The sequence below is a fragment of the Gymnoscopelus braueri genome (assembly GCF_963280865.1).
Source record: "Gymnoscopelus braueri genome assembly, chromosome: 11".
NCBI classification, from domain to species: domain Eukaryota; kingdom Metazoa; phylum Chordata; class Actinopteri; order Myctophiformes; family Myctophidae; genus Gymnoscopelus; species Gymnoscopelus braueri.
The window spans coordinates 14,809,801-14,881,889 of NC_137613.1; the positions used below are offsets into that span (position 1 = coordinate 14,809,801).

Consider the following 72,089-nt stretch of genomic DNA (forward strand, 5'->3'; position numbering starts at 1 on the left):
AAAAAGTGTTAAAAAGGTTAAAATGTCATTTAGATAGCATGTTATTTAGACAGATGCGAGGTCCATTTGTTGACCTCGCATCCTATAGTTTGTATAGGTTCAATAAACAGATTTATTTTGTTGTTAATATTATTATACTGTCTAGACTGATGCTAAGTACTTGGTTTACCTATGAGCATAGATTACTGAGGCACTACACTGTCTCTACGCATTTGATGTATGTGCAGAGGTGGAGAAGTAGAAGTAAGTAGAAGTAAACAGAAGCCAGAAACACGGTTAGTGTGAGAGCAGAAGTGTGGCCAATAGCATTTTAGGGAAGAAAAAAACAAACAGCCAACCTAAAAGCACTCAGTACTTTACAGCCTTCCTAGAAATGTACTTGAGTAAAAGTAAAATATACTCAAGTAAAGTACAGATCCTCAGAATCTGTACTTAAGTACAGTACTCAAGTACATTTACTCCGTTACTGTCCACCACTGTGTATGTGTTTACCTTGCTTACTGTAAATCGCTCTGCAACTGAGCGTCTGCTAAATGCCTAAATTGTAAATAGTAAAATTGCAAGGAAACATATGGAACCATCTGGAGTGGAAGATGAGCTTTCTACATCATCACTTCCTTCAACATAATGAAGCTGCTCTGTTTTCTCCGTCCTTGGTGTCTCTGCTCACTAAAAGGCCAGACTGGCAGCTCAAATCAGATTATTGTCCTATCCAGAATTATTTGATCAAGTCTGAACAGCATAAAACCACATGGAAACTGATTCTTGATTCAAATCTGATTCAAATCTGATTTCTAAAGATGTGTCTCAGTCTGGACACTCTGAACACACTGAAGTCGGATTAATACTTTGTTGTGAAATAGCCGATATACAAGTTCACAATGCGACAAGTTGTGAACTTGTAGATATTTTTGGCAATGTCTGAATACACAAGTCTGATCTGATTCACTTGACAATAACAGTGTTGACGGTGAGTCCTAAAGAGCAGATTTAAGAAACAACAATCACCAAATTGTCACTTTATTGTACTTTATTGTCAGGTCTGCCTCCATTCCCCCTGAGCTGCCACAACAAATAGCATCTTTAACCCCACACAGCCTGTTAACCAGTAACTGATTCAACCACTTGAACCCCAGCATCCTTATTTTGGGGGGAACATTAGCCAAAAATTGTGAGCTTGTAGATCTGCTATTTGTGGCGAAGAGATTCTCTAGTTCTCTAGTAGCAGCAGTGCTTAGAGAATTTGTTATGAATGGAGAATGTTATTTAATTATGAAAACTAATGTAATCATGTGAATTACGGCACAGATGTTGGTGCTTCATAATGCCAGACCAGTGAACGGCTGAGCTGTTGGCGGCAGTGCTCAGCTGAAAAGTTAGACGCCATTTGTATTATATGGTGTATTATAATGTCATGATAATACATGAAGAACCTGTTGGGTAACACTTGCTATGCTATGCTACTTGTCTATAATGCTTCATAACAATAATCATAACACATTATAATGCATTTTATAATGACTTATAAGGTCATTGTAATCGGCTTATAAAACTGTATAAGTACAGTTATGAGGACTCATAAGTACTCATAATGCAATTGTATCACCTTATAAAGCCTTTTATAATGACTTATAAGGTCAAGTATCATACTACTTCATAATTGCAGGTCACTCACAGACCTTTTCTGTTGGCCAGTATCTTGTTTCATAATAACTCTCATAGTTGTAATACATTGTAATAATTATACAATGCATTACAACTGTTATAATATAATGCATTATAGTGTGATTATAAGTCACTGGTCATTGGATGCTTTAAGTAAAGTAGAATAAATAGCATTACATATATGCAAGAACAACACAAAAGGTTTCTGCCTACACCTACAGAAATGTAATTACTTCAAACTTTACACCTAATGACCACATTATCATTATGTATTAATACTATAGCAATTATAATGCCATGATCCTTGAAAAGAAAAATGTCTGTGAGTGTCCAGAAATTATGAAATATTATAATAAGTGACCTTATAAGCCATTATAAAATGCTTTCTAATGTGTTATTGTTATTAAGCACTATTAGTATTCATCATATACTATCTTACACTATTATATTTGCTACTATTGTTATTGTTACTACTTGCACTGTATCTCTTTCTGTCTCTCCTCTGTCTCTCCCTCTCTCTCTCTTCTTTCCCCCGACACAGTCGAGTCAGAAGGCCGCCACCCTAGAGCCTAGGGTCTGCCTGACGTTTCTTCCAGTTAAGAGGGAGTTTTTCGTTGCCACTGTCGCAAAATTGCTTGCTCAGGGTGGGATGTCGGGTCTCTTCTCTACATATAAAGTGTCTTGAGACAACTCGTTGTGATTTGAAACTTTACAAAAATTGAATTGAATTGAATTGAAAATTCTCATAGCTATAATTATACTGTGTTATAAGCAGATTATAATGCCTTATAAGTATGTTTATAATGCATTATAGACATGGGATGCATAACAAGAGAGATGGGGGGGCGGTGAATATCCCTTTATTATGGGTGGTGGGGTCACACTTTCTTTTGCAAAAATGGTCAAGCAGTGAGCACAAACTATGATATATTCAAAACATGAACAGAGTTGGATGCTTTTATTATTAGTTTCTACTGCTGTGAAGCCGAGCATGTTTAGCCTGTGTAACGATGATTCTGTGTTCTCTAACATTTCAGCTAACACCCCTGATGTCATTGTTGTTAAAGAAAACCATAGAGAGGTGTTCATTCTCGAGGTCGGCTGTACTTTTGATTACAGCTTAGAGAGGAAGCCTTCCTAACCAAAGTGCTAAATATCATCAGCTAGAGCAGACCATCTCTCAGCTAGGCTGCAGATGTAAACTTTTGGAAACTTTGGAAGCCTAGGGCACGTGCACAAGTTGGTTGTGAGGGGCCTTCAAATGGCCGGCCTGTCCAAAAGGAGGGCTAAACAATTAGCACGATACTGCTCAACATCAGCTATTATAGGGAGCCGCTCAATTTGGACGAGGCGTTGTTTCCTTTACCCATGATTGTTGTCCGCTGTGTTCGACGAGTATGCCATCTTTTGTTTTTTAAGTAACAATGCTCTACCTTACATGCACTTTGTAACTGGCTGTTTTCCCATTATCTGACTGCACTGGCAGTGTTTATGTCCTTCGTACATCTTGTACTTCTGTTTATGTGGACGTAAATAAATATTTCAAATGCGTATGTGTGTGTGTGTGTGCGCGTGCGTGCGTGCATGTGTGCGTGCGTGCGCACTCGCGTGTGGAGGGGAGAACATAGGGAGAGAGAGGTAGACACTAGACAGAAATACGTAAAGGGAAAAATATCAATCATTATTAAAAGTGGAGAGTCTGGAGACACATGTAATAGTGGAAAGGTAAACGGTTCAAATGCCAGAGTCATTTGGTCTGTTTCATGCATTGTTAAATTAAATTAAAGTTAAATTAGAGTTTATTTCAGTAACACGACCAGAGCCTTGTTACAATGTACAGTAGTACTAGTCCAATACCTACATTTTCACAATGTCCTACAAAAACACAGAGAGCAAGATGACAGTAGGCCTACATCTGGGAGTTCACACACCCCAGAAGTTCCTCGCCAAACACCATGGCCAGTCTTTGCCTCTAAAATTGTCACACCATGAATTTTGCAGGTTGTAGCCTACAGATATAATATAATGTTGACATCAACCACCAAGGAGCTTCAGGTAATACAGATGAACCTTAACCCTTTATTGATCGTCTGAGGTGAAGGAGTCAGAGCAGCAACAGAGCAGCAGTAGTGAGAGTAAAACTGCAGAAACAATGATTGATTTAAACACACATATATGTATACAGTGTGTTTATTTATTTATTTAGCGAATATGCAACCTGCCCTGACCTGCACTACAGGTTGTGCCATAATGTTGTGAGAGGATGCATGCTTCAAAAGAACAGACCTACAACCTAACAATACATCACATCCCAACATATATTTAAAAAAAATTACCGTATGTGATAACTTCCTAATATGGAGTCAGCCCCCCCCTCCTGCATAGATGTCTGATATCATTTATCAACTAAGATGGCTCCTTTGAAAATGTGTTTCCGTTCAACTAACAGCTTCTCTGCGTATGAATATATGTGCATGTCGACCAAAATGTTTGCCACAAACTGCAACTAAAAGGTTTTTCCTCCTGTAGTATGAGTCCTCATGTGTCTTATTAGATTATTTCTGTCACCAAAGCTTGTGCTACAAACTTTACAAGCAAATGGCTTTTCCCCTGTATGAGTCATCATGGGGAAAACCGGCTTCGAATGCTATCAATGCATTGAATGGGAGATTATCACGTTTTATCAGACCTTTGAATGGGCGAAGTAGGCGACCTACTTACCTACCCGCGATTTATCAGACCATTCATTCAGGAGCTACTGACCTACTTGGAGGCGGAGCAGTCCCCACAACAATATTTACGATTCTGTGCCTATCGGTACATAACTCGAACGGCGCTGAGTAGGCACAGGCGAACGTCAAACCGTTCAGGACGGCAACTCGGTCGCCTTAACTCCCTCGGTGGTCCTTCACGGGGTGACAGTTCGCCTGTGACTGCGCGCCTCCGTCATGGTCCGAAACCAAAAGCGAAACCTAAACTGAACTATTAAGTCATGTCAGTTGGTAGGTCAGTATGTCTTGATAACACCCAATGAATGGTCACCCAATCTCCCATTCAATGCATTGATAGCATTCGAATCAGGTGGTGTTTTTAGACTATTTGACTGAACAAAGCCTTTGCTACAAACTTTACATGTTAAGGGTTTTCCCTTGTATGAATCCTCATGTGTATTTTTAGACTATTTGAACGACCGAAGCCTTTGCTACAAACTTTACATGTAAAGGGTTTTTCCCCTGTATGAGTCTTCATGTGTGTTTTTAGATTATTTCTATGACCAAAGCATTTGCTACAAACTTTACAAGCAAATTTATTTTCCCCTGTATGAGTCTTCATGTGTGTTTTTAGATTATATGACTGAACAAATCCTTTGCTACAAACTTTACATGTAAAGGGTTTTTCCCCTGTATGAGTCCTCATGTGTCTTTTTAGATCATTTGACTGAACAAATCCTTTGCTACAAACTTTACATGTAAAGGGTTTTTCCCCTGTATGAGTCATCATGTGTCTTTTTAGATCATTTGAGTGACCAAAGCCTTTGCTACAAACATTACATGTAAAGGGTCTTTCCCCTGTATGAGTCATCATGTGTGATTTTAGGTGTCCCTTTCCAACATATCCTTGGCCACAAACTGTACAAAGAAATGGCTTTTCCCCTGTATGAGTCCTCATGTGTGTTTTTAGATTATGTGACTGAACAAATCCTTTGCTACAAACTTTACATGTAAAGGGTTTTCCCCCTGTATGAGTCCTCATGTGTCTTTTTAGATCATTTGACTGAACAAATCCTTTGCTACAAACTTTACATGTAAAGGGTTTTTCCCCTGTATGAGTCCTCATGTGTGTTTTTAGATCATTTCTATGACCAAAGCTTTTGTTACAAACTTCACAAGCAAATGGCTTTTCCCCTGTATGAGTCATCAGGTGTATTTTTAGACTATTTAAGTGAACAAAGCCTTTGCTACAAACATTACAGGTAAAGGGTTTTTCACCTGTATGAGTCCTCATGTGTGTTCTTAGATTATTTTTGACACCAAAGTTTTTGCTACAAACCTTACAAGCAAAGGGTTTTTCCCCTGTATGAGTCCTCATGTGTGTTTTTAGATTATTTAACTGAACAAATCCTTTGTTACAAACTTTACATGTAAAGGGTTTTTCCCCTGTATGAGTCATCATGTGTCTTTTTAGATATTTTGAGTGACCAAAGCCTTTGCTACAAACTTTACATGTAAACGGTTTTTCCCCTGTATGAGTCCTCATGTGTATCTTTAGACTATTTGAGAGACCAAAGTCTTCGTTACAAACTTTACATGTAAAGGGTCTTTCCCCTGTATGAGTCATCATGTGTGATTTTAGGTGTCCCTTTCCAACATATCCTTGGCCACAAACTTTACAAAGAAATGCCTTTCCCCCTGTGTGAGTCCTCATGTGTGTTTTTAGATGATCTGACCGAACATATCCTTTGCTACAAACTTTACATGTAAAGGGTTTTTCCCCTGTATGAGTCCTCATATGCGTCATCAGATTTCCCTTTAGTGTAAATAGTTTGTCACAGACTGTACAACTAAAACTTTTCTTCCCTGTGTGACTCTGCATGGAGTGAGTTTCTTTCGATGATTTGAGGTCCTTGGACATCTTGTTTCTCAAAGACAATCGCTGTCCTTCCACATGTTGTGTCTTGTGTGACTTCAGTGTATTTAATAGTGACTGATCTACACTGGTCTCCCATTCATCACTGTCTTCAGTGATGTCAGATTCAGAACAGTGTGAAGAGAGGTGCTGATCATCACTAGTTGGTAGTGATGCTCCACAATCCTCACAAAGAGGCTCTGTGTCTCTCTTTTCGCCATCATCATTTTCACTTTTCACTGCTAGTAATGTCAGCATTGGCCTATTAACCTCTTCTGGTCTTTGAAGTTGCTCCTCTGTTTCTTCTTTAATGTATGGAGGCTCTGGTTCCTCCCGGATCAGACTGGGGCTCCTCTCCTCTTCAAGGGAAACCTCTCTACACAGAGGGAGGTGCTGGACGTCTAGGGAAAAGATCAAATGAAAGCAACCATGACATATTTTAACTTAAAATGTTTTCATTATTACCGTACCTCTGTTTCATAGGTGTGGTGGAGTAATCTACACTGTAAATAAAGCATAGATCTTTCTTAAGCACCTGCTGGTCATATATATGATTCAGGCAGCTGGATTCTACCCCCACAATCTTGCTAGCCCCCCCTCACAACCCTGTTAAGGGCATTTTTCTAACATCAAGGTTTCCATACCAACAAATGGCAGCAAAGGAAATAACAGACTTTACGAAAGCTCTGTAGAACAAAATCATCAATGACTTATCCACCTGAAATTTGGCTAGCTTCCTTAAACAGAAGAGGCACTGCTGACCTTTCTTACACACCATTTCAGTATTAAAATGAAATTTCAGACGATTGTCAATAATGGAGCCGAGATATTTATAAGTGGTTACCAAATCCACTGTCTGGCCATTTATGACACTACTCTGAGGCGCTGGTGAAGATCGTCTAAAATCAATGCACATGTCTTTAGTCTTTGTGACATTAAGTTGTAGAAATGCCTCTTCACACCAGGAAACAAAGTCATCTACAACTGGGCCATGACTAGCCTCACTATCACTCAGAAGACTGACAATCAGTCTGTTGTCATGTTGACTCCTACACTCATTAGTATACAGGATATACAAGAGTGGGGAAAGTTTACAACCTTGGGGTGAGCCGGTGGATGATGTTAGTTCTCAAGACAATTTCCCACTCACCCGTACCCTCTGGGTTCTGTTTGTGAGGAAATCAAGAGCTCAACCAATAATACCTGAATCTAAGGCAAAGTTGAAAAAAAAAAAAAAACTCATTTTCCAACTAGTAGGTGTGGCTGAATGGCGTTAAAGGCTGATGAGAAGTCAACAAAAAAGCAGCTGAGCAAGCTCACAATGTATCATAATGCATTGTGAGCTTGTAGATTTGCTATTTTCAAAACCACTGTTTGACACATGAGTAACACAGATGTTTGCTGATGTCACTGCTGTGTTGATGATTGAAGTTTACTTTTGATTTGCTGCTTTTATATTTTTTATATTTATTGTATTTCTTTTAATTAACCTAATGAGTAGTATTCGGTAGTCTGTCAGCCAAATGGCTGTGCTGTGTGTTGTAATGTCCTTCTTGTGGTCATGGACCTGTGTAACCTAAAACCACCTCTTAGCCAGTTATTTATTGTAAAAGAGACTCATGTCTCAATTAGTTTTACTGGTTAAATAAAGGTTATAATAATGAATATGTGCTATTTGTTATCGTGCAGGGATTTATTCAGCTGGCACCATGAGGAACTGGCGGCCCCTGGAGGCACTTTTATGAAAGTGGCCTATCCTTACAGTCCATTGTGACTGCAAGGCAGGGTGTGATGGATGAAGCTAATACAGATTTAGCTAATTAATAGCATCATTTGAAAATAAAAACGTTTATAAAATGCTATGATTATATTTGAACTGATATGAAAAACATAGGGACACCAGGTTGAAAGTGGTTAATAAATGTATGGTTGCAGACAAGAAAACACATATGTCACATGTACTGTAGATGGAAGTCCATGAATGAGATGGACTCAGTGTTGATCTGTAATCAGATTAATCTGCAAAAAATGTTCATAGTTGGGGAAAACATGCATAAAAGAACAGAATTTGAGGTTAAATGTGAACACTAGTGTGTGACAATTGTCATCCCCTGAGACCCTAAATTACGTCCCTTATCTTAAGCATTACAAATGTCATGATTTCTATTTTCAAAAACAATGTTTATCCTTTTTCTTTTTTCAGTCTTGGTGAATCGTGCTCCCATGCAGCTGCTGTCCTATTCAAACTCGAGGCTTGCATTAGGTTACAATTAAACAAAGTGGCCTGCACAAGCCAGGCCTGTGAGTGGAATAGGGTGTGTGTGAAGAAGATAGAGCCTACCCTTGTTGCAGAGACTACTTTCTACAAGCACACCTCAGTAAACTGGAAAAGAAAAGGCCTAATGCCCAAAGCCAGCGCCTCACAGCAGCAGGCGTTTCTGAAAACACTGGCTGACAAAGCACCTGATGCTGTAGGTTTGAATAGCTTCAAAGACTTCTCCAAATCAGCTAAGAAGCCATGGTTCTTCAGCCAGCATGTAGTGACGGCAGATGAGGTAGAGGAGGTGGAGAGAGCAACCATCCTACAGGCATCATGTGACCGGTGGCATGATGAGCGCGTTGGTCGCATTACAGCCTCCATAGCGCACCGTGTCCTGAGAACGTCTGCAAACCCTAATAAGACGTTTGTCAGTGAAATCTGTCAGAGAAGACACAGGCCGCTGGATAAGCCATGGCTCGTTTGGGGGCGAAAGCATGAAAAAGATGCCATTGAAACATATAGCCATGCTGTTGGAGGTGGAAGCTTAACACACAACCTCTCTACCAAAACACACATCACTGATGAAGTAAAAAAACAACATGTGAACCTGGTAATTAGCAAGGCTGGTTTCCGAATATGCCAGCCAAAGCCATTCATGGGAGTTTCCTGTGATGGCTATGTGTCCTGCGATTGCTGTGGTGAGGGTGTGCTGGAAGCCAAATGTCCCTACAAATGGGCAATGACTCCTGTTGGGTACCAGCAGTGGCCTGTTCAGAAAGGTGGACACCTGGACAGTCTCTCCACTTTGTCTCTCCACTTTGAATAGCAAACATAGCTACTACACAAGTAAGTTTCAAGAGGCTTGCATTGCATGTACTGTAATTGTATACAGTATCTACCAAATATACTACACTAACCATGCAGTACAAGTCAAAGTGGAGGCCAAACTGAAATAGTAGGGCAGTGTAGAGGCTCCGTGAGCACCCCAATCTCCCATCTCTGTAACCTGTTTTTTTTAGGACCCTTGTCTAGTTAAGATTTCTTCTTGTTGCCCTGGTCAACTAATGCCCCATGGGGTTCATTTGGTGACCATTTTAAATCGATGTCCACAGGAGTGGCGTTTTCATATCTGAACCAGACAACATACAAAGACAAATAAACCCACTTTTTCATAGATTGTTTACACCAGGAATCTAATGGAAAGGTCACTGACATGGTGAAACCATTCTTTATTGGTGAAAAACACACATATCAAATTCTGGCTTACATTTAGGCATAACTTTCTTAAATAATCAAAACATAATTTCACTGATCAGTATCATCCATCTCAACCTCTTCCCTCTTATCATCATCATCATCATCATCAAATATTGTTAGGATGATCAGATGAGCCATGCAGGAACGATGGTCTAAGGACCTTGTTATCTCCTAACCAATCAGAGTGCAGAGGGGTGTCGCTCTAAATTTGGTGACGTCAGCGTGCTCCGTGAACAGGCCGGGGGGGGGGGGGGAGGGGAGGGGAGGCGGGGACATAGATTGGTGAAGCAATAGGAAGCCCTGCACGAATCCGTGCGGCTGAGTTTGGATCCGCCCTTAAAGACCATCGATTGGGCTCGTTCTCTCAGTCTAGTACAGCCCTGACCACTGAATACATGGTACCCAAGCAGGGGGCTACAGTATGGCTGCCCAAGAGAGGTTGCTAGCTCTGTGACATTTACCAGCTGAAAGTGCCTGCCTGTGCAAGTGTCAAGGTAGATGAGCAGGTTGATGTCGTCATCAACATCAACAATCATTCTTGGCAAATCTGCTAACACAAGAACTCAGCAAAGCTATCTAGGTATTGATCAATCAACTCACTTCTCAATCTAATGCCACAAGTTTATGAGCTGTTCCTTCCACGATGAGAGCAGCTTTTTGGAATCAAGAGTGGTCTTGATTCCATCAAGGCGCAGTAGAGGCTGAGGCGTGGACCAGCTTGCTTGCCCCCATGCCAGGACACACTCATCCCCCACATCCAGTGGGTGAACTATAGAGTGACCTGTTACAAGCGAGCAGCTGAGCCAATCTTTTGGAGGCCTAAATCCTATGATGATGGTCAGGGGTGGCAGAAGACGGAAGGAGGGATTTTGGAGCCTGTCTGGTCTTGTGGGCCAATTCTGCCCCTATCTCTCATTGACCTGTTGGCTGCTGGTGTCATCAGTGGTGATGATGATGATGAGAGGGAAGAGGATGAGGTGGAGTTTGATGATGAGATGGATGATACTGATCAGTGAAATTGTGTTTTGATTATTTAAGAAAGTTATATTATGCCTAAATGTAAGCCAGAATTTGATATTTGTGTGCTTTCACCAATAAAGAATGGTTGTACCATGTCAGTGGCCATTCCATTAGATTCCTGGTGTAAACATTCTATGAAAAAGTGGGTTTATTTGTCTTTGTACATTGTCTGGTTCAGATATGAAAAGGCCACTCCTGTGGACATCGATTTAAAATGGTCACCAAATGAACCCCATGGGGCATTAGTTAACCTGGGCGACAAGAAGAAATCTTAACTAGACACCATAAGGGTCCTAAAAAACATGGGGTAAGAATACACCTTAAGTATTTAATACAAGGATTAATATAGATGTGATTTTCGGTTAGTTTTTTGCAGTTTCTGTCCTGAAATAGTCAAGACCTGCTTGAATCTAACCACTTTAATGAATTCCTTGGGTCCAAATGATATAGAAAAATTGGTTCATTTGTCTCTGTAGGTTGTTTACTTCAAGAGTTATGGTATTTTCTGTTATCTCCATTTTATGGTTTGATTGGGAATAGGTGTCAGAAAGGGTTAAAATGAACCCCATGGGCCATTATTTGACCAGGGCAACAAGTAGAAATCATAACACCTCTCATCATAACACCAACTAATTTTCTGCTAGTTTTTGGCTGTTTATGTCCTGAAATAGTCAAGATGTGCTTAAATCTTTATAATAAAGTTATGGTATTCTCTGTTATCTCCATGTTATGGTTTGGGTTGGGGGTAGGTGTCAGAAAGGGTTAAAAATAAACCCCATGGGACATTAGTTGACCAGGGCAACAAGTAGAAATCATAACACCTTTAGGGTCCTAAAAAAAACAGGTTACAGAGATGTGTTTTTGGGGTGCTCACGGAGCCTCTAAACTGCCCTACTAAAAGGGAGCCCTGTTATTTACAGAAACATTACTTATTGCATGTACAATTTGTATTTATTTGTCAGGTCCAGATGCAGATGTTCGTCACTCAGCGGGCATATGCTGACTTCATAACATGAACTCCTCAGGACTGCGTGATATTCAGGGTCCCAAGAGATGAGGAGTTCATCAGTACTGCTGTCAGTGTGATGGAAACATCAACATATTTCTCCCAAACTTCAGGAGCTGAAAGATGCACAGGTATGTGGTTTCATTTTCTATCAGTTTCTAAAAATGAACACACAAATGTCATTATTAATGTCACCTACATATTTTATTTGTAATTACATGTTTTCTTTTACTTGCCGATGACAAGGTTCACATATGGTTGGTTGACTTTGAGTGATATGTGTTTGAGGCCATTTGTCAATGGCAACTTTTTCATGCTTTCTCCCCCAATTGAGTGTCCTGTGTCTTCGCTAACAGATTTCACTGACAAACGTCTTATTAGGGTTTGCAGAAGTTCTCAGGACACGGTGTGCTATGGCTGTAATGTGACCAACTCGCTCATCATGCCACCGGCCTGTAGGATGGTTGCTCTCTCTACCTAATCTGCGGTCACTACATGCTGGCTGAAGAACCATGGCTTCTTAGCTGGTTTGGAGAAGTCTTTGAAACTATTCAAACTCACAGCATCAGGTGCTTTGTCAGCCAGCGTTTTCAAAACCACCTTCTGCTGTGAAGCGCTGGCTTTGGGCCTTTTCTTTTCCTGTTTACTGAGGTGTTGTGCTTGTAAAAAGTAGTCTATGCAACAAGGTCAGGCTCTATCTTTTTCACACACGGGTAGGCTATATCTTCTTCACACACACCCTATTCCACTCACAGGCCTGGCTTGTGCGTGCCACTTTGCATTGGCAATTGGCATTGACATTTTCAACTCTAATCTTTGCTTCTGGGGATTCTACAAATTTCTTCTAAATCCTAACAGTGTTTTGAAAAACTAATGTTGCTATAATGTAAGTGGTTCTCAAACTTTGCTCATGTCAAGGACCCCCAAAATCATATGTATTTGGCCACGGACCCCCATCTAAAAATATGTTGTTCCAGGGACCCCCCAGAAGCACAGATTGGAGTTAAAATGTTCACTTTAAAACAAAAAGAAAAAGCAGAAAAAAACAGCAGATCTACAAGCTCATAGCGCGGCACTCAGTGCCGCAGTTACTGTATGAGCTTGTATATCTTCTATTTTTGAATAGCCTAAGAAATCTTAAAATGACACAGATGCGTTCCCGGTCTTCATGGGTTAAATATATGCATTAGTTGTATGAAATTGAACAGAATAATTAAACCTTAACATAATGAATGTACACATTTCTCTTAAGGACACATGGCCAGGCATTAGCGGTGCAACTAGTGTCACATCGGGCAGCAGAAAGGGCAGCAGAGGTGGTAGCAGAGGTCGTGGCAGAGGGGGCAGCAGAGGTGCTGGCACATCGGGCAGCAGAGGTGGTGGCAGAGGGGGCAGCAGAGGTGCTGGCACATTAGGTAGCAGAGGGGGTGGCACTGCCAGCTGCAGCACAGCAGACGGATGCCCAGCAGCAGAGCAGCACTGAAGTTTCAGAGACCTGGCGATCAACACATGGTACAGTCAGAATGAGTACTTTGTACAAACCCAATTCCAAAAATGTTGGACGTTGTGGAAAATCTGAATAAAACGAAATGCGATCATTTTCTAATCCTTTTTTGACCTTTTACCTTATAAACTTTATCTTTGTAAATATATGCTAATTCTGAATTTGATGCCATCAATACCTTTCAAACAAAGTTGGGACAGGGGCCGCAAAAGACCAGGAATATTACACAGGTTATTTGGAAACAAGTGATAGTGTCATGTTCTCGATAATTAACACATTTTATACTATTCACATTCTCCACAATGTCCCAATGGGAATTGGGCTTGTAGGTTACATTCCAGGTGCATGCTTCTGCTGAAGCTGGGAATTTTGCCCAGATATTAAATTGTCACATTTAATATATACTTACATTAAGATTTAATCAGTGTACATGATGCTTCTAGAGATGTTGACTAATGCCCCACAGACATGTACAATGCGGTCGATTAAAGCTTCTCCTATCTCCTGTCTCTCATCTGTCAGTCTCTTCACCAGTCGCAGTGGAAGTGGACCATCCAGTATGTGGTACCGATTCTTCAAGACACCGATCACTCTCTCTGCAAATAACCCCAAAAAAAGTCGGTTGGCACTAGAAACTGTAATCTTCTATGTATCGTTACTTTTGGTTGGAAACCTTGTATGTCCAAAACCGTTTCTTTTTCATTATCATTTAAAAAACATTTTAAAATAGTGAACACTGCCCCACATAGTGAATACTGCCCCACAGATGAAAGGTTCTTGAACTTTATGATGTTATATTGCACATTTGTTAAGTTGCACATGTGTTATGTTGATGTGACAACTATTGTGATTAATTGCTCTTTTAGTAGTTACTGTTACTATTGCTGATAAAGTGTACTTGTCTATGCTGTAGCATATGCACTTGTTTTTCTACAGCTACATGGCTTATTGCACATTTATAAGCCTCATTGCACTATGTACCCTTTTCTCCCAGCCCTTAATGTGCAATCCTGTTGTGTATACTGCTGTAGACTGTTAATTTGTTTACAATAAAACTATTAACATCTAATGTCATTCCTTAAACATAATGTATATGTAATGGTGAACTGACTGCTGACACAGTAATACTTACCAATAATAATAATTAATACTTACCAATGTGAATTCTGACGTTTGAAGTCAAACGAGAATGTGCCACATCTTCGGCTGAGAGTTGTTTTCGTCCCCTTGTGAAAGATGGCGTTATTAGTTCTGCACCAAGAACTGCAAATTCATCCTTCAAAGTGAAGCCTCTGTCTGCAAGAATCTTAAACACAACACAACACATGTTACTGCACTGAATAAGAATCATCTTTATTGTGACAAGTGTAAAACAGTGGGTGAAATTAGTTTCTGTGCAAGCGCCATCCTTTTTGTTGTTTTCCAGAAAGAAAGTAAAGAGGGGGGGTGAATCCAAAGAAACAAAAATGTGAAACAAAAATGTATCTACAGATTTCCACATAGCATATCCATCCATGCAGTATGTACTGTATGTATGTATGAGGTTTAGAGAAAAGGTGCATGAGCATAGCAGCTAATACTGTTGATGATAAAGAGTAGACATTAACACATTGACAACGTAGATCTACGCGAACCGATTTGAAGCCGCCACGTGCCAATCGCGTAGATCTACGTTTTTTTTTTTCAATTTCACCCAAAGACCAAGGAGATATGATTAGTTGAAGATCTAGACTCCTATGCACTTCCTTGTTAACTTAAAACTTAAAAAGTCTGTATTTCGGCTCCTGAGTACTTTTTTTTTTCCAATGAAAAACTCTGGCACTGGCTAAAAAAATATGAAAATACCTCTAGCAGTTAATGTGTTAAGGTGCAATGTCTGTATCATGAACAGCATACTCAACATAATCAACAGTGTACATGAGATGAACATAGAAAGTTAAATTCTTACCTGATCTCCTGCATGGTGGTAGTTCTTAGACAAGAAGCCTGAGTTCCTTACAATGTGAACATCTGATGCTCTCCCACCCCAGCCTTTGGAGAGATAAGTGATCTGACCAGCAGGATGACATGCGATGAAATACTTAACTGTTGTCCAGTTTTTGTAGTTGGAGTAAGTTGTTGCTCTGTGAGGAAAGAATGGGGGAGAAAAAAAAGTAATACTGATATGTTAAATATGTGCATGTCTTTCCTTATGGAAAGGATCAAAGGAGTAGCGCACATCCGACCTCTCTGAAGACAGGTGCTGGCCGAAGTGAACTTAGATCAAATAACAATGAATAGAGCTGCACACTGTATTCACTCTACTTGTATTTATTTTAACATCAGTAACGTTTCGAGCCCATACTCTTCATCAGACTGATGAACGTTAATGATGTTAAAATAAAATAAATACAACTAGAGCAAATACAGTGTGCGGTTCTATTATTTTTTATGACATAAGCAAGATCAGTATTACTCAAAAAGTGAAGGAAAAAACAACAGTTTCAATGCACTATAACTAACATGGATTGCTGTTAGAAGGAACAAATCTGACCTTGTTTTTAGCTTCTTTGACTGTTCAATTCGAATCTCAAAGCAGTCAATGATGGAAGTCAGTCTAGGGTACTGCAGAAGAACTTGAGCTGGTATTGTGTTCCTGATACACTCTCTATCAGGCCAGGCAATCAAAAACGCCAGTTTAGCGTACATTACATCCAGCCATCGGGAGAAGATGTCAAGATAGGTAGTTTCTGCCAGGCCCAAAACACGACACAACAAACTGTTTGACGGGTTCTGTCGCAGTTTCACCAAAGTAACAAAGAGCTGATCCTCTGTTGGCAGCTTGAACTGTGCATGTGCCCTCTTCTTTACAAATTGAACCAGGAATTGATGCAGGGACTCAAACAGTGTCCATGACAGGCCTGTCATGGTTTTACATGCAGTGTCATCATCTCTCACACAGTTTGCTGAGAATCTCAGCTGTTCCACCTGCCTGGCCAATTCATCCCTCTCCTTCCTGGCCTCATCCCTCTCTCTCCTTAGATTGTAGATCTCCTCATGAAGCTGTTTCTCCAAATTGTGTGCACCATCTTGAAGAGGGACTGGGGCTTCTGAATGGGTCAATTCTTCAGGTTGTGTTTGATGCTCTGGAGAAGACACTGGGGTTTCTTGCTGGGCTGTGGGAGTGGGTGTGACAGCTTTAGGCGGAGACACAAATACATGCTCACGTTTCCTCTTGCGGTTCACCCTTTCTACTTTAGATGCTGCAGATGATTGTGAAGTTCTTCTATTGGGGAACAGCGAGGGTGTGTAGTCTGGATGTGTTTCATCCTCATGTTTCAAACCTACGGAAAGACAGGTTTTAAAACATGGTAATGAAAACGGAGCTTAAGCAGTACATTTAGCTAAACAGTAGCCGCAAGCAACTTAGATGCCATCATTAGCATCTAAGTTGCTTGCTACACCAGTGGTTCTCAAACCTTTTCATGATGAGGACCCCCAAATTGACACTTATTAGCCCACGGAGCCCCATTTGAAAAGATATGCATGCCAGGGATCCCCATAAGAGAACATTGTTATGGCTCCAGCAGTGATTCTCAACCATTTTAATTTCAAGGACCCCCAATATGTTTGACATGCATCAGGACTATGGACTCCCCATTGAATGGTATTTCTAGCTCTGGTACCCCAATTTATATAATAAAATCAATGTTAATTTAACTCTGAGAGAGTACAAATGGAACCAAAGGGTCCATTTGGTTACAAATAGAACCAAATGGGTACAAATTGAGTACAAATGGAACCAATCTCTCAGAGTTACAAACCCTTAAGGGTTTGTAAAAGGGTTTGTAACTAGTTAGGAACCAAATGGACCCTTAAGGGTTTGTAACTCTGAGTGATTGGTTCCATTTGTGCTCAATTCTCAGTTCTATTTGTAACCAAATGGACCCGTAAGGGTTTGTAACTCTGAGAGATTGGTTCCATTTGTACTCAATTCTCAATTCTCAGTTCTATTTGTAACCAAATGGACCCGTAAGAGTCCATTTGGTTACAAATAGAACCTAGTTTGAGAATCAATGATCCACACAGTCAAATCCCCAGTGTTAGTGGTAATGGAAGCTAACATTGTTATGTTTTCTGTTGTACAACCGTGTTGTGGGGAAAGCTAAGCTAAAGCCACACCTTAAACAAACAGCACTTTATAATAAGCAGCTTTACATATAATAAGCAAACGTAACTTTAAAAATAACCAAGAGCATCAATAAGGTTATATTTGTCACTCATACAGTACAAGAAGCAAACTTACCGGTAACAAAGTGGAGACTGCATACGTAAACATGCGGTGTTGCAGGGTTCCACAGGCCGCCAGATTTATCCTCTCTGCGGATGGCTTGCAGCCACTTTGTCCTTCGAATGGGTTCTGTGTCTTTCCTTGGCAAACATATAAACTTTAATTCTGGATTTTTCACCTTATTCGATGTGCAGAACGTCACACAGCAGCTTTTCGGCATTGTCGCTCGTTATTTGTATGGAATAGTTTCCCCCGACCTAAAACCGGATGTGACGTTTATGGGCGTTATTCTCTATCTCCGTGTCGATGTATACGGTGGACCAGTGCGCAGGGAAACCGGGGTTTTGGTCTGCCTTCAGCCTTTCACTTCCGGTGGTGCGACTATGTTTTCATTCCCACTAACAATATTTCTACACGGAACACTAACACCACTTCTCCCAGAGAACATGGATCGTTTTGGTTATAAGCCCACATCTTTCCGTGGTTTTGTCTGCTCCGAGGACGCTATTGTTAAATGAGTTTTGGTTTGTTTCTAGTGGGGAAGGATCGGTGGACACGTAAATCCCGCCCACTACATTTGATTGGGTAAAGCGCGGCCTGCTTCCTGATCTGAAGGCACGCCCACTTGTAGGCCAGTGCGTACGCGATATGACGAACCCCCCCGACAGATTCAAACGCAGAGCAGAATCTGTTCTTGAGAGATTAGTGCAGTCCAGACAACCCTGTAGAGACAGACAGGCATCGTCATTCCTCCAGTCCTTTACCCGGATAGTCTGTACCTTTTCCCTTTTCAGCACTGTGCGATATACAGGGATGAGATGCACACAGTTGTGGTCAGATCCGCGAGCCAACAGTTGTCACAATCATGATATTTTTGTTGGAAGATTAATTGTCATACAAATAATTGCAATTAACGCTTTAGTTATGCTTTTGACATTGAACATTGGAACATACAGTATAAATTAAAAAAACAATCTTCGAATTTTACGATTTCATAAGCAAAAATTGCACAGGGCATATATAACAAATAACTAGAAAATGACTGACAATGACCAGGACCAAAATATATATTTTTTTTTTTACTGAGGACAAAATAGGCCATACTTAAAAGGTAGGGTATTTGATAGATTTGGGTTAAAAGAAAACGTTTTTGTTTTGTTAAAAGGTTCAACCAATATATTGTAATAGTAATCATTGCTATAGAGGTTTTTCAGTAACAGGGGTCTCTCCAGCTCTTATAAATAAAATACATTTTCAGGATAAAATTTGTATCCTGCCTTGAAAATGCATTTTCTGTTTACTAAAGAGCTATTTAACACGTATTCTTATTTTTTTTAAATCACTAAAATATCAAGCCTACCTTTAATCATTTTATACTTTCAAAAATGTTTAGAAATACTGGAAATTTACAAGCTCTTGTGGGCTTGTAGATCAGCTATTTCCGGTATTTTTGTAAATGTTTGAAAAAGTATTAACATTTTTGGACACGGAAACGATGATGGCTTTTATTCAAAAATAATTGTGATTATCTAACAATAATTGCAATCAGGGTGTAATAATTGACTTGAAATTGTGTGCACAACTCAAGTGTCAACAAGTAGCTTCTTTACCTGGTGCACGGTTCAGAAGAGTTCATAAAAACAGAAGAATCACCCAAATTTAGAACATGGGAAAGTTCTAAAGTTCTCCTTTAGGTACCAGTTATTTAAACAAGCACAGACATACTGTATACATACAATAAACACCTTCAAATGTAAACTTGACTTTGTTTCTGAACCTACACCCATCTGACCTAGCAGCCTCTATGGGCTGATTGTTTTAGTCTTGTTAGATAAGTACTCATAAAGTTATTATTTGTATTTGTTTTTACCTGAGAGAGTGTTGCACCAGGTCTTATTATGTAGTAATGTCAACGCGTCAGCCTCCTCATCCTGTTCCTCTTTAATCTGTGGAGGTTGTGGTTCCTCCTGGACCAGACTGGGGCTCCTCTCCTCATGTTGTGGAGGTTGTGGTTCAGAGGAAACCTCTTTACACACAGACAGAAGGAGGACAGATGAGGTACAGTAGCATCAGCACTAGCCCTAGAGGGGCTGTGATATTACATACAGTACATTTCATGGATTCCATTCCATATACACAGCCATAGATCTCTCCCTTCTGTGTCGTTGAGTCATCGCGAAGGCATTAACAGGAGAGCTTGTTGGAGAGCTCTGTTTGTACTCACCCAATAATGAATTGCTACAAATTGAGATATTTACATTTTAAGGTTCTGGTAGAAAATGTGTATTTAGTAGAATATCGCCACTTTCCCACGGACCACATCTCCAACAGTGAGCACATACAGTGTATGGTATATGGGGCACACACCAGAGAAGTGGTTCTCACACATTTTCATGTCAAGGACCCCCAAATTGATGAAATATTATGTGCCAGATTTTCCAAACATTTTCAAAAATCCAGATCTACAAAGCTCATGACGGGGACTGAAAAACCAAAGTATAAAACAGGGTTAATGTGGTTGAACTGATTGTGATGCTATATATTAACTAATTTTACTGGGGACCCCCAGGAACCTCTTCAAGGACCCCAGGGGGTTCCCGGACCCCAGTTTGAGAACTGGGGCCTATTATAGTCAATGAGTGATCTATGTGTTATGGAATACATTAAATGTATGTAATATCACAGCCATTCTATGGCTACATCAGCACCACAGTGTTGAACTTAATGAAAACATGTGTTTCTGAAGCGTGAACCAACCTGCTCTGTGTAGTTTGATGTTTGGCTGTAAAATCACATCCAGCAGTTTGTTTTGTTTTTCCAGCAGAGTTTCTAGTTTCTCTATCTCTCTCTGGAAGAGGTTGCACATGAACTCTGCAGCCGCACTGAGGCGCTCCAACACAAACACTTTGACATTAAGCTTCACACTACAAACATGAACACCACACTGTTTTTCCAAAACACACAATATCTCCTCTCCCACCGACGTCAGGTGATCATTTATCGACAGCCGTACAGACTCCATTTCACATATTATACCTCCTTTATGCGACATTTTTCACCAGGTTCCTACATTGATGATCCAATTTCCACCATTACGTTGCAAATAAACAACTACACGCATTTACTTCCGGGTCAACTTGTTACAAGTATGAGCAACAAAGGATCAAGGCAGTGTTGCCTTTCGCCGCCTGGTGGAGGAGGTGTGTAACTAGAAGGGCTGGTATTGCACAGCGCGTGGGATTGCGACACGTTGAGAGATTCTCACAGCTTCAGTGCATCTGTGGTTGGACTTTGTGTGGAATGTTTATAGACGTATCTATTATTGAACTGTTGTTATGGATACCAGAGTGAAACAGGAGTCATGCAGTTTCACCTTGAGGCCACAAGAGAGAAGCTGAAGTCTGACTCAACCTCCATGATGACCCAACACTGCAAAATGTGAAGAAATAAGCACAGATGATGTTGATGTAACCTGTTCAGTTTTAGACAGTGGTGGACAGTTTGCCAAAAATATTTTAATTAAAATGTAAAATTATGAAAACAATAACTATCAAACAAATGTACGTGTTTACATATTTTGTCAGCTTTAGTTGCTATTACTTTGCAGATTTATATTACTAGTCCTTTATTGCGCTGATCAGAGCAATGGTCACCGAGTTATGACCATTTGAAATGTTGCTGCCAGTGCCACAACAAATAGCATCTTTAACCCCACACCGCCTGTTAACCAGTAACTGATTCAACCACTTGAACCCCAGCATCCTTATTCTGGGGGGAACATTAGCCAAAAATAACTGCGTTGCATTTGTGATGCATTGTGAGCTTGTAGATCTGCTATTCGTGGCGAAGAGATTCTCTAGTTCTCTAGTAGCAGCAGTGCTTAGATAATTTGTTATGATGGAGAATGTTATTTAATTATGAAAACGAATGTAATCATGTGTGAATTACGGCACATATGTTGGTGCTTCATAATGCCAGACCAGTGAATGGCTGAGCTGTTGGCGGCAGCGCTCAGCTGAAAAGTTGAGACGCCATTTGTATCCCTGTTGGTGTATTATAATTTCATGATAATAAATGAAGAACCTGTTGGGTAACACTTAATATGCTATGCTATTGTCTATAATGCTTCATAACAATAATCATAACACATTATAATGCATTTTATAATGACTTATAAGGTCATTGTAATCGGCTTATAAAACTGTATAAGTACTGTTATGAGGACTCATAAGTACTCATAATGCAATTGTATCACCTTATAAAGCCTTTTATAATGACTTATAGGTCAAGTATCATACTACTTCATAATTGCAGGTCACTCAGACCTTTTCTGTTGGCCAGGATCTTGTTTCATAATAACTCTCATACTGTAGTTGTAATACATTGTAATAATTATACAATGCATTACAACTGTTATAATATAGTGCATTATAGTGTGATTATATAGTGTCACTGGTCATTGGGTGCTTTAAGTAAAGTAGAATAAATAGCATTACATAATATGTGCAAGAACAACACAAAAGGTTTCTGCCTAAACCTTCAGAAATGTAATTACTTCAAACTTTACACCTAATGACCACATTATCATTATGTATTAATACTATGGCAATTATAATACCATATGATCCTTGAAAAGAAAAATGTCTGTGAGTGTCCAGCAATTATGCAATATTATAACAAGTGACCTTATAAACTATTATAAAATGCTTTACGTGTTATTGTTATAAAGCACTATTAGTATTCATGTGTTCTCATAGCTATAAATATACTGTGTTATAAGCAGATTATAATGCCTTATAAGTATGTTTATGATGCATTAAGACATGGGATGCATAACAAGAGATATGGGGGGGTGAATATCCCTTTATTATGGGGGGTGGGGTCACACTTTCTTTTGCAAAAATGGTCAAGCAGTGAGCACAGTCATTCTGTATTTGTTTTGGATGAATGACTGTCTAACAACTATGAAACCTGAACAGAGTTGGATGCTTTTATTATTAAAAGTGGAGACTAATGTAAAAGTGGAAAAGTAAACGGTTCAAATGCCAGAGTCATAACAACTGGTCTGTTTCATGCATTGTTTAATTAAATGAAAGTTAAATTAGAGTTTATTTCAGTAACACGACCAGAGCCTTGTTGCAATGTACTGTAGCACTGGTCAAAAACCTACCTTTTCACAATGTCCTACGAAAACACAGAGAGAGCGATGACAGTAGTGAGAGTAAAACGGCAGAAACAATGATTGATTGAAACACACATATATGTATAGTGTGTTTATTTATTTATTTATAGAATATGCAACCTGCCCTGACCTGCACTACAGGTTGTGCCATAATGTTGTGAGAGGATGCATGCTTCAAAAGAACAGATCTAAAACCTAACAATACATCACATCCCAACATATATAATTATGTTTTACCTTATGTGATAACTTCCTAATATGGAGTCAGCCCCCCCCCCTCCTGCATCCCTGCATACATGTCTGATATCATTTATCAAAATGTGTTTCCGTTCAACTAACAGCTTCTCTGCGTATGATTATATGTGCATGTCGACCAAAATGTTTGCCACAAACTGCAACTAAAAGTTTTTTCCTCCTGTAGTATGGGTCATCATGTGTCTTTTTAGACTATTTGAGTGAACAAAGCCTTTGCTACAAACATTACATGTAAAGGGTTTTTCCCCTGTATGAGTCCTCATGTGTGTTTTTAGATTATTTCTGTCACCAAAGCATTTGCTACAAACTTTACAAGCAAATGGCTTTTCCCCTGTATGAGTCCTCATGTGTTTTTTTAGATCATTTGACTGAACAAATCCTTTGCTACAAACTTTACATGTAAAGGGTCTTTCCCCTGTATGAGTCATCATGTGTGTTTTTAGGTGTCCCTCTTGAACATATCCGTGGCCACAAACTGTACAAAGAAATGGCTTTTCCCCTGTATGGGTCCTCATGTGTATTTTTAGACTACTTGACTGAATAAATCCTTTGCTACAAACTTTACATGTAAAGCGTTTTTCCCCTGTATGAGTCCTCATGTGTGTGTTTAGATTATTTGAGTGAACAAAGCCTTTGCTACAAACATTACATGTAAAGGGTCTTTCCCCTGTATGAGTCATCATGTGTGTTTTTAGGTGTCCCTCTTGAACATATCCTTGGCCACAAACTGTACAAAGAAATGGCTTTTCCCCTGTATGGGTCCTCATGTGTATTTTTAGACTATTTGACTTATCATATTCTTTGCTACAAACTTTACATGTAAAGGGTTTTCCCCCTGTATGAGTCCTCATGTGTGTTTTTAGATTATTTGACTGAACAAATCCTTTGCTACAAACTTTACATGTAAAGGGTTTTTCCCCTGTATGAGTCCTCATGTGTCTTTTTAGATCATTTGAGTGAACAAAGCCTTTGCTACAAACATTACATGTAAAGGGTCTTTCCCCTGTATGAGTCATCATGTGTGATTTTAGGTTTCCCTTTCCAACATATCCTTGGCCACAAACTGTACAAAGAAATGGCTTTTCCCCTGTATGAGTCCTCATGTGCGTCATCAGATTTCCGTTTAGTGTAAACAGTTTGTCACAGACTGTACAACTAAAACTTTTCTTCCCTGTGTGACTCTGCATGGAGTGAGTTTCTTTCGATGATTTGAGGTCCTTGGACATCTTGTTTCTCAAAGACAATCGCTGTCCTTCCACATGTTGTGTCTTCAGTGTATTTAATAGTGACTGATCTACACTGGTCTCCCATTCATCACTGTCTTCAGTGATGTCAGATTCAGAACAGTGTGAAGAGAGGTGCTGATCATCACTAGTTGGTAGTGATGCTCCACAGCCCTCTACATCAGCTTGTGTTTTCATGTGTTCCGTTGAGGTGCTGGCTAGAGGCTCTGTGTCTCTCTTTTCGCCATCATCATTTTCACTTTTCACTGCTAGTAATGTCAGCATTGGCCTATTAACCTCTTCTGGTCTTTGAAGTTGCTCCTCTGTTTCTTCTTTAATGTATGGAGGCTCTGGTTCCTCCCGGATCAGACTGGGATTCCTCTCCTCTTCAAGGGAAACCTCTCTACACAGAGGGAGGTGCTGGACGTCTAGGGAAAAGATCACATGAAAGCAACAATGACATATTTTAACTTAAAATGTTTTCATTAAGTGTTACCGTACCTCTGTTTCATAGGTGTGGTGGAATAATCTACACTGTAAACAAACCATAGATCTTTCTTAAGCATCTGCTGGTCATATATATGATTCAGACAGCTGGATTCTACCCCCACAATCTTGCTAGCCCCCCCTCACAACCCTGTTAAGGGCATTTTTCTAACACCAAGGTTTCCATACCAACAAATGGCAGCAAAGGAAATAACAGACTCTACGAAAGCTCTGTAGAACAAAATCATCAATGACTTATCCACCTGAAATGTGGCTAGCTTCCTTAAACAGAAGAGGCACTGCTGACCTTTCTTACACACCATTTCAGTATTAAAATGAAATTTCAGACGATTGTCAATAATGGAGCCGAGATATTTATAAGTGGTTACCAAATCCACTGTCTGGCCATTTATGACACTACTCTGAGGAGCTGGTGGCGATCGTCTAAAATCAATGCACATGTCTTTAGTCTTTGCGACATTAAGTTGTAGAAATGCCTCTTCACACCAGGAAACAAAGTAATCTACAACTGGGCCATGACTAGCCTCACTATCAGAAGAATCATCTGCAAATGTAACAATGTGTCTGTTGTCATGTTGACTCCTACAATCATTAGTATACAGGATATACAAGAGTGGGGAAAGTACACAACGTTTGGGTGAGCCGGTGGATGATGTTAGTTCTCAAGACAATTTCCCATTCACCCATTCCCTCTGGGTTCTGTTTGTGAGGAAATCAAGAACCAAACCAACAATACCTGAATCTAAGCCAAAGTCGTTAACTCATTTTTCAACTAGTATGTGTGGCTGAATGGTGTTAAAGGCTGATGAGAAGTCAACAAAAAGCAGCTTTTTGTTGACTTCTCATCAGCCTTTAACAAGCAGCTAACTTCCAGGTGTGTAAATAGAAGGTTCAATAAGGTGATGGTAGCATCGGACACTCCTCTCTTAGCCCTGTATGCAAATTGCAGCTAAAAAATAGGGCCTAGAGTAGCTGTTCTGCACAGAAAGTAAGCAGACGGTCACCTATGTTGTCTGGGCCTGGACTCTTCTTAGGTTTACACCTTTTAAAACACATGATCACACTATGTTCATCAAAGGAGAGATCATGAACCTTGGACTTCACCAACCCCTTCCTAAACTCAGAACGTTGCTCTTTGAAATCATGCACATCAAATCTGGGATAGAACTCATCAAATTCCTCTGCTAACTGCAGATCTGAATTTTTGCCACTAAGTTGTATGTTAGTCCTACCCTCTTCTTTAAGTCCTACAATAGTTTTCATACTACTCCAGGCAGAGCCCACATTATTCATCCTGAGCAGATTTTCTATTTTGTCTTTATACCTAATTTTTCCAGCCCTAATATCTCGTTTGATCTCTTTCTCTATATTGCGCATCTCTATAAGGTTCCCCTCTTTAAATGCCCTTTCCTTTTTGTGCAATAGCCCTTTAAGCGACTAAGATACCCATGGCTTGCTGTTAGGATACTTCTTAACAGTTTTACAGGGATCACCGTATTCTCACAATAGGATATCCAGCTACACATAACATCAGTAAGTTCATCAATGTCATTACATGACTCTTTAAACATATCCCAATCAGTGCAGTCCAGACAACCCTGTAGAGACAGACAGGCATCGTCATTCCTCCAGTCCTATACCCGGATAGTCTGTGCGATATACATGGATGAGATGCACACAGTTGCGGTCAGATCCGCGAGCCTACAGTTGTCACAATCATGATATTTTTGTTGGAAGATTAATTGTCATACAAATAATTGCAATTAACGCTTTAGTTATGCTTTTCAAATTGAAAATTGGAACATACAGTATAAATAAAATAAAGAAATCTTCGAATTTTAAGATTTTATAAGCAAAAATTGCACAGGGCAGATATAACAAATAACTAGAAAATGACTGACAATGACCAGCACCAAAATATATATTTTTTTTTTACTGAGGACAAAATAGGCCTTACTTAAAGGTAGGGTATTTGATAGATTTGGGTTAAAAGAAAACGTTTTTGTTTTGTTAAAAGGTTCAACCAATATATTGTGATAGTAATCATTGCTATAGAGGTTTTTCAGTAACAGGGGTCTCTCCAGCTCTTATAAATAAAATACATTTTCAGGATAACATTTGTATCCTGCCTTGAAAATGCATTTTCTGTTTACTAAAGAGCTGGAGATACAGGGACACCCATGTTACTGAACAAACATGCTATAGCAATGAGTGCTATCAGAATATAGAGCTATTTAACACTTATTCTTATTTTAAAAAATCACTAAAATATCAAGCCTACCTTTAATAATTTTGTACTTTCAAAAATGTTTAAAAATACTGGAAATCTACAAGCTCTTGTGGGCTTGTAGATCAGCTATTTCTGGTATTTTTGTAAATGTTTGAAAAAGTATTAACATTTTTCGACACGGAAACGATGATGGCTTTTATTCAAAAATAATTGTGATTATCTAACAATAATTTCAATCAGGGTGTAATAATTGACTTGAAATTGTGTGCACAACTCAAGTGTCAACAAGTAGCTTCTTTACGCGGTGCACGGTTCAGAAGAGTTCATAAAAACAGAAGAATCACCCAAATTTAAAACATGGGAAAGTTCTAAAGGTCTCCTTTAGGTACCAGTTATTTAAACAGGCACGGACATACTGTATACATACAATAAACACCTTGAAATGTAAACTTGACTTTTTTTCTGAACCTACACCCATCTGACCTAGCAGCCTCAATGGGCTGATTGTTTTAGTCTTGTTAGATAAGTAATTATAAAGTTGTTATTTGTTTTTACCTGAGAGAGTGTTGCACCAGGTCTTATTATGTAGTAATGTCAACGCGTCAGCCTCCTCTTCCTGTTCCTCTTTAATCTGTGGAGGTTGTGGTTCCTCCTGGACCAGACTGGGGCTCCTCTCCTCATGGTGTGGAGGTTGTGGTTCAGAGGAAACCTCTTTACACACAGACAGAAGGAGGACAGATGAGGTAGCATCAGCACTAGCCCTAGAGGGGCTGTGATATTACATACAGTACATTTCATGGATTCCATGGATTCCATTCCATATACACAGCCATCTCTCCCTTCTGTGTCGTTGAGTCATCACGGCGGCATTAACAGGAGAGCTTGTAGGAGAGCTCCGTTTGTACTCACCCAATAATGAATTGCTACAAATTGAGATATTTACATTTTAAGGTTCTGGTATAAAATGTGTATTTAGTAGAATATCTCCACTTTCCCACGAGTTTCACACGGACCACATCTCCAACAGTGAGCACATGCAGTGTATGGTATATGGGGCACACACCAGAGAAGTGGTTCTCACACATTTTCATGTCAAGGACCCCCAAATTGATTTATATTGGTCCGCAGGCGCCCATCTGAAAATATGATGTGCCATGGACCCCTAAGAGATGAATATGAAATTCTAAATGATTCCAAAAGATTTTCAAAAATGCAGATCTACAAAGCTCATGACGGGGACTGAAAAACCAAAGTATAAAACAGGGTTAATGTGGTTGAACTGATTGTGATGCTATATTAACTCATTTTATTGGGGACCCCCTGGAACCTCTTCAAGGACCCCAGGGGGTCCCCGGACCCCAGTTTGAGAAGTGGGTCTATTACAGTCTATGAGTGATCTATAGACTGTGTATAATATATTATGGAATACATGAAATGTATCACAACCATTCTATGGCTACATCAGCACCACAGTGTTGAACGTAATGTAAACATGTGTTTTTGAAGCGTGAACCAACCTGCTCTGTGCAGTTTGATGTTTGGCTGTAAAATCACATCCAGCAGTTTGTTTTGTTTCTCCAGCAGAGTTTCTAGTGTCTCTATCTCTCTCTGGAAGAGGTTGCACATGAACTCTGCAGCCGCACTGAGGCGCTCCAACACAAACACTCTGACATTAAGCTTCACACGACAAACATCAACACCACGCTGTTTTTCCAAATCACACAATATCTCCTCTCCCACCGACGTCAGGTGTTCGTCTATCGACAGCCGTACAGACTCCATTTGACACATTTTATCTCCTTTAAGAGACATATTCACCAGGTTCCTACATTCATGATCCAAATTCCACCATTACGTTGCAAATAAATAACAGCTTAAAGCATAGACATGGCTTAAACAACAACAACACGCATTTACTTCCGGGTCAACTTCTTACTTCTTCTTCTTCTTCTTCTTTGGTGTTTTTTGGCAGTTGGCAACCATTTAAGGAGCATTACCGCCACCAGCTGGACTGGATTGTGAACTAGACATGTACAGTAAACCAATGAATAAAAATAAAACTCTATATCCTATTCACTAAATGGGTTTCTCTTATGTATCTAATGATGTTATCTTATATTTTCCCTGCTGCTTTCCCTAAGAGACCTGACAGTGTTAAATCATGATGTTTCCCCTTTTCCAACTCCTGATATAATTGATTCCTCTCACTGTTGTAGGCTACTTCCCACATTGGAGAAGTACATGTTCTGTCAACTTGTTACAAGTATTAGCAGCAAAGGATAAGGCAGTGTTGCCTTTCGCCGCCTGGTGGAGGAGGCGTGTAACTGAATAAAAGACGGACAGACAGTTCGGCTGACTGACTGACTGACTGACTGACTGACTGCTGACTATGAGATTCAATTCAAAGAGGCCTCGCAGGTAGTTTGTGGTACTACCTGTGTAGGCCCTATAAAGAGAAGGTGCATTCGCCATCTGTTTTGAATAAGAGGTGTCATGTTTTGCAATTAATTAAACTTACATAAACTATTTATGTTATTAAGGCTTTGTGAGTTCTATTTAAAATAAAGTATAGTTTTGGACCATGACGGAGGCGCGCCGACTCAGTAGACCTTGAGGCCAAGGAGTCGCGCCCGAGCGCCTCCAGGCGCGAGTGCCCGCGACGACCGGCCGATGGTCTGCTAGTCGACTCAGCGCCGTCCGAGTTATGTACCGATAGGCACAGAATCGTAAATAATATTGGTGGGGACTGCGTTTGCCCCACTGACTGTGTAATTAAACTTACATAGACTATTTCTGTTTTTAAGGGTTTGTGATTTCTATTTGAAAGGGGAAACAAGGGGACTGATTGACTGACTGCTGACTATGAGATTCAATTCAAAGAGGCCTCACAGGTAGTTTGTGGTACTATCTGTGTAGGCCCTATAAAGAGAAGGTGCATTCGCCATCTGTTTTGAATAAGAGGTGTCATGTTTTGCAATTAATTAAACTTACATAAACTATTTATGTTATTAAGGCTTTGTGAGTTCCATTTAAAATAAAGTTTGACCATGACAGAGGCGCGCCGACTCAGCAGACCTTGAGGCCGAGGAGTCGCGCCCGAGCGCCTCCAGGCGCGAGTGCCCGCGGCGACCGGCCGATGGTCTGCTAGTCGACTCAGCGCCGTCCGAGTTATGTACCGATAAGCACAGAATCGTAAATAATATTGGTGGGGACTGCGTTTGCCCCACTGACTGTGTAATTAAACTTACATAGACTATTTCTGTTTTAAAGGTTTGTGATTTCTGTTTGACTGTGCAGGGCAGAGGCGTCAATTCTCTGAGTCATGGTAACCGCAGACCCTCGGATTTAAAATTATTTCCACTCTTTCTTAATTCCATTTAAAGATGTGTTTACATTATATTTTATAACTAAGGGATAGGTGCTAAAAGGTTACAAGCTTGGAATCCAGTTAGCATATCTACAGTTCTGCTGTTCACACCTCCATTTTGGAAGACAATGAGCTCCCTGTTGATGGCCCAATTGCTGATGGCTCTTGGTATCAATGTGTCTTCATTAATATTCTCACTAACTCAACAATGAGATCTCCCACTCACCTCTGTGGTTTGATGTAGGTGATCAACTCCATTGTTTAGTTTAGTGAGAATTTGTGAAGGGTTTCAGTTCTGTTGGGCAGTTTAAAAGTTTAAACCACCTGGATATTTTGTGCTAAGTCTTGTGATCCATTCTTTTTCATGGAATCTTCTCTGTCCAATTGTCCAGCGGTCATTGTATTCCAAGCCACATACCTTTATAGCCTCAATTCCATGTGTCATAAAGTGTTGAACAATTAACAAATGGGTATCCTTTTCATTATTAATGGTATATTTATGTTGGCTTATTCTAATTGCTATGGAGTTGCTCGTCTCTCCTACATATTGTAATCCACATACTTGGCAAGTAATCAGATAAACACAATTTCTGGTGTTGTATGTGATGTTCTGTCTTAGGATAATTATATTTTTGTTTGTCCTGTTTTTAACAGTTTGTTTTGGGCTAAAGTAGTTAGGCCTTGTCCTAATTATCTGGTTCCATGGTTTCAATTTGCTGTGGACCAAGTGGTCTTCTAAGTTTTTGTTTCTCCTGTAGGCCGAGATTATGTTGAAGTTCTGTAAGAGGTCCCCTCCCCTGTTTTCAAAATTTCTTTTGATGGCTCTGTTTGCCAGTAAACTTTGGCTAGAAAATGTGGTTACTAAAGCTAGTGTGGGTTTCTCATTCCTTATTTTCACTTCCTGGAACGTGTTGTATGCTTTCCTGAGAAATGTTCTTGTATATCCACGTTTCCTTAATGCTGTGAACAGAGTCTTGTAGGCTTTTTCAAAATCTGCTGCTTGTGTGCAGATTCTCTTGAAACGTAGGAGCTGTGACTTGACTATTCCTGCGAAACAATGGGTTGGGTGGAAGGAAGTTTTGTGGAGCAATGCATGTGTATCAGTCTCCTTAAAAAATACCCTTAAATCCAGTTTGCCGGTGGTATTGAAGTCTTTTCCTTTGAAGACTGTCACATCCAGGAAGTCAATATGTTCTTTGTTAGTGACATATTTCACTGTTATTGAGGCATGATGTGTGTTTAGGATTTGGATGAACTGCTCAAATTCCTCTGTGGAGTGCTCAAAAACTCCAAAAATATCATCTAGAAACCTGAAATAATGTGTGGGTTTGAATCTGCACTTTTTGAGTGCGGTTTCTTCCCACAAAGCCAAATAAATGTTGGCATAAGATGGTGCAAATTTCTTTCCCATGGCTGTTCCACTGATCTGAAGGAAGGTTTTCCCATCAAATGTGAAATCGTTTTTGGTCAAATTTATTTCTAGCAATTTCAATAGTTCTGCGTCTGGTCTTTGCCTGTCAGGGTACTTTATAAAGATATCTCTGATTGCCTTCAGCCCCGCCACTGTGTTTATATTGGTGTACAAACTGTCAACATCTATTGAAAACAAAATGGCCCCCTGAGGCACTGTGATGTTTTTTATTTTATCAATAAAGTCATATGTATCCTTAATGTAGCTTGGATGTTTTACAGATAGTGGGTTTAAGTAGAATTCAATAAATTCTGCTGTGGCATATGTTTCTGAGTTACAATCCGAAACAATTGGGCGACCAGGTGGAATTTCATAAGGAATAGTCCATGTACTAGGGTCCTTGTGGATTTTGGGTAAAAGGTAGAGAATTCTAGCTCTTGGGGAATTTTCGCCCCGTAGGTACTTCTCTTGTTTCTGATCTATACATTTTTTCTTTCTTAATTCGGTGATGACACCCCCAACTTCTATTGCTGTTTGTTTAAAAATGGGTGCCTCCAACTCCACATAGTGATTTGAGTTATTCAACTGTCTTAAACCCTCAAAAACATATTGTTGTCTGTCCAAAATGACTATACGGCTCCCTTTGTCTGCAGGCTTAATCACAATGTCCTGGTTGTTAGCTAATGATCTTAGAGCTCTCACCTGATCTGTTGTGATGTTATTTTTTTCTCTCAGGTGTCCTGGTACATTTTGTACTGTGGCTCTGTCCATCTGGATCAATTGTTTTAGGTTGTCCGGTATTTTGTCCTCGTCTGGTTCCCAGTATGATGGAAGGTGGAAGCGCGGAATTTCCGTGTTGTTTCCAACTCCAAAATGTGTAGCTAATTTGAGTCTGCGATGGTATTTTGACACATCTATTCTCAAGCTTTGTGATTGTTGTTTGTAGATGTCCAGGGTGGGGACGAATGACAAACCTTTTTCCAAAAGTGTTTTCTGGTGTTCGTTTGGTCGGAAAAAATGAGACAGATTAATTATATCCGACTCCATAAGGCCCTGCCGGTTTGAGCTGTCGGGCCGTATTAGTTTAAAGAGTTGAGCCAGTGCTGTAGCATCAGTTTGGCTGTGTCTTCTTCCCAGTGGACGTTGTCTGATCCTGTTTTGAAGTGGGTTGCGGGCAATTTTGGGAGGTGGGGCTCTTTCTTTATTTCTTCATTTAGGCTTATCAGAATATTCTTCGGGTCAGTTCCTAGGCTTTCTGAGTAGTTGATTAGTGCTATGCGTCTGTCTGCGCAGGGGAATTGTTTTTTGGCTGTTGTGCGGAGTTTCTTCAAGGCTGTGTGGCTTGTTTTTCTAGTTCTTTGGTTCTTGTTGTTAATTCCCACCGAGATGATGAGGTGTGTGGCCGTCTCATTTTTCTCAGCCTTGCTCAGGACTGTTTCGGCCCATTCCAGGTTCATTCCAGAGTAGGATTCTATCTGGACTCTGTCATCTGTGATTGTCGGGATCCGAGACAGGTTGGAGTCTCCAATTATGATGATGTCTCGGTTTGGTACTAATCTCCATTTGTGTTTGTTTTCCTTATTTAAGCCTCTCCAGTGGCGTGGTTTTCTTGGTTCTGTCTCGTTGGTTTCTTCTCGTGCTGGGGCCTCCCTCTGTGTATTAGTGTCTTCGGTAGGTCCCTCTGGTATTGTCTGGTTCCCTTCACTGTTCCTCCTCTCCTGGGTTGTCCTCTGGGGTGTGTCTCTGGGTGGTGTAGTTTGCCCCCTGGTGGGATTATCCCTCTGTGGTTTGGGTGTGTTTCTTGGGTTCTGTTCTGTTCTGTTAGTGGCCTTCTGTTTCCTTTGGTTCCCATTCGGTCCAATCTCTGCCCATGGCTCCTCGGGTGTTCTGCTGCTTGTTGTAGGCAGGTCTGGGAACTCTTCCTGTGTTAGTTCTAATGGGCCCTGTGTTGTTGCTGCTACGGTCCCCATTCCTCCAGTTGGGTCTTCTCTTGTTTCTACCGTGCCTGGGTTGCCTGTAGAGGGAAAGGAAGGAGGGGAGGACGGGGATGGGGGAGGACGGGGGACCTGTGGTGTGGGGTGTGTTGTGGTGTGTGCTTTTGTGCTATATAATTCTGTTACTGCTGTACGGGCTAAGCCCAGTGTCTTCTCTGTTAGGCGCCTTCCTAGATTTTTTCTTGCCCATTTAGTGGCAATGGAGAAGGCCCTGTCGTATTCCCGTGTTAAGCACTGGGATAGGTCCTTTTTTGTGTTTTCAATCAATGTGTTAAAGTGTTCTATTAATATTAACAAAGTGGTGTAAGACCAATTCTTTGCACTTCCTTGTAGTAGCAGTAAGGTTCTCTCTGTTGGTTTTGCTGGTTTTATAAAATCCATCAGTTCTTGTTCTTTTCTAGCAATACTCTCTGGGTATTTGTCTATGTTTACATTCTGTGAATGGTGTAGTGCAACAATCAAGTTGTTTATCCCTCTAATTGATTTGTGAAAATCATTGTTTCTCTCTCCATGTGGTGTGTGTATGTAGGTTTGTCTGTGCCTACCTACCTGGCTTACCTGGTTTGGTTCCATATCCCTCCTGGGATTGTGGTTGTTCCTGGTTTCTCCATCTGGTCTGGCTCTTTCCCGCCAGGCCTGTCCTTGTCCATGGGTCCGTCGGTTCATTCTCAAATGCATAAACGTTTTCGTACTGTTTATTGTACTTCATCAGATGCGATTCTCCGGGTGAGAATGAATTCCTGTGTCTTCTTTCCTGTATTTATGTGTTTCTGTTGTGGGAGTGGCTTCTCTGTGGCCACTGTCCTCATTGGTTGGTGCTGTTGATGGCCCATCCTGCTGGGGCCCTTTGATGACTCATGTGCCTGTTTTAGGCCTGTTCATGTTCAGGCATGTTTCTCTGTTCCATATGTATGGTCTATTCTTTGTGTTGAATCTTTGTTTATATATATGTATAAACATGGTTAGGTTTTTAGGAAATGTTATAAACATTTTGCAAGCATGAATATACCTCCATGCTTGCAAATGTGCATAACTAAAGTTTGCTTTAGATGACTCCCCTCACAAAATCAGAGGTACTAGCTTGACTGACTGCTGACTATGAGATTCAATTCAAAGAGGCCTCACAGGTAGTTTGTGGTACTATCTGTGTAGGCCCTATAAAGAGAAGGTGCATTCGCCATCTGTTTTGAATAAGAGGTGTCATGTTTTGCAATTAATTAAACTTACATAAACTATTTATGTTATTAAGGCTTTGTGAGTTCCATTTAAAATAAAGTTTGACCATGACAGAGGCGCGCCGACTGACTGACTGACTGACTGACTGACTGACTGACCTTACACTTTCTTTTTGAGACACACATGGGACTTGGCCGAATCCGCCATTCCTTCACCGTGGGTTTATTTCGTCATTATAGGCTAGCACAACGCAACATATGGTGAAGTATTGTAGTGCAGGTAATTGCAACAACCATTGATCTTGTAAAAATGTTAAACGGTTACGGGACCATCTCCATTTTTCAACTTTTTATGCCCCCTGTACCCCCAAAAGTAGCAAAAATTGCCAATTTCCGAGCTTGTGAGATAGTATAAAGTATTAACCATTGGAACACAAATTTCCATTTTCTGAAAAGTTTGGGACATAAAAGATTTCCACCCGACAGTGATGAGATATTAATAATACCGTTCATAATGTATTTTTTTTACATAACTGTCTTATTTTTTCTAAGCTTCAGTGCATCTGTAGTTGGACTTTGTGTGGAATGTTTATAGAGGTATCTATTTCTATTGAACTGTTGTTATGGATACCAGAGTGAAACAACAGTCATGTAGTTTCACCTTGAGGCCACAAGAGGGAAGCTGAAGTCTGACTCAACCTCCATGACCCAACACTGCAGAATGTGAAGAAATAAGCACAGATGATGTTGATGTAACCTGTTCAGTTTGACTGTTTGCAAACAATATTTTAATTAAGATGTAAAATTATGATATTGTAAACAATAACTATCAAATCTACGAGTTTACATATTTTGTCAGCTTTAGTTGCTAGTTACTTTGCAGATTTATATTACTAGTCCTGTATTGCACTGATTAGAGCAATGGTCACCGAGTTATGACTATTTGAAATGTTGCAATTTAGTTTTTAGTAGTTTTTTTGGGTGTGACATGGCATGGCAGACCCCTGAACATTATTTGTGCCAAGTTTGGTGAGGATTGGAGCAACAGTGTGCCTGGGGTCCGGGTCCCCATGTGCCCCCTGGAGTGACTAATGTCATGGCAGACCCCTGAACAGTTTTGTGCCAAGTTTGGTGTGCATTGGAGGCTCCAATCCGCAATGGTGTGCCTGTAGCACCCAGGGGTGGGGCCCCTGGGGGCCAAACGTGGCCCCGCAAGTCTGCATGTTACGTTTGTGACGTCCACCGTCGACCCACCCTCTATGCAATTTTAATATAGGATTATTACCAAACATATAGTTAAGCCCTATTTTATATTAGCCTGGTAAACCCTCCCTCCGGAAATCTCAATTCTATTTGATTCTGGGAGTCACTCCTGGAATCAAATAGAATTGAGATTTCCGGAGGGAGGGTTTACCAGGCTAATTTTATATGTCAGCTATTCAAAAATAGTCGATCTACAAGTGTAGATCTGCTGTTTTTATAATGGTTTGCCAAATTTTGAAGAAAATTGGAGTACTTTTACTTTTGTAGCTACTGTAAGTATATTTTCATGCCAATAGCCTACTTGCATTAAAGATGGGGTGCCGTGATTTTCAGTGATCCCCCCCCCCCCCCCCTAAAACATAATCATCAGGTATTATCGTTATACTAGGAGGAAGATTTTTTTTTTTAAGTGTACAGAAAGTGTTAAAATTATGTTTTTATGTGGGCACGCCTCCAGTTCATTAAGTATACCTGGTTCTCACCTTAGCACCTCCTCCACCACCTTAGCACCACCCAGCTGTCCTAGTCCCTCCTCCTCCTCATGCCCACACCTGTTATGTTATGATAATGAGGGGGAGGGTATATTTTTACTGTGTCATTAAATGTCTGTTTTTCTATTGGCACGTTTCTCCCTCAAGGTTTCAGCCTCCAGGAAGAAATTCAAAATAGTCAGAGAAGACATAAAACACCATAAAAACACCACGAGGGGGCTTAATGAAGTTCTATCAACCTCATAGACACATGAAAAACATAAAAAGTGCAAAACCATGGCACCACCTCTTTAACATTTTTACTCAAGTACAAATGTTAATGCAGGCCTTTTTACTTTTAAGACAGTATTTGTACATTGTGGTAATTTTACTTAAAGTAAACAAATAAAATAAAATCGGGAGTAGCCTACTTTCTGGCACTATACTGGTCAAATGAATAGACCTTTGTCCAGGCAGCCATATTGACATAAATAGTTGTGTAATGTTACATTCTGTAAAGGTGTCATGTCACCAATGATACTAATTAAATAAACATGCACAATAGCATCACCCTGACTCTGTTTGACTTGAATGAAACACAGCCTTAATTAGTATCATTGGTGAAACTTGTTGGCCTACAGGATGTAACATTACACAACTATTTAGAACAAAGTGGCTTCAGTGAAAGATTAAACTAGTATTATTACATTATCTCAAGTAATTTATCTTATGGACATCCAGACAAACAGCAGGAAGTAGGTAGGGTGGTAGAAGTGAAACGTTATTTTCTTCAACTGGCAGTTCTCTTTGTTCAGAAGGGACGACCTATGTGTTGTCGAAGCAAACTGTGCAACAAACTCCCATTGCAATTAGGAATGCAGATTCACTCCCAATGTTCTGCCATAATCTGAAGATTCACCACTTCAGACTCCACTTTAGCCCGTAGCACTTGACCTAGCCTAGACGACCACACAATCTTATGCTTAAAAGGGTGCAAAAAAGTGTTAAAAAGGTTAAAATGTCATTTAGATAGCATGTTATTTAGACAGATGCGAGGTCCATTTGTTGACCTCGCATCCTATAGTTTCTATAGGTTCAATAAACAGATTTATTTTGTTGTTAATATTATTATACTGTCTAGACTGATGCTAAGTACTTGGTTTACCTATGAGCATATATTACTGAGGCACTACACTGTCTCTACGCATTTGATGTATGTGCAGAGGTGGAGAAGTAGAAGTAAGTAGAAGTAAACAGAAGTCAGAAACACGGTTAGTGTGAGAGCAGAAGTGTGGCCAATACCATTTTTAGCCAACCTAAAAGCACTCAGTACTTTACAGCCTTCCTAGAAATGTACTTGAGTAAAAGTAAAATATACTCAAGTAAAGTACAGATCCTCAGAATCTGTACTTAAGTACAGTACTCAAGTACATTTACTCCGTTACTGTCCACCACTGTGTATGTGTTTACCTTGCTTACTGTAAATCGCTCTGCAACTGAGCGTCTGCTAAATGCCTAAATTGTAAATAGTAAAATTGCAAGGAAACATATGGAACCATCTGGAGTGGAAGATGAGCTTTCTACATCATCACTTCCTTCAACATAATGAAGCTGCTCTGTTTTCTCCGTCCTTGGTGTCTCTGCTCACTAAAAGGCCAGACTGGCAGCTCAAATCAGATTATTGTCCTATCCAGAATTATTTGATCAAGTCTGAACAGCATAAAACCACATGGAAACTGATTCTTGATTCAAATCTGATTTCTAAAGATGTGTCTCAGTCTGGACACTCTGAACACACTGAAGTTGGATTAATACTTTGTTGTGAAATAGCCGATATACAAGTTCACAATGCGACAAGTTGTGAACTTGTAGATATTTTTGGCAATGTCTGAATACACAAGTCTGATCTGATTCACTTGACAATAACAGTGTTGACGGTGAGTCCTAAAGAGCAGATTTAAGAAACAACAATCACCAAATTGTCACTTTATTGTACTTTATTGTCAGGTCTGCCTCCATTCCCCCTGAGCTGCCACAACAAATAGCATCTTTAACCGCACACAGCCTGTTAACCAGTAACTGATTCAACCACTTGAACCCCAGCATCCTTATTTTGGGGGGAACATTAGCCAAAAATTGTGAGCTTGTAGATCTGCTATTTGTGGCGAAGAGATTCTCTAGTTCTCTAGTAGCAGCAGTGCTTAGAGAATTTGTTATGAATGGAGAATGTTATTTAATTATGAAAACTAATGTAATCGTGTGAATTACGGCACAGATGTTGGTGCTTCATAATGCCAGACCAGTGAACGGCTGAGCTGTTGGCGGCAGTGCTCAGCTGAAAAGTTAGACGCCATTTGTCTTATATGGTGTATTATAATGTCATGATAATACATGAAGAACCTGTTGGGTAACACTTGCTATGCTATGCTACTTGTCTATAATGCTTCATAACAATAATCATAACACATTATAATGCATTTTATAATGACTTATAAGGTCATTGTAATCGGCTTATAAAACTGTATAAGTACAGTTACAGTATGAGGACTCATAAGTACTCATAATGCAATTGTATCACCTTATAAAGCCTTTTATAATGACTTATAAGGTCAAGTATCATACTACTTCATAATTGCAGGTCACTCACAGACCTTTTCTGTTGGCCAGTATCTTGTTTCATAATAACTCTCATAGTTGTAATACATTGTAATAATTATACAATACATTACAACTGTTATAATATAATGCATTATAGTGTGATTATAAGTCACTGGTCATTGGATGCTTTAAGTAAAGTAGAATAAATAGCATTACATAATATGTGCAAGAAAAACACAAAAGGTTTCTGCCTACACCTTCAGAAATGTAATTACTTCAAACTTTACACCTAATGACCACATTATCATTATGTATTAATACTATAGCAATTATAATGCCATGATCCTTGAAAAGAAAAATGTCTGTGAGTGTCCAGAAATTATGAAATATTATAATACGTGACCTTATAAGCCATTATAAAATGCTTTCTAATGTGTTATTGTTATTAAGCACTATTAGTATTCATCATATACTATCTTACACTATTATATTTGCTACTATTGTTATTGTTACTACTTGCACTGTATCTCTTTCTGTCTCTCCCTCTCTCTCTCTTCTTTCCCCCGACACAGTCGAGTCAGAAGGCTGCCACCCTAGAGCCTAGGGTCTGCCTGACGTTTCTTCCAGTTAAGAGGGAGTTTTTCGTTGCCACTGTCGCAAAATTGCTTGCTCAGGGTGGGATGTCGGGTCTCTTCTCTACATGTAGCCACTCAATTTGGAGGAGGCGTTGTTTCCTTTACCCATGATTGTTGTCCGCTGTGTTCGACGAGTATGCCATCTTTTGTTTTTTATGTAACAATGCTCTGCCTTACATGCACTTTGTAACTGGCTGTTTTCCCATTATCTGACTGCACTGGCAGTGTTTATGTCCTTCGTACATCTTGTACTTCTGTTTATGTGGACGTAAATAAATATTTCAAATGCGTGTGTGTGTGTCTGCGCGTGCGTGCGTGCATGTGTGCGTGCGTGCGTGCGCACTCGCGTGTGGAGGGGAGAACATAGGGAGAGAGAGGTAGACACTAGACAGAAATACGTAAAGGGAAAAATATCAAACATTATTAAAAGTGGAGACACATGTAATAGTGGAAAGGTAAACGGTTCAAATGCCAGAGTCATTTGGTCTGTTTCATGCATTGTTAAATTAAATTAAAGTTAAATTAGAGTTTATTTCAGTAACACGACCAGAGTTGTTACAATGTACAGTAGCACTAGTCCAATACCTACATTTTCACAATGTCCTACAAAAAATGAGAGCAAGATGACAGTAGGCCTACATCTGGGAGTTCACACACCCCAGAAGTTCCTCGCCAAACACCATGGCCAGTCTTTGCCTCTAAAATTGTCACACCATGAATTTTGCAGGTTGTAGCCTACAGATATAATATAATGTTGACATCAACCACCAAGGAGCTTCAGGTAATACAGATGAACCCTAACCCTTTATTGATCGTCTGAGGTGAAGGAGTCAGAGCAGCAACAGAGCAGCAGTAGTGAGAGTAAAACTGCAGAAACAATGATTGATTTAAACACACATATATGTATACAGTGTGCTTATTTATTTATTCAGCGAATATGCAACCTGCCCTGACCTGCACTACAGGTTGTGCCATAATGTTGTGAGAGGATGCATGCTTCAAAAGAACAGACCTACAACCTAACAATACATCACATCCCAACATATATTAAAAAAAATTACCTTATGTGATAACTTCCTAATATGGAGTCAGCCCCCCCCCTCCTGCATCCCTGCATATATGTCTGATATCATTTATCAACTAAGATGGCTCCTTTGAAAATGTGTTTCCGTTCAACTAACAGCTTCTCTGCGTATGAATATATGTGCATGTCGACCAAAATGTTTGCCACAAACTGCAACTAAAAGGTTTTTCCTCCTGTAGTATGAGTCCTCATGTGTCTTTTTAGATTATTTCTGTCACCAAAGCTTGTGCTACAAACTTTACAAGCAAATGGCTTTTCCCCCTGTATGAGTCCTCATGTGTGTTTTTAGATTATATGACTGAACAAATCCTTTGCTACAAACTTTACATGTAAAGGGTTTTTCCCCTGTATGAGTCCTCATGTGTCTTTTTAGATCATTTGACTGAACAAATCCTTTGCTACAAACTTTACATTTAAAGGGTTTTTCCCCTGTATGAGTCATCATGTGTCTTTTTAGATCATTTGAGCCAACAAAGCCTTTGCTACAAACATTACATGTAAAGGGTCTTTCCCCTGTATGAGTCATCATGTGTGATTTTAGGTGTCCCTTTCCAACATATCCTTGGCCACAAACTGTACAAAGAAATGGCTTTTCCCCTGTATGAGTCCTCATGTGTGTTTTTAGATTATGTGACTGAACAAATCCTTTGCTACAAACTTTACATGTAAAGGGTTTTTCCCCTGTATGAGTCCTCATGTGTCTTTTTAGATCATTTGACTGAACAAATCCTTTGCTACAAACTTTACATGTAAAGGGTTTTTCCCCTGTATGAGTCATCATGTGTCTTTTTAGATCATTTGAGTGAACAAAGCCTTTGCTACAAACATTACATGTAAAGGGTCTTTCCCCTGTATGAGTCATCACGTGTGATTTTAGGCGTCCCTTTCCAACATATCCTTGGCCACAAACTGTACAAAGAAATGGCTTTTCCCCTGTATGAGTCCTCATATGCTTCATCAGATTACCCTTTAGTGTAAACAGTTTGTCACAGACTGTACAACTAAATATTTTCTTCCCTGTGTGACTCTGCATGGAGCGAGTTTCTTTCGATGATTTGAGGTCCTTGGACATCTTGTTTCTCAAAGACAATCGCTGTCCTTCCACATGTTGTGTCTTGTGTGACTTCAATGTATTTAATAGTGACTGATCTACACTGGTCTCCCATTCATCACTGTCTTCAGTGATGTCAGATTCAGAACAGTGTGAAGAGAGGTGCTGATCATCACTAGTTGGTAGTGATGCTCCACAGTTCTCTACATCAGCTTGTGTTTTCATGTGTTCCGTTGAGGTGCTGGCTAGAGGCTCTGTGTCTCTCTTTTCGCCATCATCATTTTCACTTTTCACTGCTAGTAATGTCAGCATTGGCCTATTAACCTCTTCTGGTCTTTGAAGTTGCTCCTCTGTTTCTTCTTTAATGTATGGAGGCTCTGTTTTTTCCCGGATCAGACTGGGGCTCCTCTCCTTTTCAAGGGAAACCTCTCTACACATAGGGAGGTGCTGGACGTCTAGGGAAAAGATCAAATGAAAGCAACCATGACATATTTTAACTTAAAATGTTTTCATTAAGTGTTACCGTACCTCTGTTTCATAGGTATAAGGATAAGGATAAGGATAATTCCTTTTAACAGGTCGTTCATGAAAGTCCTTGCGGTCTTGTTTCCAATGAGAACCTGTGAGCAATTGGGGTTAAGAGTCTTGCTCAGGGACAAATTTCATATCATCGGCACATATGCTGAGATAGCCTGGAATCGAACCTGGGGCAACCAGGGCCAGCTGGTTCCCTAGGCGGGCTCACTAACCACTCAGCTATGGCCACCCATAGGTGTGGTGGAGTAATCTACACTGTAAACAAACCATATATCTTTCTTAAACACCTGCTGGTCATATATATGATTCAGACAGCTGGATTCTACCCCCACAATCTTGCTAGCCCCCCCCTCACAACCCTGTTAAGGGCATTTTTCTAACGTCAAGGTTTCCATACCAACAAATGGCAGCAAAGGAAATAACAGACTCTATGAAAGCTCTGTAGAACAAAATCATCAATGACTTATCCACCTGAAATTTGGCTTGCTTCCTTAAACAGAGAGGCACTGCTGACCTTTCTTACACACCATTTCAGTATTAAAATCACATTTCAGGCGATTGTCAATAATGGAGCCGAGATATTTATAAGTGGTTACCAAATTCACTGTCTGGCCATTTATGACACTACTCTGAGGAGCTGGTGGCGATCGTCTAAAATTAATGCACATGTCTTTAGTCTTTGTGACATTAAGTCACCAAGAAACAAAGTCATCTACAACTGGGCCATGACTTGCCTCACTATCACTCAGACGACTGACAATCAGTCTGTTGTCATGTTGACTCCTACAATCATTAGTATACACTAAAGGATATACAAGAGTGGGGAAAGTACACAACCTTGGGGTGATCCGGTGGATGATGTTAGTTCTCAAGACAATTTCCCATTCACCCGTACCCTTTGGGTTCTGTTTGTGAGGAAATCAAGAGCTCAACCAATAATACCTGAATCTAAGCCAAAGTTGTTAACTCATTTTCCAACTAGTAGGTGTGGCTGAATGGTGTTAAAGGCTGATGAGAAGTCAACAAAAAGCAGCCTAGCATGTTTCTTGCTAACTTCCAGGTGTGTAAATAGAAGGTTCAATAAGGTGATGGTAGCATCCGACACTCCTCTCTTAGCCCTGTATGCAAATTGCAGCTAAAAAAAATTAAAACAAAAATAGGGCCTAGCTGTTCTGCACAGACAGTAAGCAGACGGTCACCTATGTTGTCTGGGCCTGGACCTTTCTTAGGTTTACACCTTTTAAAACGCATGATCACACTATGTTCATCAAAGGAGAGATCATGAACCTTGGACTTCACCAACCCCTTCCTAAACTCAGAATGTTGCCCTTTGAAATCATGCACATCAAATCTGGGATAGAACTATTCAAATTCCTCTGGTAACTGCAGATCTGAATTATAGCCACTAAGCTGTATGTTAGTCCTACCCTCTTCTTTAAGTCCTACAATAGTTTTCATACTACTCCAGGCAGAGCCCACATTATTCATCCTGAGCAGATTTTCTATTTTGTCTTTATACCTAATTTTTCCAGCCCTAATTTCTCGTTTGATCTCTTTCTCTATATTGCGCATCTCTATAAGGTTCCCCTCTTTAAATGCCTTTTCCTTTTTGTGCAATAGCCCTTTAAGCGACTAAGATACCCATGGCTTGCTGTTGATACTTCTTAACAGTTTTACAGGGATCACAGTATTCTCACAATAGGATATCCAGCTACACATAACATCAGTAAGTTCATCAATGTCATTACATTAACGTCCATTGTATATCATGCACAGTATAAGTATAATCATGCACAGTATACAATACATTGCTGCTATGCTCAGGCACCTTAGTTTTTTTTTGTTTTTATTATCTCAGGTACTTTGTAAATATGTAGATAACTTGTCTGGCCTTCTGTTGCTCTCTTGTTTTGATCTCCTTCCCACTTGCCCCCCACCCTCTTCTTCTCCCCCCCCCCCTCTTCTTTCTATGGAAACTAACGTTGCGATGGGAACGATGTACAAAAAAGAATTTCACCCACTTTTTTACCTTGTAAACCTGTGATGTGACAATAAAACTGATTCTGATTCTGATTATACATGACTCTTTAAACATATCCCAATCAGTGCAGTCCAGACAACCCTGTAGAGACAGACAGGCATCGTCATTCCTCCAGTCCTTTACCCGGATAGTCTGTACCTTTTCCCTTTTCAGCACTGTGCGATATACAGGGATGAGATGCACACAGTTGTGGTCAGATCCGCAAGCCTACAATTGTCACAATCATGATATTTTTGTTGGAAGATTAATTGTCATACAAATAATTGCAATTAACGCTTTAGTTATGCTTTTGACATTGAACATTGGAACATACAGTATAAATTAAAATAACAATCTTCAAATTTTAAGATTTCATAAGCAAAAATTGCACAGGGCAGATATAACAAATAACTAGAAAATGACTGACAATGACCAGCACCAAAATATATATATATTTGTTACAAAATAGGACAAAGGACAAAATAGGCCATACTTATCATTTGATAGATTTGGGTTAAGAAAAAACGTTTTTGTTTTGTTAAAAGGTTCAACCAATATATTGATAGTAATCATTGCTATAGAGTTTTTAGCAGCTGCCAAGCTGCTCTACAGACAGTCTGAGACATCATCATCCGCGACACCTAAGTGTCATTGGCTGTCCTGGCTGTCCTTCACTACTTTAAGCCAATGGGGACACTTCTCAGTTTAAGCCAATGGACGGCCCGTCCTTCGCAGCACCCGCCTCCCCTCGCAGCACCTCCCCTCCCGAAGGCAATAGAGCGTCGCAGTTCCCGCCCACTTCCTGTTTTTTTTGGTGCCGGAAGAAAAAACTCAGTGCATTTTTCCATTGACATTTCCAAAAATATTTATATCTATTAATTTAAGCCTCGAATCAAGCCATCATGACATGACATGAATCATGACCATAAACGTTTGATTCTGTGAATTTTTTTTTTTTTGAAAACGGCAAAACAAAGGGTATTTATTAAATATAGTATATCATATAATTAAATATAAAATATTCATTCATATTCATGTCATCTCGTGATGGCTTGATTCGAGGCTTAAATTAATAGATATAAATATTTTTGGAAATGTCAATGGAAAAATGCATTGAGTTTTTTCTTCCGGCACCAAAAAAAACAGGAAGTGGGCGGGAACTGCGACGCTCTATTGACGCTCCTTACACTACTGAATCTTAGCCTCAGGCTACAGAGCTGCTAAATTGTGGCGTTTTTTTATTTTTTAATTATTTAATATAATAATTCTCTCTCTCTCTCTCTCTCTCTCTCTCTCTCTCTCTCTCTCTCTCTCTCTCTCTCTCTCTCTCTCTCTCTCTCTCTCTCTCTCTCTCTCTCTCTCTCTCTCTCTCTCTCTCTCTCTCTCTCTCTCTCTCTCTCTCTCTCTCTCTCTCTCTCTCTCTCTCTCTCTCTCTCTCTCTCTCTCTCTCTCTCTCTCTGCATACCATCCGCGATTATAGCCTATATGTTTGTTGTTGCTTTTCCTCTGAACGCAACGTTGCATTCAACTGTCTGTGATGATGCGTTAGCTACATGCTAACCGTAATAATGAGTGAGAGGCTGAGAGTCATAAAGTCAGTCATAAAAAGTCAGCCAGCGGAGAATCTACTAATCATCTGTGATTTACAACAGCCGTTCTACTGAGCGTTACGTTCTACATGCTCATCACAATAGACATCGCGTCTCCCTTCAGTGTTGATTTCACTCTTATAGTAGGGGGTACTAAGTGAAAAATCGTTACGCGGCGGATAAAAGCATGAAATTTGATACAGATGTCCCTTGGGTCATCCTAAAACATCCTAGAAGGGGTGCCCAAAAAAATCTTAAACAGGAAGTGAGTTATGGACAAAATCCAAAATGGCCACCTAAACTGTTGACCGTTGACTCAAAAGACACCAAAATAATCTCCAAAAAGCATACAATGTGGCACACATGTCCTTTGGGTCATCCTAAGACATCCTAGAAGGGGAGCCCAAAAAAATCTGAAACAGGAAGTGAGTTATTGACCAAATTGAAAATGGCCGCCTAGTGTTGTCGATTGACTCAAAAGACAACTAAAGAATCTCCAAAAAGTATAAAATGTGTCACACATGTCCCTTGGGTCATCCTAAGACATCCTAGAAGGGGTGCCCAAAAAAGTCTTCAACAGGAAGTGAGTTATTGACTAAATTGAAAATGGCCGCCTACAGTGTTGGCGATTGACTCAAAAAGCCTATAGAATCTCCCAAAAGTATACAATTTGGCACATATGTCCCTTGGGTCATCCTAACACATCCTAGAAGGGGTGCCAAAAATAATCTGAAACAGGAAGTGAGTTATTGACTAAATTGAAAATGGCCGCCTACAGTGTTGAAAGATGATGCAAGATACCTACAGAATCTCATAAAAGCATGAAATGTGGTACAAATGTCCCTTGGGTGATCTGAACGCATCCTACAAGGGGTGCCCAAAAAGGTTTTAAACAGGAAGTGACCGCCTAAAAGCAGTTGACACAAAAGAAAACATAAGGGGACGTCATAAAAGTGTATAATTTGGTACGTACATTGAGTGCTTCTTAATATATCCTAGAAGGGGTTATTTATTTGTTTGCTTGTTTATTAAACTTTTTAGGAAGGGACCATGTTGAAGAAATTCTAAATGGCTGTTTAAACAGTTGACCATGGCAGTCTGCATATTATGCAGACTCAATACGACAGGTTATGCAGTGCATAACTTGCCGTATTTTGTAGTCTACCTTCTGTTTTCATTTCTACATCACTTATTTATTTTACTTTCTGCATAATTTTTTTATTGTACTCTTTGAATCTTCTTTATTTATCTAACTCTCTGCATATTCTCATTTATTTTACTCTGCATCTTATCTTACTCTGCATATTCTTATTTTACTCTCTGCATCTTATTTATTTTGCACTCTACATCTTCTTGCTTGTTTTACACTCTATCTTCTCATGTATTTTCTTCTTGATCATTACTGTTTTTTTGTGATTAGTGTTTAGTAACTACATGTATTCATGTGTGCCATTTCGCAATTACCAGCACATTGGCATAATGCTCTGCAAGGTAACCCAGCATCCCGGCATCTACACTTTCTCGAACAGAAGGGCTCAGCTTTGCAGCCACACTTGAGTTCTCTACAAACTTAAGCAGCCCTCTGGCAAGAGTGTCCATAAAGGTGTCCACGAATCAGCGACTTTAATTTATTTGTCAGGAGATGGTAGAGATTGCATAGCTTTCAGGCTTCTGGACCAAATGCTAGATTGGCTAACTTTTTTTGGCACCCCTTAGGATGCATTCAGATCACCCAAGGGACATTTGTACCAAATTTCATGCTTTTATGAGATTATTTTTTATGAGTGTCTTTTGCATCATCTGTCAAGACTGTACACAGCCATTTTCAATTTAGTCAATAACTCACTTCCTGTTTCAGATAATTTCAGGCACCCCTTCTAGGATGTCTTAGGATGACCCAAGGGACATGTATGCCATTATGAGATTCTTTAGTTGTCTTTTGAGTCAATCGACAACACTGTAGGCGGTCATTTTCAATTTTGTCAATGACTCACTTCCTGTTTAAGATTTTTTTGGGCACCCCTTCTGGGATGTCTTGGGATGACCCAAGGGACATGTATGCCAAATTGTATGCTTTTATGAGATTCTTTAGTTGTATTTTGAGTCAATAGATAACACTGTAGGCGGCCATTTTCAATTTTGTCAATAACTCAGTTCCTGCTTAAGATTTCTTTGGGCACCCCTTCTAGGATGTCTTAGGATGACCAAAAAGACATGTGTGCCAAATTGTATGCTTTTATGAGATTCTTTAGTTGTCTTTTGAGTCAATCGACAACACTAGGCGGCCATTTTCAATTTAGTCAATAACTCACTTCCTGTTTCAGATTCCTTTGGGCACCCCTTCTAGGATGTCTTAGGATGACCCAAGGGACATATGTGCCAAATTTTATGCTTTTTGGAGATTCTTTTGGTGTCTTTTGAGTCAACGGTCAACAGTTTAGGTGGCCATTTTGAATTTTGTCCATAAGTCACTTCCTGTTTAAGATTTTTTTGGGCACCCCTTCTAGGATGTTTTAGGATGACCCAAGGGACATCTGTATCAAATTTCATGCTTTTATCCGCCGCGTAACGATTTGGCCATTTTTTGTGCTTAGTACCCCCTACTATTTAGGAGAAGTGCCCTTCTCAAGCTGTGATGACATGCAGTGGTGGAAAAAGTACTCAAATGTTTTACTTTAGTAAAAGTATCAATACTGCAATGTAGAAGTACTCTGTTACAAGTAAAAGTCCGGAATTAAAAATGTACTTGAGTAAAAGTACAAACGTGTTGGTATCCAAATGAAATTAAAGTACCAAAAGTAATTACAAAAATGTTTGAAAATAGCCGATCTACAAGCTCGCGACACGTTGTGAGCTTGTAGATCGGCTATTTTCAAATAGCCTTGGTATAAAATAGGGCTAAAGTGGTTCATGTATGTTTTATAATGTAATAATTTATATCTGCAAAGTAACTAGTAACTAAAGTTTTCAAATAATTGTAGTGGAGTAAAAGTACAATATTTGCCTCTGAGATGTAGTGGAGTAGAAGTAAAAGTACTGAAAACTGGAAATACTCCAGTAAAGTGAAAAATACCTCAAAATTACTTTACACCACTGATGACATGCCTGTCTAAGACAAGTCCCTAAGTATTAGAGTATTCCTAAAACTGTATATATCTGTAGGCTATTTTTATTTATTTATTATTGTCCATTTTATTTTCTTGCTTAATATTTTCTTTTCTTCATTATATCAATTATATGTAGAACAATCTGTGGTACAAGCTCCAACAACATTTAGCTGCTTGTATCTTTATAATTCAGTAACAAATAAAGCTTCTTGAATTCAGCACAATTCTAATGTTGTAATTCACTGCAGAAGGACTTGTTTTGTACCACAATAGGTAGGCTAGCCCTATACCAGTTACTTATTTTTAATTTAATGTTAAGACATTTATGCTTGAATGACAGTGATTAGGCCATAACATGTTACAGCACTTTATATATTTTTTTTTTGTCATATTGAGGTATGCCATTTTTTGACAGAGTACTTCTACATTGCAGTATTGATACTTTCACTTGAGTAAAACATTGGAACACTTTTCCACCACTGATTAGCCTTATGTTAACAGAGTACTTCTACATTGCAGTATTGACACTTTTACTTAAGTAAAACATTTGAGTACTTTTTACACCACTTTCTTAATGTATGTAGCCCAAATAGAATTCAAGCAAATTGTCAATACAAGTGTGTGTGTGTGTGTGTGTGTGTGTGTGTGTGGGGGGTGGGGGGGGGCACACACACACACACACACACACACACACACAATACAGCATGCAGCTGCTAATAATATGACTGTCAAGTCATATTTATTCTTGTTTCAGTAACAGGGGTCTCTCCAGCTCTTATATCAAATCAAAATTTATAAAGCACATTTAAAACAACAGAAGCTGACCAAAGTGCTGTACAAGGTTGAGTCAAATGAAGCAAAAACGCATCAATAAGCGCCCATTGGCGCACAGACAAATACAGTGCATTATTAGGACACAATAGCAGCAGATCAAGGACAACTAGACGCGTCGCAATTATGGGAAATTGCAAAGTGTGGTTGCGCCGACGCCGGTCGCGGCCGCCGGGACTTGAGGAATACGCTTGGAGGAATACCGTCGGAGGCCGCGCGACGTGCCATTCGAATTTGGTGATGATTGGATCCTGCGTTCACGATACATTGCGTTTTGATTTTAAGAAATAGGCCCCTCCCACTAAAGAAATAGGCCCCTCCCACAAATGTAGCGGGCCAATGACATCGTCCTGTAACTCCTGAGATCACCTGCTTTTCATTTTGAGAGGAGTGATCCCCCCAAAAATCATGTTTTTGCATCAAAAGGTTACATTTTGAGCATTTGTGGCGCCCCCTATGGATCAAAGTGGAAATGCTTTTGGAGATTTGTTGAGTAAACCACCCTTGACATGTGATTTAAATTTGGGATTGACTGGACGTTTTGTTAGTGATTTGTGGGCTTTTTTGTAAAACGGGCCCCTCCCGCTAACTTTGGAAGCCATTTACGGACGAACGGTATGGACTATCAAAATTCTGTTTCGTCCAGATTATCGCATGGGTTCAGAGATCATGTGTACCGATTTTTGTGAAATTTGGAGAAAATATGTGGGAAGAGGAGCTAAAAGTGTGTTTTGAAGAAAATTCAAAATGGCGGAAAATCTATCCTGACGCAAATGGGCGTGGCCTATATGGGGAGTTGCGTCATGACCCAAGGAATCTAGGGGGAAAAAGATTTTTATTGTAGGACCTACGGTTCAAAAGTTATAGGCCAAAAACCTAAAGTGGGCTGTTATAGCGCCACCATGAGGCCGACTGGTGTAATGTGTTTTTTAAATAATTTCGGACTAAATCATGAACCTCACCACCAAATCTGGTAACTATAGCTCTTACGGTTTCTACAACTACTCCAGCCCACAGAACCGTGTGGGAACAGAATTAGATAGATATCTGGCATAGCCTATCTTCACAACCCTCTCAAAGCCTCTGCTTTTGTCATAAATGAAGCTCTTTCACTGTCAATAGGCTGTAAGACTAGTGTACAGAAAGCACATGCACTCTTATCCTGTTGTTAAAGGCATCTCTCTCTCTCTCTCTCTCTCTCTCTCTCTCTCTCTCTCTCTCTCTCTCTCTCTCTCTCTCTCTCTCTCTCTCTCTCTCTCTCTCTCTCTCTCTCTCTCTCTCTCTCTCTCTCTCTCTCTCTCTCTCTCTCTCTCTCTCTCTCTCTCTCTCTCTCTCTCTCTCTCTCTCTCTCTCTCTCTCTCTCTCTCTCTCTCTCTCTCTCTACGGATGTCTGTCTGTCAGCCTCACTGCTGCACTGACTGCAGGCAAATCCTCAGTGTTAATTATTAATCCATTATTAACAGCTCCGTGCTGTCTTTAGCACACAGTTTCATTTCATTACAAGTTTGAATTTTCACCACCTGGTCAACTGGGCACTAGGGACAACTGGGCACCAAAAACCATCTGGGCACTAGGGACATCATGTTTTTGCATCAAACGGTGCCCCCTATGGATCAAAGTGGAAATGCTTTTGGGGATTCGTTGAGTAGCCTAAACCACCCTTGACATGTGATTCAAATTTGGGATTGACCAAACGTTTCGTTCGTTATTTTTGGCATTTTTTGTAAACGACTGGTGTAATTATTTTATTAATAATTTGGCAATAAACTATGAACCTCCCCTAGAAGTGTCGTAGCTGTAGCCCTTACGGTTTCTGAGAAAAAAATACTTTGAGTTTTTTCATTTCCCATTAAAGTGGATGGGGAAATTTAATGCACTAATAAATCAATATCAATTAAACTATGTAACCAATCTCTTAGCAAAGTACAAGCAGTCTATTCCTGGTGAAGCCGGTTATTTTGACATATGGCACGAAATCGGGAGATCACTTGCTTTTCTTTTTGAGAGAACTGATCGCCCCAACATGTTTTTGCATCAAACGGTTACGTTTTGTGCATTTGTGGCGCCCCCTATGGATCAAAGTGGAAATGCTTTTGGGGATTTGTTGAATAGACCACCCTTGACGTGTGATTAAAATGTGGAATTGACCGGACGTTTCGTTCGTGATTTCTGGCATCTTTGGTAAAACGGGCCCCTCCCACTAAGTTTTGAAGCCATTTACGGACGAACGGTAAGGACTATCAAAATGCCGTTTGGATATCTTTATTGCATGGGCCCAGAGATCATGTGTACCGATTTTTGTCAAATTTGGAGAAAATATGTGGAAGGAGGAGCTAAAAGTGTGTTTTGAAGAAAATTCAAAATGGCGGAAAATCTATCCAGACGCAAATGGGCGTGGCCTATATGGGAAGATGCGTCGTGACCCAAGGGATCCAGGGAAAAATATATTTTGATTTTACGAAGAGAGTTTCAAGAGTTATAGGCCAAAACGTGAAGGGAGCTGTTATAGCGCCACCATGAGGCCGACTGGTGTATAATTTTGTTTAATAATTTCGCACTAAATCTTGAACCTCCCCTGCAAGTCTTGTAACTCTAGCCCTTACGGTTTCTGAGAAAAAAATACTTGAATGGGCATTTTTTAATTTTCCCATTAAAGTGGATGGGGGACTGTAATGCACTAATAAATCAATATCAATTAAACTATGAAACCAATCTCTTAGCAAAGTACAAGCGCACGATTCCCGGTGAAGCCGGTCATTTTGACATATGGCACGAAATTGGGCAAAAAAAACTGTGGGAGGAGTAGCAGCCCGAAATATAGTTTATCTAGAAACATCAACATATGGTTTTTGCATCAAAAGGTTACATTTTGCGCATTTGTGGCGCCCCCTATGGGTCAAAGTGAAAATGCTTTTGGGGATTTGTTGAGTAAACCACACTTGACATGTGATTCAAATTTGGGATTGACTGGACGTTTTGTTCGTGATTTGTGGGCTTTTTTGTAAAACGGGCCCCTCCCGCTAACTTTGGAAGCCATTTACGGACGAACGGTATGGACTATCAAAATTCTGTTTCACTCCAGATTATCGCATGGGTCCAGAGATCATGTGTACCGATTTTTGTGAGATTTGGACGAAATCTGTAGGAAAAGGTGCAAAAAGTGTGTTTTGAAGAAAATTCAAAATGGCGGAAAATCTATCCAGACGCAAATGGGCGTGGCCTATATGGGGAGTTGCGTCATGACCCAAGGAATCTAGGGGGAAAAAGATTTTTATTCTAGGACCTACGGTTCAAAAGTTATAGGCCAAAAACGTAAAGTGGGCTGTTATAGCGCCACCATGAGGCCGAATGGTGTGATTATTTATTTAAATAATTTCGGACTAAATTATAAACCTCCCCTCCAAATCTGGTAACTCTAGCTCTTACGGTTTCTGAGAAAAAAATACTTGAATTTGAGTTTTTGCACTTTTCCATTAAAGTGGATGGGGACATTTAATGCACTAATAAATCAATATCAATAAAACTATGCAACCAATCTCTTAGCAAAATACAAGCACACGATTCCCGGTGAGGCCGGTCATTTTGACATATGGCACTAAATTGGGAAAAATAAACTGTGGGAGGAGATGCGAATAGAAATATTGTTTATCTAGAGAGAAAGTTTCTGTAAAACAATAGTCTGGTTGCCCATTCGGGCAACCACACTAATTAAAAGCCAAAGAGAATAAGTGGGTTTTTAGGAGGGATCTAAAACCCCCAATGGACTGGGCAGAACGGATGGGGAGGTCGTTCCAAAGCGTGGGGGTATAAATAAAATACATTTTCAGGATAAAATGTGTGTCTTGCCTTGAAAATGCATTTTCTGTTTACTAAAGAGCTGGAGATACAAGGAGACCCATGTTACTGAACAAACATGCTATAGCAATGAGTGCTATCAGAATACAGAGCTATTTAACACTTATTCTTATTTAAAAAAATCACTAAAATATCAAGCCTACCTTTAATAATTTTATACTTTCAAAAATGTTTAGAAATACTGGAAATCTACAAGCTCTTGTGGGCTTGTAGATCAGCTGTTTCAGGTATTTTTGTAAATGTTTGAAAATGTATTAAAATGTTTCGACACGGAAACGATGATGGCTTTTTTATGGTGATTATTCAAAAATAATTGTGATTATCTAACAATAATTGTAATCAGGGTGTAATAATTGTCTGAGGTGACTTGAAAGTGTGTGCACAACTCAAGTGTCAACAAGTAGCTTCTTTACCTGGTGCACGGTTCAGAAGAGTTCATAAAAACAGAAGAATCACCCAAATTTAGAACATGGGAAAGTTCTCCTTTAGATACCAGTTATTTAAACAGGCACGGACATATTGTATACATACAATAAACACCTTGAAATGTAACTTGACTTTGTTTCTGAACCTACACCCATCTGACCTAGCAGCCTCTATGGGCTGATTGTTTTAGTCTTGTTAGATAAGTACTTATATAGTTATTATTTGTTTTTGTTTTACCTGAGAGAGTGTTGCACCAGGTCTTATTGTGTAGTAATGTCAACGCGTCAGCCTCCTCATCCTGTTCCGCTTTAATCTGTGGAGGTTGTGGTTCCTCCTGGACCAGACTGGGGCTCCTCTCCTCATGTTGTGGAGGTTGTGGTTCAGAGGAAACCTCTTTACACACAGACAGAAGGAGGACAGATGAGGTAGCATCAGCACTAGCCCTAGAGGGGCTGTGATATTACATACAGTACATTTCATGGATTCCATTCCATATACACAGCCATAGATCTCTCCCTTCTGTGTCGTTGAGTCATCGCGGCAGCATTAACAGGAGAGCTTGTTGGAGAGCTCTGTTTGTACTCACCCAATAATGAATTGCTACAAATTGAGATATTTACTTTAAGGTTCTGGTATAAAATGTGTATTTAGTAGAATATCTCCACTTTCCCACGGACCACATCTCCAACAGTGAGCACATGTGTATGGTATATGGGGCACACACCAGAGAAGTGGTTCTCACATATTTTCATGTCAAGGACCCCAAAATTGATTTATATTGGTCCGCAGGCGCCCATCTGAAAATATTATGAGCCATGGACCCCTACGAGATGAATATGAAATTCTAAATGATTCCAAAAGATTTTCAAAAATGCAGATTTACAAAGCTCATGACGGGGACTGAAAAACTAAAGTATAAAACAGGGTTAATGTGGTTGAACTGATTGTGATGCTATATTAACTCATTTTATTGGGGACCCCCTGGAACCTCTTCAAGGACCCCAGGGGGTCCCCGGACCCCAGTTTGAGAACTGGGGTCTATTACAGTCTATAAGTGATCTATAGACTCTGTATAATATATTATGGAATACATGAAATGTATCACAACCATTCTATGGCTACATCAGCACCACAGTGTTGAACGTAATGTAAACATGTGTTTTTGAAGTGTGAACCAACCTGCTCTGTGTAGTTTGATGTTTGGCTGTAAAATCACATCCAGCAGTTTGTTTTGTTTCTCCAGCAGAGTTTCTAGTGTCTCTATCTCTCTCTGGAAGAGGTTGCACATGAACTCTGCAGCCGCACTGAGGCGCTCCAACACAAACACTCTGACATTAAGCTTCACACCACAAACATCAACACCACGCTGTTTTTCCAAAACACACAATATCTCCTCTCCCACCGACGTCAGGTGTTCGTCTATCGACAGCCGTACAGACTCCATTTGACACATTTTACCTCCTTTAAGAGACATTTTTCACCAGGTTCCTACATTCATGATCCAAATTCCACCATTACGTTGCAAATAAATAACAGCTTAAACCATAGACATGGCTTAAACAACAACACGCATTTACTTCCGGGTCAACTTGTTACAAGTATGAGCAGCAAACGATAAAGTAGTGTGAAGTGTTGCCGATCGCCGCCTGTTGGAGGAGGCATGTAACTGAATAAAAAACGGACAGACAGTTCGGCTGACTGACTGACTGACTGACTGACTGACTGGTTACACTATCTTTTTGAGACACACATGGGACTTGTCCGAATCCGCCATTCCTTCAATGTGGGTTTATTTCGTCATTATAGCACAACGCAACATATGGTGAAGTATTGTAGTGCAGGTAATTGCAACAACCATTGATCTCGTAAACATTTGTTATGCCCCCTGCACCCCAAAAAGTAGCAAAAATTGCCAATCTACAAGCTTGTGAGATAGTATAAAGTATTAACCATTGGAACACAAATTTCCATTTTCTGAAAAGTGTAGGACATAAAAGATTTCCACCGACAGTGATGAGATATTAATAATACCTTTCATTATGTATTTTTTTTTTACATAACTGTCTTATATTTTCAGTCAAGCTTCAGTGCATCTGTAGTTGGACTTTGTGTGGAATGTTAATAGCGGTATCTATTTCTATTGAACTGTTGTTATGGATACCAGAGTGAAATAAGAGTCGTGTAGTTTCACCTTGAGGCCACAAGAGGGAAGCTGAAGTCTGACTCAACCTCCATGATCCAACACTGCAGAATGTGAAGAAATAAGCACAGATAATGTTGATGTAACCTGTTCAGTTTGACAGTTTGCAAACAATATTTAAATTAAAATGTACAATTACGATATTGTAAACAATAACTATCAAATCTACGAGTTTACATATTTTATCAGCTTTAGTTGCTAGTTACTTTGCAGATTTATATTACTAGTCCTGTATTTTACTGATTAGAGCAATGGTCACCGAGTTATGACTATTTGAAATGTTTGAAATTTCTGTAACACAATCTGTTGTAGTGCCCCATATGTTAGCAATTTAGTTTTTTTTAACTGGGCACCCACCCTGACAAGCTCTTGTAATTGTAGGAGTTGAGGCATTACATTTAGTTTGACTCGGTTCCACAGATAAATGTTGTGAAAATAGCCGGTCTACAAGCTCACAACGCCTCGCAGTGCGAGGATTTGTGAGCTTGTAGATCGTCTATGTGTCTCTTTCTTAGGTAATAGTTGACAATTTGGCTAATTTGGTATTAAAAAGGTCTTAAAAGTCATTCAATTGTCACTTTAGAAATGTGCAGAGACCATGTATACACGTATACTGCATGTTGGTTTGCTTACTGTTGAGTGAGAAAACAATGTTGCACATTAGGCTAATCATCTGGGGACCCCCCTGGTGGTCCCGACCCCTGTTTGGGAACTACTGACCTAGGGGCCCATGTGTTCTTCTGGTGGCAGGACATTCCAGTTGTTTTTACACACTTTACTCAGGGATCGCCATTACTGAGGAACCAACCAGTTTTTATTCTGTATTGCTCTGCTTCTATATTTGCATTAACTTTAAAGGAATAGTATGTAACTTTTCCCTGTATGTTACATAATAAAACAATAAATACATGTTTTACCAATCACTTCCCTCTATACCAGCAGTTATCAGCCACTGGAGTAGTGTGGTGGTGTTTACCTGCAGGGAAATTGCCATATCACTGTATTTTGGTGTTTTCACTGTTTGTGGGCAGTGTGTTTCTGCAGATTAACACCACCACACGACTCCAGTGGCTGATAATAACTGCTGGTATAGAGGAAAATGATGGCTTAAAACGTATATATTGTTTTGTTATGTAAACATAGCAAAAAAACACTTTCGATCTGGTGTCGCTATTATTATAATTTTTATACATTTTCAGAAGATATATAGCCTATATATATATATATAGCGAAAATAGCATAATATGTGAGGTTGCAGATCTGCTATTTTTACTATTCATTAGACAAAGTAGTTAATCGGGTCGCGCTTAACGAGGAGTAATCTCGGTGCAATTATGAAGTTTTGTCTGAACTCTCACTGTTGCCAATTCAACACATCAAAATATTATATAATAATGGTCTTAATAGTTACGTTTACCAAAGCACACTTTGGCCTTATGTTATTTTAGCCCAAAGCTCATAGCTTTTTTCATCATTATGAATTAAATATTGCCAAAACAAGGCACACTGTACAAAGTATGGTGCTGACATGGGTGATAATTATTTCCCAAATCACCTCCCAAAACACGCCTTATTTTAAAGTGTCAATGACAACTAGAAGATAATTGTTAGTTGAACCTTATGAAATGGTGTCTCTCAGACCTGTCAGTCTTCAACAAGTGCAGTACATTCAATCATGTTCTGTAATGATCTACTCTTTTGTTGTTGAAAATGTCAAATTCATACATTTTGAAATACTATCTGTGATCATTATCTACAAACCACATATTGTTCTGGGGAAACATGTTTTATCAAATTGTCTGTGGTTTTCAGGTTAACTTAGATGTAATGCTGTAAAGCATTTATTGATTACATCGATTTTATACGTACATCTAAGATTTAACGAATCACAAATCCATGACACCTGCAGCATTTACATTAACTTGGTTATCCTAACATTGGCTTATGGGAGGGAGGGCAGCCCGGCTGGCGGACCACGGCCACGGCAGTATGACTCAGACATAACCATAAACAAACCCGGTACGCCCATGTCTAGGCAGTGACTAAGACATAGCCATAAACAAACCTGATACGCCCATATATAGCCATATCACTATGACTCAGACATAACCATAAACAAACATACATAGGCATATATATGGGCATATACTGATGACATCAGAGATCTCCATATATGGGCAATAAAGCAACAAGCTAGGACTGACAAATACAGAGAGAGAGAAATACATACAGCATATGGGCACAAAAGGGGCAAAGACAGCCGGGTACTCTGTCAAAGCCCCGACACTATGACTCAGACATGTCAGTCGGATCTGCGGTGCGTCTCTAGATGTTGAGGGCTGCATAGCGGCCCGAACCTCTAGTTAATAAAAATCACTTTTAAGATGTGAACCACTAATGCTGTTTCCTTTACAAAGAGAAAACAAACTTCCTTTCACAAAGTGAAAACAAACTTCCTTTTTACATTAAACAATTCAATAAAATGAATGCTGAAACGTGCAGTCTTGGGAAGCATTTGTCTCGTCTTCACTGGTCTGCATGTCAAGTACATTTTATTTAAACTGTATAGCACATTTCATACATGGTTAAATCAACGCTTCAATGTTTCACAAAAAAGATACACAGCTCCACAGCAGATACAGAAATGCCCCCCCCCCCCCCCCCCCCACACACACACACACACACACACACACACACACACACACACACACACACACACACACACACACACACACACACACACACACACACACACACAACCATAGGTCTAAGATAGCTCTGGTCCAATTAGAAGGAGTTCCTTCTCATGCTATGGACCATAGCTAGGTCTAAGAGAATATGTATATCTTGTAGGCTACAAGATGACAGATGTTGCAGATCTAAATGTCAGTCAAAGAAACGGCTGTTACCTGAAAGCTGCATGGGCAAGAACCATTAACTTTATGTGTTGCAGCCTAATGTCCACACAGAGACTCAAGAAAAGTAATATTTCCCAGTCCAAATATCATGTAAGCTGTTAGGCATTATTTATTGGGTTACAAAACACGAGTAAGGTTTTTGATGCGAAAAGCCATTTAGCTTAGCTAGTATACCAGCTACTGTATGTTCATGTTCTTTCATATTCGGTTCCACTCCCAGCCAGTGGTGCAAAGTAACTAAGTAAGTACATTGTCACGGCCCCTTGGCCTGGCTTGCAGGGCCTGTGTGGTGTATGGTGTACTCCTCTGTGTATCTCTCCCACAGATCTCCTGTAGGCGTGGCCAACCTGGGGTTCCTAATTAGGTGCATTGGGAGCACCTGGCCAGTGCTCCCTGCAGCCCTATAAAAGAGTGACTGCCAGCCATTGGAGTTGTCCCCTACCAGATGACAGCACCCTTCTGTTTATTTGTCCATGATTGAGTTCACACACTTTACAACACCCCACATTACATTGAACACACATCCATACATTGCTGACACTACTGATTACTGAACTACACACCTCATTCCTTTGTAAAGCTTTATTTTAGTTCCTTTTGGTTAATAAATTCCTGTTACTTTAAACACTGCCATCGTGTCCTCCTCTATTTGTCATGGCCCACGGGCCGGGTTGTGACAAATTGGGGGCTCGTGCCGCTTTTAAGTAAAAATACTCGGGTTGGCTGTGACTCTGAACAGGTAAAGTAAATTTCCTGTATTATTTGAAGCCTATTTTGGCAAATTAAGTCACAGCATTACTGAGGAGGTGCATGGTAGTGTTTGAGTAAGTTGAGTAAAAATTTGTTTTTAATAATTTGAGCAATAATTTGATTAACAATTTGTTTTGAGTAACAATTTGTTTTGGTTAACAATTTAGGTAATTGGTTTATTTTGGTTAAATGCAATTATTTATTTTGTTTGGTGCTGTCATTTAGTTATCACTAGAGTGGTAATTAGGGCAGGTGGAACAGGTGTGTCTTGGACAGTCTGAGGGGTGGTGTTCCCCACCCAGATAGGATAGCGGCGTTTCCCCCTGTGGGACTCGTTGTGCTTGTTTTTTTCTTGTATGGTTTGCTAGATTCTGTCCCACAAAATATGGGATGGGGTGGTGCCACCGAGATGCTCAGTCGGTAAGGGGGACTCGGGAGGGCCACTGAAGACCAGGGCAAGTTATGGTAGGTTAAGATTTGGTTAGGCAGCTGAGGTAGGGGGAACGCCACTCCTGGAGGCACACCTGTCTCACCTGTCCTACTTTGTCAGAGAGGGGAACATTTGTTCCATTTTTGGATTTTTTTTTGTTTCTTTAATTAAAATCTAACTAACACCTACATGGTGTATTTGTAAAACTGTTGGTAATAGGTCACATTTTTGTTTTTTTGTTTCTTGAACAATTTAAAAATGTCCGATCTAGAGGATTTTGTGAAGACTCCATCTGAGAAAACTTTAGATAGTTTTACTAAGGAGCAGCTGCTTAAGGTAGCAGATTACTATCAACTAGAAATCACTGACAAAAGGTTAAAGGAGACAGTAAAGTCAAATGTAAAAGCTAACTTGAAGGACATGGGGATTCTAATAGTCACCTGAAACTGAGGAAAAGTCAGCTGAAATAGTTGGCCTAAGTCAGTCTAAGCTGCCCACTAATCAGTTTTTCACATTTGAACAACAGAAAGAGTTGCTCATGCTGCAAACAGAGCAAGAGAGGCTGAAGTCAGAGAATCAGTTGGAGAAGGAGTTGAGAATAGAGCAGTCAAGACTGGAGATTGAGAGGACAAAACTTGAACTTATAAAGGAAGGGAAACTCACAGCTGAGGAGGCTGGGATGTCCAGTAGTAGGTCAGCGGCCTCGGGGTCGCAAGCTCAAGAGTTTGACATTTTCAGGAATTTGCGCTTAGTGCCCAAATTTTGTGAGAAGGACCCTGAAACCTTTTTTTCAATGTTTGAACGAGTAGCCGAGGTGCGTAAATGGCCAGAGTCTGCCCGCACGTTAATGCTACAATGTGTGTTAACGGGCAGGGCGCAGGAGGCCTATTCATGTCTAAGCCCTAATGACAGTCAGAAGTATGCCGTTGTGAAGGCAGCAGTGTTAAAAGCCTTTGAGCTTGTTCCAGAAGCCTATCGCAAACGTTTTCGCACATGGCGGAAAACTGAAAACAAGACTCATCTAGAGTTTGCACGCGATTTGTCATGTTACTTTGCCCGCTGGTGTGCCGCCTTGGAGGTTAAGGACTTTGATGGGTTATGTGACCTTATAGTCCTCGAACAGTTCAAAAACACCTTGCCTGAACATATTGCCAACTATATCAGTGACCGGAAAGTTGAAACTGCTGCCGAAGCGGCTGCTTTGGCAGATGAACATGTGTTGACACACAAGCGCCCTTATGGGGAGCGGCGCTCCTTTGGCCAGCAGCGCGCTGGTAATGACGGAGGCGACGGCGCACGTTTCAAAATGGGCTTTCCTGGTAGTTCAGGCATGGCGGTTGCACCAGAGGCGAAAGCTGAACATGGCACGCGTGAGGAGAAAATATGTAACTTTTGTCATAAAAAAGGGCATTGGAAAAATGACTGTTACGCTCTAAAAGCAAAGACTAAGTCTACCTCTTACCCTGCAAAAGGTGCGGCTATGGCTGTGCCTGCGCTAAGCTTGGGAGAGGTACAGGTTAAAGGGTCATGTCAAAATCTTGAGGTTGATGCATCCTACAGGCCGTTTGTCAGTGAAGGATTTGTGTCACTTGTAGGGAGTAACATCAAGGTGCCAGTAAAAATACTGCATGACACAGCAGCATTTGATACATTTATTGAAGCGTCAGTGTTACCCTTTACTAGAGAGAACTACAGGGTCCTCTATTCCTGTGATGGGGATGGGTTTAACTGTCCTCCATGTTCCTGTTCACAACGTCATGCTGTACTCCGATTTCTTCCAGGGTCTGACCGGCGTTGCTGTGCGTCCCGCTTTACCCGTGGCAGGGGTAAATGTGATTCTGGGTAATGGTTTGGCTGGTACACGTGTGTGGGCGGATGTACCACCACCTTTAGTAGTAGATTCAGTGCCGTTGATAAGAAGTCAACCTGATGAAAGTGAAACCGAATTTCCTGAAGTGTTCACAGCTTGTGCAGTGACACGCGCTATGACGCGTGCAAAGTCTGAGGCAAATGTGTGTGATGTAGGAAAAAGCAAAAAGTTAGGTTCAGGACCAATGTTTTCCATATCTGATTTTCCTTTGTCAGTCTCACAGGATGATCTGAGGGTGGAGCAGCAGGCTGACCTCTCGCTCAAATGTCTGCTGGATCAAGTGATTACTGAGGCTGAGATGGAGAGCAATTCCCGTGGATACTTCCTTCAGGATGGGTTACTGGTGAGGAAGTGGGTACCGCATGGTGAGGGTTTTGTGGGCGATCCAATTCTCCAAATTGTTTTGCCAGCCAAATTCCGTGAGTCTGTTTTGAAAGTGGCACATGAGGGGTCAGGGCATTCTGGTGTCCAGAAAACTTATGATCGGGTGCTGAGGCACTTTTTCTGGCCACGTTCGAAGCGAGACGTAGCTGTGCATGTTAAAACTTGTCACACATGCCAGTTAACAAGTAAACCAAACCAGATCCTCAAACCTGCTCCTCTGTCGCCTATTCCGGCAATTAGTCAACCTTTTGAACATTTGATCATTGACTGTGTGGGCCCACTCCCTCGCTCGAAATCCGGTGCTGTATATCTTCTCACTGTAATGTGTCAAAGTACTCGTTACCCAGCAGCATATCCATTACGCACCATTACAGCTAGGTCAGTTGTGAGGGCCTTGTCACAGTTCATTTCCATATTTGGTATTCCCAAAGTCATTCAAAGCGACCAGGGGTCCAACTTCTGCTCTCATCTTTTCTCACAAGTACTGAAGCAACTTAATGTCAAGCACAATCAGGCCTCTGCATATCATGCGCAGAGTCAAGGTGCATTGGAGAGGTTCCATCAGACATTGAAGTCTTTGTTGCGTGCCTATTGCACACAGATGGAGGGAGATTGGGAGGAGGGGTTGCCATGGTTAATGCTTGCAGCCAGAGAGGTTACGCAGGAAAGCACTGGGTTTAGCCCAAATGACTTGGTTTTTGGCCATACTGTACGGGGTCCTTTAGCCATTTTGAGTGACCAGTGGAAAGGAGTAGAGGCTCCTCGTAACCTACTAGACTATGTAAATGGTTTTAGGCATCGACTTTATGCAGCTGGAGAACTAGCTAAAGAAAAGTTGGAGTGTGCACAGGGCAAGATGAAAAAACTTTATGACAGGCGCACAGAGCAGAGAGTTTTCAGCCCTGGTGATCGTGTGTTGGCATTGTTGCCAATCACAGGCTCGCCATTCCAAGCCAAATTCAAAGGTCCTTATACAGTGGTCAAGAAAATTTCTGACTTGAACTATTTGGTTTCAACTCCTCAGCGGAGGAAACCCACCCAACTATGTCATGTTAACTTGTTGAAGCCGTATCATGTTCGTGCGTCACCTGATGCGCAGTCTAATTTGCAGGACGTTCATGCGGCATGTTTAGCAAGTAGAGCATCTGTGATCACTTCTCCTCATTCGGTAGAGGATGGGGAAGAAGATGGTTTGCCTGCTGTTGATCCAGCACTGTTACAAGGTCGATTAAAAAACTCTGAGACACTTGATAATCTGAATACCTTGTTAGATCACCTGCCTGAGAAAGATGGAGAAGATTTGATTGAAGTTATCCAGGCTTTCCCATGCCTGTTCAATGATACTCCCAGTCAAACTCATCTGATTGAGCATGATATCGAGGTTGAAGGTGCTCTGCCTATCCGTCAGAGATTTTACAGAGTCAATATTGAGAAACGAAAGCATCTAGATGCTGAGGTCAAGTACATGCTGGACAATGGAATAGCTGTGCCGTCAGCATCGAGCTGGGCGTCACCTTGCCTTCTTGTTCCAAAGTCTGATAACACGTTCAGGTTTTGCACAGATTTTCGAAAAGTAAATGCTGTTACTAAGCCAGATTCATTCCCTCTTCCTCGTATGGAGGACTGCGTAGATGAAATTGGACATGCCAAGTATGTAAGCAAATTTGATTTACTAAAGGGATATTGGCAAGTTCCTTTGTCCAAGCGGGCGCAGGAAATTTCAGCATTTATAACGCCAAAAGGTTTGTTTTCGTACAAAGTAATGCCATTCGGTTTGCGGAACGCACCTGCGACATTCCAGCGGCTCATGACACGGGTGCTGGGTGACCTTGAGGGTTGTACTGTGTATTTGGATGATGTGGTGGTTTTCTCCGACTCATGGTCTCAACATGTAGAGCGCATTCGGGCTTTGTTCGGCCGCCTGGCCGAGGCTGGTCTCACGGTGAACCTGGCAAAATGTGAGTTTGCCAGGGCCACCGTGACTTACCTTGGTCGGGTGGTTGGGCAGGGTCAAGTTCGCCCAGTTGTGGCAAAAGTGAGTGCGGTTGCGGAATACCCAGCTCCAACCACTAAAAAAGAGTTGTTACGATTTCTTGGTTTAGTAGGATATTACAGATGTTTCTGCCGTAATTTCTCTACTGTTGTGGCTTCCCTCACTAACCTGTTAAAGTCTAGTGTTGTGTTCATTTGGTCTGACGAATGTCAACGGGCATTTGAATCTATCAAAGCTCTGTTGTGTACTGCTCCTGTCCTTGCAGCGCCGCGTTTCGATCGCACATTCACTCTACAGGTGGATGCAAGTCACGTGGGTGCTGGTGGGGTTTTATTACAAACAGACGATTTGGGCATTGACAAACCAGTTAGCTTCTTTTCAAGAAAATTTAACTCCTACCAGTTGAATTATTCCACAATCGAGAAGGAGGCCTTAGCTCTGATATGGGCATTGAAACATTTTGATGTCTATGTAGTGTCTGGGGCTGCGCCTGTGGTGGTCTACACTGACCATAATCCACTAACTTTCTTGAATTCATTGCAATGCCCCAACCAGAGGTTAATTCGCTGGTCCCTAATGTTGCAGTCATATTGGCTGGAAATTAGATACATTAAGGGGGTAGAAAATGTTGTAGCAGATTGCCCTTTCCAGGGTGCCTTAAATTTAGGCAATATGTGACCTGTTTTTTTGTTGTCCCATCTACTGGTCCTCCTGTTCTGTCTGCTCCTGCCTCCTGTTCCTCTCCTCTTAGATGCTCCAGGAATCCATGGTAATCTTGGTTGCTGAGGGGAGGGCTGGGCGTGTTGGTTGTGGACAGGATTGGTTGAACCGTAATTAATTTGGAGGCAAGTGGTGTTAAATTCACAAATATTTTTTGTTTAATTATTGATGTACATTTTTGGTTTTCTTGATTGATTTAAATTTCAAGTTAATATACTTAAATTGGTGTTAGTTACACTCTCTCGGTCCCTTATGGGCCCTCATTTTGAAGGGGGAGGGTGTCACGGCCCCTTGGCCTGGCTTGCAGGGCCTGTGTGGTGTATGGTGTACTCCTCTGTGTATCTCTCCCACAGATCTCCTGTAGGCGTGGCCAACCTGGGGTTCCTAATTAGGTGCATTGGGAGCACCTGGCCAGTGCTCCCTGCAGCCCTATAAAAGAGTGACTGCCAGCCATTGGAGTTGTCCCCTACCAGATGACAGCACCCTTCTGTTTATTTGTCCATGATTGAGTTCACACACTTTACAACACCCCACATTACATTGAACACACATCCATACATTGCTGACACTACTGATTACTGAACTACACACCTCATTCCTTTGTAAAGCTTTATTTTAGTTCCTTTTGGTTAATAAATTCCTGTTACTTTAAACACTGCCATCGTGTCCTCCTCTATTTGTCATGGCCCACGGGCCGGGTTGTGACAACATTTACTCAAGTACTGTACTTAAGTACAATTTTAAGTTATTTTTACTCTCTTCAGTATTTACAATTTTCGAAACTTTTACTTCTACGCCCACTACATCTCCACTTTTATTACTCCACTACAATATGAGAACTTTAGTTATTGGTTACTTTGTAGATTTTGATTATTATTACAAAACACACTAACAACTTCAGCCCTATATTTCAGCCATTTGAAAATAACAGATCTACAAGCTCACAATGCGTTGCGATGCAACGCATTGTAAGCTTATAAATCGGGGTCCAGACTACAGTGGATCAAGCTAATATGATTGACCTGTGATAGTGGTCACAGGTCAATAGCAGAACGGAAAATAGCAGATCTACAAGCTCAAAACACTTTGCGATGCAAAGTGCAGTGGGCTTGTAGATTGGTCATCATTTTGGCTATGAATACAGGTGTGCCTTGAGATTTTGACTTACCATTGGACATTGGTGTAGTGTGCCACAGTACAAGAATTGCCTGTTTTTGTTCAGCTGTTATACAGTGTACTGTATGTTTCACAAGTCATATCCGTGGTTTTCTAAGTTATAGTTTTTTCCCAAGACACACTACACCAAAGGTAAGTCAAAATCTCAAGGCACACCTGTATTCATAGCCATTTTGATATTATTCTTTAAAAGGGCTATTGTTCATGTTCTTTAATATTATTGATACAGGGAAGCTGTCAGAACCTTCCCTAAAACATCCGGGACAACGCTCCACACGTCCCAGACTCTTTCCCTCCTAGCTCCCAAACTGGAACAAACTCCCCATTGCAGTTAGAACTGCAGACTCGCTCCCAATCTTCCGCCATAATCATAAGCCTTGACGACCTTGCAGGCTTATGCAAAGGTTACAATGTAATTTAGATAGCATGTTATTATACAGATGCCAGGTTCATTTGTAGACCTGGCATCCTGTAGTGTGTGTGTATAGTTACTTTTGTCATTATACTGTTTATGACTATCAAACAAATCTACGTGTTTACATATTTTGTCAGCTTTAGTTGCTTGTTACTTTTTTTTTAAAGAAATTATAGAAAAAGAATGCATAGCAAGTGTTACCCTGGGTAACACTTGCTATGCATTCTTTGTCTATAATGCTTCATAACAATAATCATAACACATTATAATGCATTTTATAATGACTAAGGTCATTGTAATCGGCTTATAAAACTGTATAAGTACAGTTATGAGGACTCAGTACTCATAATGCAATCGTATCACATTATAAAGCCTTTTATAATGACTTATGGGTCAAGTATCATACTACTTCATAATTGCAGGTCACTCACAGACCTTTTCTGTTGGCCAGGATCTTGCTTCATAATAACTCTCATAATTGTAATAATTATACAATGCATTACAACTGTTATAATATAATGCATTATAGTGTGATTATAAGTCACTGGTCATTGGATGCTTTAAGTAAAGTAGAATAAATAGCATTACATATGTGCAAGAACAACACAAAAGGTTTCTGTCTACACCTTCAGAAATGTAATTACTTCAAACTTTACACCTAATGACCACATTATCATTATGTATTAATACTATAGCAATTATAATACCATGATCCTTGAAAAGAAAATGTCTGTGAGTGTCCAGCAATTATGAAATATTATAATAAGTGAACTTATAAGCCATTATAAAATGCTTTATAATGTGTTAATGTTATTAAGCACTATTAGTATTCATCTCATATAAGCCATTATAAAATGCTTTATAATGTGTTATTGTTATTAAGCACTATTATTATTCATCTCATAGCTATAATTATAATGTGTTATAAGCAGAGTATAATGCCTTATAAGTATGTTTATAATGCATTATAGACATGGGATGCATAACAAGAGAGATATGGGGGGGGGGAATATACCTTTATTATGGGTGGTGGGGTCACACTTTCTTTTGCAAAAATGGTCAAGCAGTGAGCACAAACTATGATATATTCAAAACATGAACAGAGTTGGATGCTTTTATTATTAGTTTCTACTGCTGTGAAGCCGAGCATGTTTAGCCTGTGTAACGATGATTCTGTGTTCTCTAACATTTCAGCTAACACCCCTGATGTCATTGTTGTTAAAGAAAACCATAGAGAGGTGTTCATTCTCGAGGTCGGCTGTACTTTTGATTACAGCTTAGAGGAAGCCTTCCTAACCAAAGTGCTAAAATATCATCAGCTAGAGCAGACCATCTCTCAGCTAGGCTGCAGATGTAAAGGGAAACATATCAAATATTATTAAAAGTGGAGACACACGTAATAGTTGAAAGGTAAACGGTTAAAATGACAGAGTCATTTGGTCTGTTTCATGCATTGTTAAATTAAATTAAAGTTAAATTAGAGTTTATTTCAGTAACACGACCAGAGCCTTGTTACAATGTACAGTAGCACTGGTCCAAAACCTACATTTTCACAATGTCCTATGAAAACACAGAGAGCAAGATGACAGTAGGCCTACATCTGGGAGTTCACACACCCCAGAAGTTCCTCGCCAAACAACATGGCCAGGCCTCTAAAATTGTCGCACCATGAATTTTGCAGGTTGTAGCCAACAGATATAATATAATATTGACATCAACCACCAAGGAGCTTCAGGTAATACAGATGAACCCTAACCCTTTATTGATCGTCTGAGGTGAAGGAGTCAGAGCAGCAACAGAGCAGCAGTAGTGAGAGTAAAACGGCAGAAACAATGATTGATTTAAACACACATATATGTATACAGTGTGTTTGTTTATTTATTTATTTATAGAATATGCAACCTGCCCTGACCTGTACTACAGGTTGTGCCATAATGTTGTGAGAGGATGCATGCTTCAAAAGAACAGACCTACAACCTAACAATACATCACATCCCAACATATTAGGGATGGCCAAATGGAGACATTTTCTTAACCGGTTACCGTTAGGCCTTACCGATTAATTGATTATTTACACATCAAAAATAATGTACCTTGCATTAGAGGGTAGCACGGGTCCACCCGGAACTGAAGACCCAAAATATTGACATGTCCCTCGGGCACGGGTCGGATCAGTTCCAATTGCCGCGGTCGGATCCATTTGAAATGGATGGACTCGTGTGGACACAACGACCAGCTTTGTATTATTATTATTATTATATTAATCTCTTTAACCTTCGGTTTTAAAATGAGACCAATGTGTTGTAATTACGCTCCCAAATCCATATCGCCTGTTCTCTCATAGTTTAATGTTAACAGCCGATTGAAACGCAGCCAATCTCACCCGCACCGCACTGCAGTCGCCCCAAAACACAGTCGCCCCGTAACCTCAGTAAACTATGCCTAAACCTAACCTTAATCCTAAACGTAACCTCATTAAAACGGTGCCAAAATGTAACCTTATTCCTAAACTTAACCTCAGTAAAACTATGCCTAAACCTAAACGTATTTCTACGACTCGACTGTATCATTTAGTTTAGCTGCCAGGTTGTTTGCTGTGTGTCTGTCGGGCATACTCTTCATTTTGTGTTTACTAGCGTTATGTGGTTGCGGGTGTAGACTTGGCCCTTCAAAATATATATATATATTTTTTTTTACGGTTTGCCGTTAGCGTTAACCGGTTGCCAATTTCTTAACGGTTAACGGTTGGCCATCCCTAAAACATATAATTATTTTTTACCTTATGTGATAACTTACTAATATGGAGTCAGCTCCCCCCCCTGCATCCCTGCATATATGTCTGATATCATTTATCAACTAAGATGGCTCCTTTGAAAATGTGTTTCCGTTCAACTAACAGCTTCTCTGCGTATGAATATATGTGCATGTCGACCAAAATGTTTGTCACAAACTGCAACTAAAAGTTTTGCAACTAAAAGTTTTACTAAGAGTCCTCATGTGTCTTCTTAGATTATTTCTGTCACCAAAGCTTGTGCTACAAACTTTACAAGCAAATGGCTTTTCCCCTGTATGACTCATCATGTGTATTTTTAGACTATTTGAGTGAACAAAGCCTTTGCTACAAACATTACATGTAAAGGGTTTTTCCCCTGTATGAGTCCTCATGTGTGTTTTTAGATTATTTCTGTAACCAAAGCATTTGCTACAAACTTTACAAGCAAATGGCTTTTCCCCTGTATGGGTCATCATGTGTATTTTTAGACTATTTGGTTGAAAAAATCCTTTGCTACAAACTTTACATGTAAAGGGTTTTTCCCCTGTATGAGTCCTCATGTGTGTTTTTAGATTATTTACGTGAAAAAAGCCTTTGCTACAAACATTACATGTAAAGGGTCTTTCCCCTGTATGAGTACTCATGTGTGTTTTTAGGTGTCCCTTTTGAACATATCCTTGGCTACAAACTGTACAAAGAAATGGCTTTTCCCCTGTATGAGTCCTCATGTGTCTTTTTAGACTATTTGACTGAACAAATCCTTTGCTACAAACTTTACATGTACAGTAAAGGGTTTTTCCCCTGTATGAGTCCTCATGTGTGTTTTTAGATTATTTGACTGAACAAATCCTTTGCTACAAACTTTACATGTAAAGTTTTTTTCCCCTGTATGAGTCATCATGTGCATTTTTAGACTATTTGACTGAACAAATCCTTTGCTACAAACTTTACATGTAAAGGTTTTTTTCCCCTGTATGGGTCATCATGTGCCTTTTTAGACTATTTGACTGAGCAAATCCTTTGCTACAAACTTTACATGTAAAGGGTTTTTCCCCTGTATGAGTCCTCATGTGTGTTTTTAGATTATTTCTATGATCAAAGCATTTGTTACAAACTTTACAAGCAAATGGCTTTTCCCCTGTATGAGTCATCATGTGTCTTTTTAGATTATTTCTGTCACCGAAGCTTTTTCTACAAACTTTACATGTAAAGGGTTTGTCCCCTGTATGAGTCATCATGTGTGTTTTTAGATTATCTGACCGAACAAATCCTTTGCTACAAACTTTACATGTAAAGGGTTTTTCCCCTGTATGAGTCCTCATGTGCGTCATCAGATTTCCCTTTGGTTTAAACAGTTTGTCACAGACTGTACAACTAAAACTTTTCTTCCCCATGTGACTCTGCATGGAGTGAGTTTCTTTCGATGATTTGAGGTCCTTGGACATCTTGTTTCTCAAAGACAATCGCTGTCCTTCCACATGTTGTGTCTTGTGTGACTTCAGTGTGTTTAATAGTGACTGATCTACACTGGTCTCCCATTCATCACTGTCTTCAGTGATGTCAGATTCAGAACAGTGTGAAGAGAGGTGCTGATCATCACTAGTTGGTAGTGATGCTCCACAGTCCTCTACATCAGCTTGTGTTTTCATGTGTTCAGTTGAGGTGCTGGCTAGAGGCTCTGTGTCTCTCTTTTCGCCATCATCATTTTCACTTTTCACTGCTAGTAATGTCAGCATTGGCCTATTAACCTCTTCTGGTCTTTGAAGTTGCTCCTCTTTTTCATCTTTAATGTATGGAGGCTCTGAGTCCTCCCTGATCAGACTGGGGCTCCTCTCCTCTTCAGGGGAAACCTCTCTACACAGAGGGAGGTGCTGGACGTCTAGGGAAAAGATCAAATGAAAGCAACCATGACATATTTCAACTTAAAATGTTTTCATTAAGTGTTACCGTACCTCTGTTTCATAGGTGTGGTGGAGTAATCTACACTGTAAATAAAGCATAGATCTTTCTTAAGCACCTGCTGGTCATATATATGATTCAGA

General features: G+C 40.1%; 1 protein-coding gene across 1 annotated transcript; it reads right to left on the reverse strand.

Annotated features, from left to right (window-relative positions):
- Nucleotides 1–13,245: 13,245 nt before the first annotated feature.
- Nucleotides 13,246–55,871, reverse strand: LOC308095462 (uncharacterized protein; the record flags this gene model as incomplete). Its single annotated transcript, XM_080442520.1, has 9 exons — nucleotides 13,246–13,329; nucleotides 14,510–14,644; nucleotides 15,287–15,461; nucleotides 15,872–16,661; nucleotides 17,624–17,748; nucleotides 35,614–35,666; nucleotides 42,378–42,508; nucleotides 54,656–54,811; nucleotides 55,598–55,871. 9 exons carry the CDS (start codon nucleotides 55,869–55,871, stop codon nucleotides 13,246–13,248), a joined length of 1,923 nt encoding a protein of 640 aa, XP_080298646.1.
- Nucleotides 55,872–72,089: the final 16,218 nt, after the last annotated feature.